This window comes from Nicotiana sylvestris, chromosome 9 (genome assembly GCF_000393655.2).
Source record: "Nicotiana sylvestris chromosome 9, ASM39365v2, whole genome shotgun sequence".
NCBI classification, from domain to species: domain Eukaryota; kingdom Viridiplantae; phylum Streptophyta; class Magnoliopsida; order Solanales; family Solanaceae; genus Nicotiana; species Nicotiana sylvestris.
This window is the reverse complement of record NC_091065.1, coordinates 144,008,188-144,080,276: the sequence shown is the minus strand read 5'-3', so window position 1 is coordinate 144,080,276 and position 72,089 is coordinate 144,008,188. Positions and strand designations below refer to the sequence as shown.

General features: G+C 39.4%; 1 protein-coding gene and 4 long non-coding RNA genes across 6 annotated transcripts; 4 read left to right on the top strand and 1 right to left on the bottom strand.

Moving 5' to 3' along the window:
- Positions 1-11,604: 11,604 nt before the first annotated feature.
- On the bottom strand, positions 11,605-13,874 carry LOC138876902 (uncharacterized). Its single transcript, XR_011402215.1, has 2 exons — positions 13,284-13,874; positions 11,605-12,106 (listed from the first exon to the last, which is right to left on the bottom strand). It is a non-coding gene; the product is annotated as an uncharacterized lncRNA (long non-coding RNA).
- Positions 13,875-18,463: 4,589 nt separating this feature from the next.
- LOC104231550 (uncharacterized) lies at positions 18,464-19,532 on the top strand. The gene is made up of 2 exons (XM_009784562.2): positions 18,464-18,872; positions 18,951-19,532. Exons 1-2 carry the CDS (start codon positions 18,492-18,494, stop codon positions 19,302-19,304), a joined length of 735 nt encoding a protein of 244 aa, XP_009782864.2. The 5' UTR covers positions 18,464-18,491; the 3' UTR covers positions 19,305-19,532.
- Positions 19,533-28,636: 9,104 nt separating this feature from the next.
- On the top strand, positions 28,637-30,593 carry LOC104231548 (uncharacterized). Of its 2 annotated transcripts, none has more exons than XR_712103.2 (2): positions 28,637-29,141; positions 30,371-30,593. It is a non-coding gene; the product is annotated as an uncharacterized lncRNA (long non-coding RNA). The 2 variants fall into 2 exon arrangements; XR_011402098.1 differs by having other exon boundaries at positions 28,637-29,151.
- Positions 30,594-38,981: 8,388 nt separating this feature from the next.
- Positions 38,982-44,098, top strand: LOC138876833 (uncharacterized). The gene is made up of 2 exons (XR_011402097.1): positions 38,982-43,814; positions 43,895-44,098. It is a non-coding gene; the product is annotated as an uncharacterized lncRNA (long non-coding RNA).
- Positions 44,099-44,559: 461 nt separating this feature from the next.
- On the top strand, positions 44,560-46,659 carry LOC104231549 (uncharacterized). Its single transcript, XR_712104.2, has 2 exons — positions 44,560-45,222; positions 46,443-46,659. It is a non-coding gene; the product is annotated as an uncharacterized lncRNA (long non-coding RNA).
- The last annotated feature ends 25,430 nt before the right edge of the window (positions 46,660-72,089 follow it).

Sequence of the window (72,089 nt, the reverse complement as noted above, 5' to 3'; positions counted from 1 at the left end):
AAACTAAGATAAAGAAAGAATGGCAAGACTGATTTATAGGGTTCTCATTTGGTGCGAGCTAATGTGCAGAAAGGCACCCAGCCTCGTACGGGCATCAAGTCGACCCCGACTAGCCATGACGGCCGATGCTTCGAAATCAAAACTCTTGGAAAGAGAAAATCAAATGGAGCGCCTATAAAGGCAAATGAAGTTGAAAAGGTTGAGTCCCATGTGGCTAACCATCTCGGAAAAGAGTTGAAAAAAGTCAAGGCATCCCAAATTCTCTGAATTTGAAGTTGGGAGAAAGAAGCCAGAAAAGAAAGGCCAACGAAGGCGAAATAAAATTGGAAAAGGTTAAGTCCCACGCGACTAGCCGTTGCAGCAAAGTTTGAGGAACCGAAAGTTCCCCAACGCTCCGAAGAAAAGAAAAGAAAAAAATGATGAAAAAAAAAGAATATAAAAAAAAGAAGAAAAAAAAAAGAGAAATCAGAAGGAAAAGGCCTACAAAGGCAAGAAAAAGTCGAAAAGGTTGAGTTCCACCAACCAATCATCATGGCAAAGTCTAGATAAGCTAGAGTTTCTCCAGAGTCAGAAAGGCAATCGGTATTCAGGAAGCAACCAGTTTCAGTTGAAAGGGCCGAGATCAAGTGATCAAAACAATCAAGGCCACAAAACCAACCACCACTTTGAAAACTCACAAATTATTCTTTGTTTGAAGCAGGAATAAAGCATGCATAATGGTGATTCTAAAAGAAGGAATGTCACCAAACGTAAGCTCCTTAAAATCTCCATTTTTCTTTTACTTTCAGCATACAACACTATTGTTCACACCTCATGTTTTTACATAGCTTAACCCAGGTAGAACCTTTTCGCCTAGGGGGATCCAGCTCCATATTTCCGGGTAGAAGTACTCTTCGCTCAGGTTGTTTTACATAGCTTAACCCAGGTAGAACCTTTTCGCCTAGGGGGATCCAGCTCCATATTTCCGGGTAGAAGTACTCTTCGCTCAGGTTGTTTTACATACCTTAACCCAGGTAGAACCTTTTCGCCTAGGGGGATCCAACTCATAATTCCGGGTAGAAGTACTCTTCGCTCAGGCTATTTTACGCAGCTTAACTCAGGTAGAACTGTTTCGCCTAGGGGGATCAAGCTCATTAGTTCCGGGTAGAAGTACTCTTCGCTCAGGTTGTTTTACGCAGCTTAACTCAGGTAGAACTATTTCGCCTAGGGGGATCCATCTCATAGTTCTGGGTAGAAGTACTCTTCGTTCAGGTTGTTTTTACGTAGCTTAACCCAGGTAGAACCATTTCGCCTAGGGGGATCCAGCTCATTAATCCGGGTAGAAGCGCTCTTCGCTCAGGTTGTTTTTACGCAGCTTAACTCAGGTAGAACATTTTCTCCTAGGGGGATCCAGCTCATAGTTCTGGGTAGAAGTACTCTTTGCTCAGGTTGTTTTTACGTTGCTTAACCCAGGTAGAACTTTTTCGCCTAGAGGGATTCAACTCATATTTCTAGGTGGAAGTACTCTTTGCTCAGGTTGTTTTACATTAGCTTAACCCAAGTAGAACCTTTTTCGCCTAGGGGGATCTAGCTCATAGTTCCGGATAGAAGTACTCTTCGCTCAGGTTGTTTTTACGTAGCTTAACCCAGGTAGAACCTTTTCGCCTAGGGGGATCCAGCTCATATTTCCGAGTAGAAGTACTCTTCGCTCAGGTTGTTTTTACGTAGCTTAACCCAGGTAGAAATTTTTCGCCTAGGGGGATCCAGCTCATATTTCCGGGTAGAAGTACATTTCGCTCAGGTTGTTTTACATAGCTTAACCTAGGTAGAACATTTTCGCCAAGGGGGATCAAACTCATATTTTCAGGTAGAAGTACTCTTCGCCCAGACTTATTTTTCGTAGCTTAACCCAGGTAGAACTCTTTCACCTAGAGGGATTCAACTCATATTTCTGGGTAGAAGTACTCTTTGCTCTGGTTGTTTTACATTAGCTTAACCCAGGTAGAACCCTTTTCGCCTAGGGGGATCCATCTCATAGTTCCGGATAGATGTACTCTTCGCTCAGGTTGTTTTTATGTAGCTTAACCCAGGTAGAACCTTTTCGCCTAGGGGGATCCAGCTCATATTTCCGGGTAGAAGTACTCTTCGCTCAGGTTGTTTTTACGTAGCTTAACCAAGGTAGAACCTTTTCGCCTAGGGGGATCCAGCTCATATATCCGGGTAGAAGTACTCTTCGCTCAGGTTGTTTTACATAGCTTAACCTAGGTAGAACATTTTCGCCTAGGGGGATCCAGCTCATATTTTCGGGTAGAAGTACTTTTCGCCCATGCTTAGTTTTCATAGCTTAACCCAGGTAGAACTTTTTCACCTATAGAGATTCAACTCATATTTCTGGGTAGAAGTACTCTTTGCTTAGGTTGTTTTACATTAGCTTAACCCAGGTAGAACCTTTTTGTCTAGGGGGATCCATCTCATAGTTCCAGGTAGAAGTACTCTTCGCTCAGGTTATTTTTATGTAGCTTAACCCAGGTAGAATCTTTTCAACTAAGGGGATCAAGCTTATATTTTTGGGTATAAGTACTCTTCGCTCAGGTTGTTTTTATGTAGCTTAACCCAGGTAGAACCTTTTCGCCTAGGGGAATCCAGCTCATATTTCTGGGTAGAATTACTCTTCGCTCAGGTTGTTTTACATAGCTTAACCCAGGTAGAACATTTTCGCCTGGGGGATTCAACATTTTTGTCAGTAATACAGGGTGCCAACCCTGGTTACATTTTCTTCTTCAGTAATACATGACACTAACCCCTGGTTACATTTCCTTACCAATATAGGGTACGCCAATCCCTAGCTTTATTTTCCAATATAAGGTACATCAATCCTTAGTTGAGACACCATTTAGACAATCAGGATACACCATTTCCAGATAATCGTGTTTTCCTAGGGTACACCAATCTCGACACTTTCATGATTTTAATAAAGTAATTTAGAAAATTAATACAATAACTCACGAAATTTTCCTAGTAAAAACTGGGGCAGAAAAATTCCGTTCGTTCGTTTGTTTTGGTGTCTGAGCAGGTTTTGCCTCGAGGCACAAAGTTAGAGATGACCAAGAGAAGTGTCAAGCCAGCATTAAAAAAAAGTGAATCCAAAATGCAACAACAGATGAAAAGATTTGGATTACTCAAGACATGACTGGAGTCACGATGCATTGTATTTTGTCGTTTTGATAAGAAGAATGTGTAAAAGAGTCAGTCAAGACACAAGATCAAGTTTCTGAAGACATAGATAGGATCTTGCAGTTTCCTTTTCTTTAATGTAACTTTTTCATATCTTTGATGTAATAAACAAGACTGCAGACCGGAGCCTCGACGGAACCTCGCTTGACTCCTCTACTCGGCATTCCAACCTTTTCCTTGAACTACACACGACTTGATTCCCTTATAACCCAGGATATGTAGGCCGTCCAAACCAGGACTCGGTTGCACTCTTTGTCTTTTATTTCTCTAATTTAAAATAATGATATGGCCAAAAATTAGTCATATCACTCATCTTTTCTTTGCCTGAAAACTCTTCATGTTTTCAAGCAAAGAGGGGCATGCTGTGAGCATCTAATTTTTGACCATGCTTGAATTTTTTTAACTCCTTCACATCATTTAGCACGAACCTTACCACTAACACAATTATTCCTTCACAACTCACATTTCCACTCTATCTTACTAATACAAACACACACAACAAAAAAGTCAAAAAAAGAAGGAGGAAAGTAGAGGACAATAAAAGGAAAATGAGCGTGTGAAAAGAGGATGAGGGCATTATCTTGCACCCTAAAAAACCCAGCTGTAAAGCTCATGAAGAACTGGTCACTTTCGGCCAAACAAAGTCAAAAAAGCAGCCATCACACTCCATTTTTTCCGCCATAAAAACAGCCATGTAAAGCTCCTCTTAAAAAAGAGGGACAACCAAAACTTCGACCCTAGAGGCCAAAAAAAAGAGCAGGGAAATTTGCTGCGAAATTGCTGAAAAAAGCAGCAAAAAGGCAGCCAAAAGTCGCCCAAAACCCACCCAAACCAGCTGGAAATTCAAGCTCCAAAAGACACCGAAACAATCCTCAAACCCAGCAAAAAAATCGTCCATGTCCAGCACCCTTTTTCAGTCCATTAACACAGCTCTAAAATCAGCCAAAAACCAGTCGCAACAGTACTAAAACAGCAGCAGATATCAGCTGCTAACAACCCCGAAAATCAGCTCTAATGCTACCCAAAGCCAAGTCTAAAATACCCCTGACACTTCTCCACTTTCAGTCAATTTCGTGCTTCCGACAATGTTGTGCCATTGGAGGTTCTCGGTGGTGGTCGTCGCTCTTGGTTTGGTTGTTTAGTTCCAGCAATTTTAAAGTTTGGATTCAATCAATACAAGGTATATTTCTACACCAATTTTTAATATGTTGTTTGTTTCTTTGTCTTTTAGCCATGTGTTTATTTTAGTTTTTTTTAAAATGTGATGATTGTTTGTTTTCTTGTCTTTTATCAACTTAATGCCCTGAATCAGTAGATCTAATGAATTAAACATATGTAAAAATGTTTGTCATTTTAAAAACATAAGCAATTTTGCTAAAATATATTTAGATTAGGTGAGACGGTGGGATTTATCGGCACTGGACTAATAAGGATTTGGACTTAATTGAAAAGAGGCTTAAGACATGTAATTCCTTTAAGTGACTTTGGCCAAAAAATCTTAGTAATAATCAAGTGTCATTAGTTGTGTATGCGTATGTGTGACATAGATTTTTGACGCACCAAAAGAGTATATGTAGCCAAATATAGTCAATAAAGCGACCGTGCTAGAATCACGGGACTCGGGGAATGCCTTATACCTTCTCCCCGGTCAATAGAATTTCTTACCCGAACTTTGTTTTCGCGGACCGATTAAAATAGATTCAAGCCTTCCTTTAACTAGGGATCCAAATAAATGGTGACTTGGAACACCGAAAAAATCAATTCTAAGTGGCGACTCTGAACAATAAAATAATCCCTATTCAAATTTTGTCACTTTAATTGGAAAAACTCTTTGGCTCATACACATATTATTATTATTTTGAGGGGTAGAAAAGGGGTATGACAAAAGGGATTACCTCGTCATTGAAAACACACACTCTATGTACCATATGAGGAGGAAAATCTTAGAAGAGGTCAAAGAGGATGCTATTGATATCGATGATGAGATTGCCAAGGCGTGAACACTGGAGTTAATTGCTCGAGAACATCTCCCGGCTCAACCTAGTGCAAATGACTCTTCTAGTGCCTATTTCAATTTCTCAAGAACAAAAGAGGAACTTTAATACAATAACGATGAAGGCCAAGATCATGTGTCGGCGGCAGATCCGCCTACTTCTATCAAGGGCTTAGATGACTCTCTTCCCTCGAGTTCCGTTGGCAACAGAGTTTTTTCTTTTTGCTTTCTTTTCTTTTGTTGTTTTCATTTGTTTTGTTGTGCTTATGTCGTTTGGCATGCTTGATAAATAAAAAAGACCTTTTGTTTAAGCATTGCAGAAAGTTCATTTTTTTTGCATCGAGTTAAGTAAGGCTTCGGGCATGTTTTCTTCCGATAGCCTATGGGTTCTTGGCATAAACTCTTCTGAAACAAACACTTTACTCTAAGAGTTTCATAAGAGAGGGCCCACTTATGTTTATGGTTCTCTTGCATAGGACGTCGCCTATTCATTCCCGCACTAGCATTTGAAGTTTTTAGTTCACTTTCAAATGAAAAAACCAATTCATCATTTGGACAAGAAACATGATTAAAAAAAGGACTTAATTTTATTCCTTCTATCTTCAAAAGTACATAAGCATTTGTTTTCTAAAAGAAATGAAATTGCCAATACATGTGGCTAATTTGTACAACTTATTTCTGCAAGGCTAGTTGTGTAGTCCCTCATTCCAATGAGACATTATTATTCTCGGATCTCACAGTCCCGATTTTCATGGCAATCAAGTTGTCATATTCTCATACTATTCCCCCGCCCAGTGTTCGAATGCAAAAAATGCAAATGGGAATAATACTAGAAGTGTTGCTCCTTTGATGGAAAACACTTGTGAATGGTCGGATAATATTTGGTTCAATGGCAAGCTTTGTTTCCCATTAGGAACTTTGCCATCGAGCCAAAGATTATCTAACCATCCCTAGTGGCTTGTTGTTTCAGTGCCTTGTCATTTATAGGTCATAAGTTTGCCTATGATGCTCCTTTTGTAGTATGCATTCTATTGCTTCCTCATTAAGAACGTTGCCAAAAAAAACCCAGTTCGGACAAAAACTGGGCGAAAGAAAAAGAGTGCAGCACATGCTTTCAGTATAAGTAGGATCCATTTGCAGTAATACCTTTTGAAATGAGTCATGTTCTAGTTTCTCGGCAATTTGACTCTGTATTGGTTCTCTAGTTCATATGGCCCTTTTCTGGTAATAGCTAAAACCCGATAACTGCCTTCTCATGTTGGACCTAGTTTTTCTGCATTGAGCTCCCAGGTGTTCTGAGTCACTTTCCTCAAAACCAAGTCTCTCACTTTAGAATAGCAGAGATTGGCCCTCCGATTATAGCATCTTTCCATCCTTTGTTTCTGAACCACCATTCTTATATCCGTCAAGTCCCTCATTCACCAAGCTCCAGTTTGACCAGCAATGCCTCATTATTTACTTCTTCATCCACCCGGATGTACCACAAGGTCGGTTCTCCTACTTCCAGTGAGATCAGAGATTTTGTACCGTATACGAGAGAGAAAGATGTCTCCCTCGTGCTCGACTTGGTTGTTGTCCGGTATGCCCATCTTCGGACAAGTTGCCCTTGGCTGATTCCAACCACTTTTAGAGGCTTTGAATAATAACCTTATTGGTTGATTCTGCCTTCCCATTTGTGCTCAGATGGTATGGTGAAGATGTGATTCTTTTAATTTTCAGATCTTCAAGAAATCTTGTGACCTTGGAGCTTATGAACTATTGTCCGTTGTTGCTGGCAATCTAGTTCAGTATTTCGAACAGCAAAATTATGTTTTCCCACAGGAAATCGACCATTTCACGCCTGCTAATCTTTTGGTAGGCACTTGCCTCAACCCATTTAGTGATGTAATCAGTTAAAACTAAAAGAAATCTTACCTTCCCGGGAACCGGTGGCAACGACCAACAATATCCATCCCTCATTTCATGAGGCCATGGGGACATTATTGAATGCAGTAGTTATACCGGTTGGTTCACCAACGGTGCATGGCGTTGATACTAGTCGCATTTATGAAATAATGCCTTTGCATCTTCTTCCATCTGAGGCCAATAGTATCCTACGCTAACTAATTTTAGCACCAACAAATCTGCACAGGAATGATTCTCACAAATCCCTTCATGAACCTCTCTCATTATGTAATATTCCTCCGAGGCTCCTAAGCATCAAGTCAACGGGCCTTAGAATGACCTTTTATATAGCTGCCCCCAGAAGCTGTAGCCAGTTGATTTGGTATGGAATGCCCGGGATGCATTCGGGTCTTTAAGCAGCTTGCCGTTTTGAAGGTAATTGATGAACTCATACCTATAGTCCCAAACTATATTTCTTGTATTCACTTCACAATAACCGTCCACGTCCAGTAAAGAATGCATGAGGTGTATAACAGTGCCGGAATATAATCCCTACAGTGCCGGAATATAATCCCTACAACTCTGCGGACGACCCCAAATTGGCCAATGCATCAGCTTCTACATTTTCTTCTCGGGATGTGAGTAATCGACCATTCCTTAAACTGTGTGTGGAATATTTGAACTTTAATCACATATTGTTGCATGCGTTCCTCCTTTGTGTCAAAGCTCTCATAAATTTGGTTTACCACCAACAACGAATCACATTTGATTTCTATGACCTCGGAGTCAATTCCTGTGCCAATTCGAGTCCTGCAATAAATGCCTCATACTTGACATCGTTTTTAGTTAAAGGAACAATTTTTATGGCATGCCTCAGGGTTTCTCCTGATGGCGTGATTAAGACCACCACGAACATGGATCCAAACTCCTGATGTCGTTTTTTACACCATCACCACCTTTTTCGCAGCTAGAGGTAGTAACCCGAGACTGAAATCGGCCACAAAGCCAGCCAAAACATGTGACTTGATTGTAGTCCTAGTGTACAACCCGACCGATCATTTTGAGCATTTGCGTTCCGTTCAGCTACTTGATGTCTTGAGTAGCTTAGTATAATTTATTATGACTTGTGTGAATTGTCGGTTTGGTTTTTCAGGTCATTCGAAAGTTATTTGAAAGAATGAATTTCATGTTTGAAGCTTTAAGTTGGAAGAGTTGACCAAGTTTGACTTTTGTGTACTACACCCCAGATCGGAGTTTTGATTGTTCTGTTAGGTCTGAATGGCAATTTTTGACTCGGGTGTATTCCCGGATGTGCCTTTATATATTTCTAGAAGGTTTCGACGCTAATTGGCGAAAGTTGGAAATTGAAGGTTTGGAATGTTCATAAGTTTGACCCAGAGTTGACGTTGATGATATCGAATTTGGATTGTGGTTCCAGGAATTGGAATAGCTTAGTAATGTCATTTGGGACTTGTGCGCAAAATTTATGTTCATTCTAAGTTGATTTAATATGGTTCGGTACAAGTTTTGGAAGTTGAAAGTTCAAAAGTTCATTAAGTACGATTTGAGGTGAGATTCATGGTTTTCTCATGTGTTATTTGAGGGATTGAGTATGTTCGTGTTATGTTATGGGACTAGTTGGTTTATCTGGAAGGGGTCTTGAGGGGGCTCGGGTGAGTTTTAGACGTAGTTCGGATCATTTTGAATGGTTTACATTGTAGTTTTCTGCTGTTACTTGTTGCTTCTGGTGTTCTTCACGATCGCGAAAGGTGTTTTGGTCTACTGAGAACTTGCTCTTAGTGTTCGTGTGAAGATGAACGCGTTCGTGTAGGTATGGGTCTGGTCTTCATCGCATTCGTGTTTGCATTAGACGCGTTCATGCAGTGGTATGGGCTGAGCTGGACAGGGGGGTGGTTTCATCTTCGCGTTCGCGATTTTGTTCCATCGATCGCGTAGTTTTGTGAGCCTTGTGTATCGCGTTCGCGAGGCTATTCCTACGATCACATAGAGTAATTCTGGGGTAGTGCATTATTCTTCTTCACGATCACAATGTTATTTCCGCAATCGGGATTCATTAATTCGTCCAGTGAATATAAAGTACTCTATTTCGGAGGTTTCAACCATTTTTGCATAGTTGGATCTATGGAGCTCGGATTGAGATGATTTTTGAAGCGATTTTCACCATATGAATTGGGGAAAGTGTTCTCTACTAAGTTTTGATTATATTTCATGAATCTATCCTCGTTTTTTGCATTGGGTTGATGATTTCAAAGAGAAAAATTGGGGTTTTTGTCTAAGATTTGATAAAGTGAATTTCTGAGATTTGTACACCAATTGAGAGTCCGATTTGAGTGAAACTAGTATGGTTGGAATCGTAATTGAATGGATTGTCAAATTTTGTGAGTTTCTCGTGTTTCGAGGTTTGAAGCTCGGGTTTTACTTTTTGGTTGACTCAAGGCTTTTGATTAAATATTCGACCTTTATCGATTGAGTTTATTTCCTTTGGCATTATTTGATGTTCTTTAGTTGATTTTGCTAGTATCGAGCCGTTCGAAGGTCGGTACGTGTGGGATGGTATTTCTATAGTATTGTTTGGCTTGTTCGGTATTGGATTCGACTTGTTATCAACATGTGATCATTTTTTGGGCTGATTGGCATGATATTTGTGAGCCCTAGACACTAGAGAGATTGATGACTGACTTCGGGCCTGAGAGCCGTATTATGAGTGAGATATGTTGATCGGGTTGCACATTGCAACAAACATTATGGCTATATGTGAATCGGGTTGCATACCACAATAGGTCTTATGGCTATATATGGATCGGGTTGCACGCTGCAACAGGCCTTATGACTATATGTGGATCGGGATGCACGCCGTAGTAGGCCTTATAGGCTTTATTATTATTGTTGGGATCGGATTGCACACTACAGCAGGCACCATAAAGTGCTAAGAGACTGAGTGTGTTGAGTGACTGAGCCTGATGAGTGGGAATGTGAGACAATGACATTGAGTACTCTAAGAGCATGAGTACATGAGTTCATCGTTGTGATGCATTACATTTGATATGTATACTTGACATACATGCAAAGAGATACATTTCCTTATGTTACACGATTTTTGTGGTATTTATGAATTCACATGCACATTGGAATGTAGGCATAGAGACGTACTTCCTCTGTTCCCCATGCTATCTGAGATTGAAATATCTTATCTATTGTGCAGCATAGAGGAAGCATAAGTTAGGGGATCAAGGCTAAAATACTCAAAACGACCAGCTGGGTCGTTACACTTATCTTTGCTCCTCTTCGGGCCTCCACCGAAGAGAAAACCAGAGTTTTTGAAAAATTTAGTAGGGGAAGCCATAATAATAATGTGATGATAGAGATTTTCGAAAGAGATCGGAGAGAGATGAAAACAGAAGGAGGCTAAATTCAAAGAGGTTAAGAAAGTTTATGAAGTTGTTAGAAGTGAAAGAAGAAGAATGAGGCATATAAGTAAAGGTATAGTTGGCTAAAATCGTGGTCATGATTACCTCGAGAATTGGAAAAAATATTGCTAAATTGTGGGGTAACACGTGTTCGGGGTGTTAAATGCAAGGAGGTGTGAGTCTTGTCAAGCGTTAGAAACTATCCAGAAGGGTTCAGGAAATTTCCCGCCATGAAAGGAATCTTCACCAACTTCCCGATGACACAAAGATATATCACCAGAAAGCAGGGGGGCTATGTGTATAGGGTAAAATTAGTTTATATTAAATGCTCGAATAATGGCGTGACATGTGGAACCAGAGGCAAACAAAAGATAAATCGATTGGAAACCAATACCGAGGATAACACCTTCGGTTGGTACCGGATAGATCCTAAGGGAAAGTGGTCAACAAATGCAAACGAAAGTTTATCACTGGATGGTATTTAATGAAGAATATTCCTAAGTATTAAATATGCATCCATTGTAGAGAATTTTGGTATTCATGGCCTACGTTACATATTCATCAATAGCCCCCTTTATTGTCATTTAAAACGGGCTTGATCCTAGGATCTTGTTCCCTATGTATAGCTATAAATAGTGGCTTCAACAACCACTGTAGGACACGAAATCGCTGGCAAACCTTATGCTCTGTGTTATTCTCAAGCTAAATAATATAACTTTATTTTCAGTCTAACATTGTTCTTATCATTGTCTTCGGAAGTCTTTCTCCCGGAACCAGTCTGCTTGCTATTTCTCCCGATTTCAACTCCAAGTCTTATATTTTATTTTATTTTATTTATCATTTTGGGATCAAATCAGCTTCCTTGTCTATAAATCACACAACAATTCAAATATGTCGTTTTACGGGTAAACAAATAGTTGGTTCACAATTTTATACACCTTATTTTGGGGTTTGCCTTGAGGTTATTAAGGCTTAGTTTTTTTTTGAAAGAAACTAAGAGTACTAAACTTTTAGTGCTGAATTGCATGTTTAGCTTTTATACACGATTAAAAAAATAGATCTTGGACCTAGCTCAATCCCAAAAACTAGCTCATAAGAACTGTCCAATATTATATAAGATATCTTCATGTCCCCAAATAACCAACGAGTGAACTCAACATTATATATTGACGCCACTCTAAATAAAAGTGGGCTCTACTGAGGTAATTAACACACTACACAAACATAATCTTCATTACTCATCCGTTATTTATGAATGCAGGTATCTACTTCAACAACTGGGTAGTCCACATATCTCGCATACATACAGGGAGCTAAACTCAGTGGCGGATAAACTAGCAAAACATGGATCCACCCTACCAATGGAAACCACACCTACGATGTTTTTGACTCCTCTCTTTTTGCGGGATGATCTAACGCATGACTGTATGGGCACTACACAGTTGCGGCTCTATACAACTCAGATGGCCAGCAGCCAAATCGTTTTTGATTTAAAATCAGCATCAACTAATACTACTACTCTGGGACAACCTTATCCGCCTGTTGTAACATCTTTTTGTCATGGAGAACCGTCGAGTTCATCCGTTCCCTGTAATGTAATATAGTAAAATTAATACAAGCATCTTTTCCTACCAAAAAAACATTATATATTGACAATGTAAAGAACTTTATACTTTAGGTCAACTCAGAGATAATTGCATAAAATCACCTATGGTAAGTGTAGGTCAGCTAGCTAAAAGATAAAATAAGCGATCTTACAACATATTACCATGCACTGAGTGTAGCATTTTTCCTTTTCTTTGTCAATGTATATAAATTAGATAGTTCCATGATTACTTTTGTTAATGTGGGAAATATTGGGCAGCATCTTTGAATAGTGTTTTCTTTTCGAATTCTTTTGACAAAGACCAAAGTTTGAATAATTGTTGTTTTGCAAATGGAAATATATAGAATTTAAAATGGACCAAATATCTTGGTTTACTTAATCTTAGAAAAACATATCATGGTCTTGTGTAGCACAGTTAGTCTTACACATACACACTAGTTTGTACCTGCCATTACCATAAAGACTCTATGCTGGTGGAAAATATAACAATAAAAGAAGAATGAAAGTTTCCCTAAGCTAATGAAGACCGCAAATTCCACCTCTTTCTCAATCGGGATTGCAACTACATTTATGCACATATGGTAGTGGAATGAATATTATAAGCTGCGGCCAAATGTGACTCCTGAAAATGAGATAAATCGTCACCATCTTATTTTATTATGGCAACTCTGAGCATTACTCGCGTGCAAGTAAATCCTAATAACCAAATGAGTTTAAAATCTGAGTGGGAATTTTTTTTACATTATCAATTCATTTAAATGGTAATTACAGATTCATGCAAAGTGAAGCTAATTAATAACCCTAAAATATGTCAATATTGTGAATAAAAAAAAAGGTTGGATTACCAATTTTATATTTGAGCAGGCTGCCTATCACTTCTAAAAGCCACATTCATTTAGTCTACATAAAAGCAAGCTTATCATGTCGCTCTATAAGAAATCAGTCATTATTAGAGCTAAGTTTAATTTTCAAAAATTATAGAGCGGTCAATCCTTTTTAAGCAAAGCAAATTTGATACGTAATTGGAAGTTGAGCAATCAATTCAGACCGATTATTCTAGAATTTACCTTAGGAGAGAGACCCCAACTGACACGAATAAATATATACTAATATCATTGAAGAGACAAAAGAAATGAGTAATGAATGCGTCAACGCTTACTTGCTACAGTAAGCCACGACCCAAAGCGAAAAAGAAGCTTGTACTAATACTAAGCTTGCTATATAAATATGCCTTCTAGGGTTAGGGTTTTCCAATGGAATAATATTATGACGTGCTGTAGCTAGCTGAGAATTTTCTGCCATACATGTGCCATCTCTCTTTCCAAACTAAAGAGATGACAAAACGTCAAGTGATTTTGAAAAAGGATGACTTTTCAGATGACGACTCAACAAATTCATCATTTACTATTAGGACAGTGAGATATAGAGAGTGCCAAAAGAATCATGCAGCAAGTGTTGGCGGATACGCGGTTGATGGGTGTCGGGAGTTCATGCCATGTGACGAGGAAGGAACTCCCGGCGCCCTTACTTGTGCAGCCTGTGGCTGCCACCGTAATTTTCATCGACGGGAAGTGGAAACTGAAGTTGCTTGTGACTGTTCCTTCCCGACTTAAAAAAGTAAGTTTAACTTCTCTGCACTGACAATGTGCTATTATATGTTTGGAATATGTAAGATGCCCTTGCGGTTGGGCTTATAGGAGTGAAGGTTGTTTAGGAACCAAGGGAAGGCTTGTTTCTTTTTTTTTCTTTTTTTGATGTTCCATTTAAGTAGTGTTTATATAAGTGAAGGTGAGAATGTTTGTAATGATTTGCGTGGTTGATTGTTAAGACTGAATGATATTGTATGATAATTACATGTTTGGGGAGAAAAGATGTGGTGCTCTTTGACAAGACATTATATGGTCTAATTTTTCAAGTTTTGTGCAAGAAATTTTTAGGATTATATGTTGTTGCTTGCTTTCATTAGTTTGAAATTTTTTACCTATTAGTGTAAAAACTAATGTATTATCCATAAGGAGTTCGTGAAGTATTACACAACAAGCACATTTTTCTAGCTAGCAGTTTGCTCCTAAAAATGTTTCTATACAGAAGAAGCGATGTTGCGGAAAAGGCCTGGGCTTTTTGGTCAAGACAAGAAAGAACCGACATATACTTCTTACAATTAAACAAAGTTAAGTAATGTATACTCGCCTGAATCCATAATTTAACCATGACAAGTTACAGCAGATTGGTGTAAATACTGAGTGTGAGCAAGTTTTTTGAGAAAAGGATACATGTTTGTTTTACAGAAATAATTTTATCTGCACTTTTGTTTTAAATTTATCTGAGAAATAATCATCCTTATGTTCAAGACGGCTATGATACATTTTAAGTATAATTAACCTTAATGGTCTACAAAAAGAAAACCCTTTTTGAAGTTCTATTTATGACGTTCCATTTCATTTCATGATAAAAGACTTAGAGCCCGTTTGGACATAAGAAATTGTTTACTTTTTTCGAAATCAGCGTTGGTCATAAAATTTTCAATTTTCACTTGAAGATGCATTTTGGAATTTTTGAAATTTTGAAAAATTCCAAAAAACTATTTTTCAAAATTTTCACTCAGATCACTCACAAAACTTCAAAAAGAATCCAAAATTATATTCATATGCAAACACAACTCTCATTTTCAAATACCATTTTCGCTTGAAAATTTTTTTTACTTTTTTTTGGAATTTTACAATTCTTATGTCCAAACGCCCACTTAATTAAAGAGCGTAGGTTCAGTACATGTCAAGGTTTTGATGCCCGATATGTGACTAATAAAATGTTGCTCTGGTGGTGTTCTGTCTTGTCTTTCAGTTCTTTTGGTCAGTTAATATGTTGATTGCTAACTGACGTGCTAGGGATGGAATACTGGAAAAGTAACTTTACTTTAGCTCTGTTCTCCTTTCAAAATTTCGGTCCTTAATGTTGCAAGGCATTCTTCCATAAGTGAAATTTATTAAACAAGGAACATTCATTAACCTTTTATCATCATTTGTATACTAACTATAGTATTTATCATGTTATTTCATGGAACTAAGTGATTGCCAATCTAAAAGGAATAAAATTGAAGATTGCAAAAACATGCCTAGTAAATTTCATAGGCGCGACATTCTCATCAGCACAAAATATGGCTGATAAAAGCTCTTGGAGGTTGAGGCAATCAAGTGCCAACAAAACAGAAAAAGGAGATTGACAAAAAGATTAACTTTTCTAGCTCTACTACAACCATGCACAACTATGCCATGCTAGGTATATGACATTTAACCACCACTAATGAGTGCGATGGGATGTATGGAATCCGTTCATCTTTAACGAAATATCTCAAGTTCGAGATCTAGCAATAGAAAACCTCTTGATTATATATGGGTCGCGTTTTATCCCTATAGGCCTATCCAACAAGAATCTGAATTAGTTGAGTCAATATAGTCCTACTCTATACAAATCTGAATTAATCGGGTCTATGGGTTTCTAATACCTAATAAAAGGACATGTGAGCTGGATAAGCACAAAAGGTGTGTTCTCTCAATGTTAGGCATTATGTGAAGGGAGCAAGCTTTAGGTAAGTGTTAATTCTAATCTGGTATGTGTCAAATCTGGGTGCATGTTTTTTGGATTTCCAACACTTTCTTCTGTACCCAATTGACCACTATGTGGTGACTATTAAAAAACTATGTTCTCCATTATCTGTATAATAAATTATAGATATATATTTCAGAAAAGAAGCTTTTTACTTATTTATCTTTTACATGGTCTCTATACCCAACTATAACACCGATGGCTTCTGCTACATTATTGGCTGAGCTATCATGAGAAATGGTTGTGATTTTTGTTTACCTTGAAAATGGTTTTAGCAATTATATTTGATTTTGTGGTTCTAAAAATATGTGATTTATTTCGATACTAATTGTTGGCAATAGATGCTAAGTGTAAGTAAAGAGAATATGATATGCTAATCAATATTGATGAAGGACCGGGGTCTCGAACTCAATGGAATCAAGGACCTCAGGCCCGATAATAGCAATAAATGAAGAACAATAAATGAAGAATAATGAATGAAAAATAATAAAGCTGAAAGACAGTATTGAGCGTGAGAAAACAGAAAATGTTCTATTGTGGTAAAAATATTGTGTCCCCCTACAAGAATATTTGGGTCCCCTTTATATAGGAGGGGTGAATCCCAACACAGTACAAGTCTAATCATGACAGAGAAATGCTATTGGTACAGCTGTGTAATAGACTTGTATGGGCTTGTACTATCTTTGCAGACCTTATCAGCTCTAACCACGTGTCGTTGGGAGTTTTTCCGTCTTTCCATGACGGTCATCGATTTTATACTGCCTCGAGGTAGGCCGCGATGAGCCTTCGACATGCTTTCTCGAGGTATGCATTTCGGGGTCGAACTTCAGTTTTTACTCCGAGCCCCTCGAGATTGGGCTTGACATGCCATAGAGGCCTTGATATCGGGGCCCCCGATATCGACCGCACACAGATAGTTCCCGCATTTCTTAAAATGAAATGATAAGAAACGATTTGAATTCTTTGACTCTTCGATGTCCCCATCATGATGCTAGTCACGTGAGGTCAGTGATTGATATGACAAAAAAGACGTGCAAAAGTCACACCTATACGATTCTCGAAAAGCTTTAAATCGAAAATGGTGGTTGGCCGTCCTTTTACCTTCTTCAACACGCATGACTTATCCCTATAAATGCCTCAATCCTTCATTCTTTAAACCTTTACCTTTCACAACATCTTCAAATCTTTAGCAACTGTGTTTATACGCTCACTTCTTCCTTGTATTCATCTCTCAACCGATTTCTTCCTCTCCTTCTGAGATTTTATAGCAAGAATGGAAAAACCCTCTAAAACTGTTCCCCAAAAAGAGAAAGCCTCTTCGTCACCACGCTCGTCTAAGAGCAAAACGGTAGTACCACCTCGTATTGTGGAGTGTATTCTCGGGTCTTGTGAAACATCTTCTGATTTCCAGGTCGAAAAACCTTCCTCTATTCCGGGACAATGCAAACCTATGTCTTAATACATCAGCCTAATAACTGAAACTGAGAAAGTGAAGGTTGACTGCCGTTAGGGGGCGGTGCAAGTAGAGATTCCTTCACGTGAAGAAGACATAACCAAACACAAAGCCGATTTTCATAGTGTATACACATATCCTTTCACCTTAGGCTCGGTAGAAGCATCTTCGCCACCAATAGACCCAGTGACCCTCGATTTCTGCAGACAATATCGGGTGATGCTTGGACAAATCTATCCATTATTCTGGCGCATTGTATTTCTCGAACATGGTCGAGGGGATGCCTTTTACCCTTGATCATCTGATTAGATTGTATAGCCCCCGACTTTATCGAGGTGGCCCGATTAAGTAAAATGTCTATCCCCAAAGGCCTTTTTTGCTAGCATTGACGAGGACAAGGATCGAGGGTAGATGAGCCGCTTTGTCCGAGTCAGGGCCTCGAACCTGATCTCCGCTGAGAAAATGCCATTCCTTGAGCAATGGAATATGAAACGTAGGTAAATATGTTTTGCTAATCGGATATCTTTCTTGCCTTTGAATTAACTCCATTCGATGATGCAGCTGTCGAGTGGTACCCTGGTGCTATCAAGGATCTCCCAGGCTGGGTCCGACAACTCGATTCGACCTGCCTATATGTGAAGCATGTGTGGCGTGATCTGGTTAAAACCTGTTAGGAGGCCAAAAACCATGGTGTGTTTTTATTCCTGTCATACTCGAGCTCCTTGGAGAAGATATCTCTTGATAGTACTCTCATCCTTTGTGCTTATACTAGCCTTAGAAAGGCTGTTTTGATCAGGGAACCCCCGCCTTAGGAATTAGATACCTCGAAGCCTTCTAAGGAGAAAAAGAGAAAGAAGAAATCACCAGCTGAGTCCCTGAAGCCGAAGAAGGCTAAAGTTCAAAATCCCAAGGTCAATTCAGCGGCCTTAACTTCGGAAGTACCAAAGAGCCCCCGAGCTGGGGGCGAAGAGAAAGATGACTCCCCGCTAGCACACGGGGGAAAAGGAAGCGTGACTACTTCGGACCTTACTGAGCCGATGGTTGTTGAGCCAAAGGCTCCTAAACCAGAAGTTTCTAATGTTGTCCCACCTCAGGCCGAAGAGGCTCTCGAGGGTGGCGTCGACGGCCAAAAAATTTCCTGAGCCGAGGGGCATTCGGTAGATGAGTTAGGGGATCCCAGTTCTGAGGCTCCTTGGAGGCTAGAGAAGGCCTCGATCGATCCAGCCATAGTTATTGATGTGGGTGATTCCCCGTTAGGTTCGGCATTCTCTCCGAGAGAGATACGGTATACCCATAATAGAGAGATTTCCGATGCAGGTGCGTCCCTCGGGGAGAATGGCGTGTTTGAAGGATTCTTCACAAGGGTCGAAGAAAACCCCAATCTTAACGCCTCGCACATTTTATAGGAAGCCAAGAGGCTCTGCAAACAGTAAATCATTCGTCGATTATGTTATGAGCTCCGATCCTCATCTTCCTGATTTTGTTCTTTTAGGCTTTCAGGCTACAGTTCTTTACAATCAGGCCTTTGCTAAGTCCCAAGATAAGTTGACCCACTATGAGGAAGAGTGTATGAGGCTCTCATCAGAGGCTGACAAGCTCAGAGCTCTTTTTACCAAAAAGAAGGAAGAACTTCGTGACCTTAAGGCTCATTTGGAGACGATGTCTCGAGAGCGGACCGATCTTGCCGAGCAGGTAATACAGTCTTCGTATGTTTTTATTTTAGTGCTTCTCCAACTTTATCATTTAAGACCTTTGGGTTGATTTTCGCAGCTTGAGAAGAAAGATATCCTGATGAGAGAGGGTCTCAGAGCCAGGGATATTGAGGTTCTCGGACTCAAGCAGCATGTGGATGAGATAGCCTCCGCGAGAGATACCCTCCAGGGGAAGCTGACCTTGGCTGAGCATCATCTTCATGATGCAAGAGCGGATAGTAGTAAGTATAAGGATCTCCATGCTGAATCGGTCGCCGCGCTATTTGCAGTCAAGTCCGAAGACGATGCGCTCATATCCTCGTACCGAGAGGATGCTGCTACTGCAAATGCTGGAGCCAAGAAGGTATCTGAAGTGGCCGAGCTTGAATTAACTCGAGCCCTAGAGCATGACCGATTAAGATCTCGGAGATAGGTTCTCGAGGATGTACTTGCAGGGGGTATCGATTTGTCTATTGAGATTGAGAAGGTGAAGGCCCTAGAGGAAAAATCGACAGCTCTACTTTCTTCCGATAATGGTTCAGTCACTGGTTCGGCTAGCGGTTCAGAGGATAATGAAGATGAAGGTTAAGTCCCCGAGGGGGAGGAGGCCGTTGATATTCCAGGGTTCGAGGGCCAAGCCGTTGAAGGCACAACCTTCGAGGGAGCTTCGTCCGGACAAGTGACCCCAGCGGTAGATTAGGTTTTTATTTGTTCTTTTTTATGTAAGGGCTCCAGGCGTGAGCCTTGAAAATATGTCTTTGTGAACCTTTATTATATATATATAAGGATATTTGCTTTTCGTCATTTCTTGTCTTCCATTTGCCTTTTTGGAATAAACTTTGATGCTTGTCAATAACCAGTCCGATGTCTGACTTATAATATAAACCCATTAGGTTTTCATGCTCGATGAATTATCGATAATAGTTGACTGTTTGGGGTTCGATCCTTGAGTCAAATTTTAACTCGGGGCTATCCACCCTCAAGTTTTTAACACATTGGCCCTTAGGCTCTTACGCATTGATCCTTAGGCTCTTTAGGTTGGCCCTTAGGCTCTTACGCATTGGCCCTTAGGCTCTTTTTAGATTGGGTCGATGTGACCTCTAATATGGATATAGTTTTTCTTCATTTTGGCTAAAGACTTTTGAAGTTTTGATTATTCCTTGGCATGTTTAATGTTCGTCCGACCCTTCGACGGCTCAAACGAGAACCTCAATTATGAGTCGATATGTGACGATAGCTGAGTACCTCAGGAGGTTCGCTCGAAGGCCGAGTTTTCGAGACCTTTTCATCAAAGGTTGATTGTTTTTGAAGCCTTTTTATTGTTCGGAGCTGATATTATCGAAGTTCCTTTGCTTATGTCGAGGGTAGCCTGATTAACCGGTTCTTTTCGAAGTATTTGAAGGCCTTTAGTTTTATGGTGGCGGTCAGATGTCTCCGCGCCGCGTTAATTTGGCCGTAGCCTTTTAGTTCGATCGTAGTCTTTATGTATGGCCGTAGCCTTTAGCCCCCGTGTGCGGTGACCTTGGCGTCTATATCGAGGGTATGCCTTTTTAGGGGTCTTACAAGTTCGAATATATAGCCTTGGCCTTCATATCAGGGTTATGCCTTTTTAAGGTCTTATAAATTTGAGTACGCCTCGTTGAGGTATTGTAAGCTCGGTATAGCCTCATTGAGGTCTTATAAGTTTGGGCATGCCTTGTTGAGGTCTTATAGATTCGATGTTGCCTCACTGAGGGCTTACGAGCTCGAAGTTGCTTGATCGAGGTCTTACGAATTTGAGTTTTCGTTGGCTCGATGAGCTGACTGTCAATGACAGTCCCCGAGTGTTCGAAACTTTTTGGTCCTTGAGCCGTCTTATGAGAAAGTAGTGAACTTCTTCGAGGCACAAAGTGTTTTGATAAGAAAAGAGGCTTCCTCAATTACTTGATATATGCCTACATGTTTTTTGCCTTTTGAGGCTCGATTATTCTACATGGACACGGTTCATTTGACCGTTTGGCCCAATACAACATTCTCCTATCGAGGTCCTCCTAGGCATAGTTTGATTTCTTTGAAGAGGTGACCTTCCGGGGTGATGCCCCCCAGTATTTAAGGTTGATCAAAGATAAGCCTTGAATACTTGATGAGTTCTCCTTAGGTAGCATATGGATGTTGCCTCGTTATAAACCTCGCCGGTAAAACCCATTTTGGATAAAACCCAATCGAAGGGAAAAAGAGTGCAACACATGCTTTAAAACCCAAGGTCTTCGAGTCGAAGGGTGCTTCGGCATCTCCCATAGAACACCTGTAAGAAATTAGTATGAGACATATTATACCTTAGCAATAATAGCGTTTGAGCATCGATATGTTCCAATTGCTTGGAAGTTGCTCGCCTTCCATGGTGCCAAGTTTATAGGACCTTTTGCCTACTACTCCGAGGATGTGGTACGGTCCTTCCCAGCTTGGGCCTAGCTTCCATTTGTTTGGGTTTCGAGTGTTGAGGGTGACTTTCCTTAGGACTAAGTCCCCGACTCCGAAGTATTGGAGGTTTGTTCTCCTGTTATAATACCTCTCGATCCTCTGTTTTTGGGCGACTATTCAGACTAGTGCAGCCCCTCGCTTTTCATCTAGTAGCTCGAGGGCTGTAGTCATAGCCACGCTATTCGAGTCCTCAGTGGCATGTCGAAATCTGGCACTTGGCTCTCCGACCTCGACCGGTATCAAAGCCTCAGACCCGCATACCAAAGAGAACGGTGTCTCTCCTATGCTTGACTTCTAGTACTTCGGGCAATACCTCTCTCCATTTTCCCTTTGCATTTTCTAACCTCATTTTCAAGTTTTGGATGATGGTCTTGTTCGTGGACTCGGCCTGTCCATTTGCACATAGGTGATAGGGCGTTGATAGGATCCTCTTAATTTTATGGTCTTCGAGGGATTTCGTCACCTTGCTGCCTATGAACTGCTTCCCATTATTACATGTAATCTCGGAGGGGATCTCGAATCAGCATATGATGTGGTCCCAGATGAAGTCAATGACTTATTTTTCTCTTATCTTCTTCGAGAAATAGTCAGTCATAACAAAATAAATCTAGCTTTACCTGGCACCGTTGGTAGGGAGCCACCGATGTCTATCCCCTATTTCATGAACGGCCATGGTGATAAGACGGAATGTAGCTGTTTACCAGGTTGGTGAATCATTGGCGCAAACCTTTGGCATTTGTCACAACTTCGAACAAATTCCTTGGTGTCCTTCTCCATGCTGTCCCAATAGTAGCCTACTCTGATGACCTTTCGGACTAAAGAATCGACGCCTGAATGATTTCCACAAGTGCCCTCGTAGATTTCTTGAAGTACATAATCGGTGTCCCCCGGTCCCAAGCATACTGCTAAAGGTCCGTCAAAGGTCCTTTTAAATAGCGTTCCATTCTCGTCGAGTGAAAATTGAGCTGCTTTGGCTCGAAGAGCCCTCGATTCTTTTGGTTCTGTGGGCAGCTTCCCGTTTCTCAAATAGTCGATGTATTTATTCCTCCAGTTCCATGTTAGACTTGTTGATTTGATCTCGGTGTGGCCTTCTTCAATCACCGACTTGGATTACTATACGACAGCCCCCAGGAGTATGTCATCTTCTACGATAGATGACCCCAGGTTCGCGAGTGCATCGACCTCACTACTCTGATTTTGAGAAATGTGGACCAGAGTCCATTCTTTGAAGCGATGCAATATGACCTGAAGTTTGTCTAAGTATCTTTGCATCCTGTCCTCTCGAACCTCGAAGCTCCCATTTACTTGGTTGACTACCAGAAGCGAGTCGCATTTTGCTTCGACGACTTCTGCTCCTAGGCTCTTGGCCAGCTCGAGACCTACAATCATAGCCTCATACTCGGCCTCATTGTTAGTAAATTTTGAAGTTTTTATAGATTTCCTAATCATGCCACCCGTAGGTAGTTTCAAAATGATGCCGAGCACGGACCCTTTCACATTCGAGGCACCATCGGTGAACAGGGTCCATACCCCCGATGATATGCCCGTTTTTAGCAAGAGTTCTTTCTCTACCTCGCATACGAGGGCAGGTGTAAAGTCAGCCATGAAGTTCGCCATAATTTGGGACTTGATAGCCTTCCGGGGTTGGTACTCGATATCATACCCTCTGAGCTCGATGGCCTATTTGGCCAATCTGCCCGATAATTCAAGTTTGTGCAAGATATTTTGAAGAGGGTACGTTGTTAAAACACATATACGATGGCATTGAAAATAAGATTTTAATTTCCGAGATGCACTTACTAATGCAAGAGCTAATCTTTCTAAGTGTGGATACCTGGTTTCAGCATCTCCTAGAGTCTGACTTACGTAATAGATAGGGAATTGCATACCTTGTTCTTCCCAAACCAACACACCACTTACCGCTACTTCGGATATGACCAGATACAAGTACAACGTTTAATCTTCCTTCAGGGTGTGGAGCAAAGGCTGGCTCGAAAGATACCGCTTTAATTCCTCTAAAGCATGTTGGCATTCCGGAGTCCACTCAAAGCTATTTTTCTTCTTGAGCAAGGAGAAGAAATGATGACTCCGATCTGAAGATCTCAAGATAAATCGACCTAAGGCCGCTATCCGGCCGGTCAGCCGTTGTACGACCTTTACATTGTTCACCACTATGATTTCTGCAATGACCTTGATTTTGTGGGGTTGATCTTGATCCCTCTATTCGATACCATGAAGCCTAAAAATTTGCCCGATCTTACGCCGAAAGCATATTTCTCGGGGTTGAGTTTCATGTTGTAACTTCTAAGGATATCGAATGTTTCCTATAAATGAGTCAAATGGTCCTTTGTGCATCGGGACTTAACTAGCATGTCATCAATGTAAACTTCCATAGATTGGCCTATTTGATGTTCGAACATCTTATTAACTAGGCACTGGTACGTAGCTCCTACGTTTTTTAGCCCGAAGGGAATTACATTATAATAGTATGTACCATATTTTGTGATGAACGAAGTTTTTTCCCTATCATCTGGGTTCATTTGAATTTGATTATACCCGGAGTAGGCATCGGAGAAAGTAAGGATCTCGTGGTCGGCCGTGGCATCGATCAAGCGATCCATGTTGGGCAATGGGAATGAATCTTTGGGGCATGCTTTATTCAAGTCTTTATACCATTCGAGGTATTTTACCTCTCTAATTGATCCTATTTTGAGGAGTTTTGTTACCTCGTCTTTGATGAACGCATGTTTTACGTCGAACTGAGGCCTCCTTTTTTGCTTCACTAGTTTGAACCTGGGATCGACACTTAGTCGATTGGTGGTTATTTCCGGCGAGATCCCTGTCATGTCTAAATGGGACCAATCAAAGCAATCAATGTTGTTAATAAGAAATTGGATGAGTTTTTTCTTGTGTTCGGGGGTTAATCCCGTTCCCAAGTATACCTTTCGATCTGGAAGATGCTCGATCAAGATGGCCTGTTCGAGTTCTTCGACCGTTGATTTTGTTGCATCTAACTCCTCGGGGGCATTGAAGGTCCGAGGAGTAAGGAAGTCTTCTTCGTTATCTTCGTTCGAATGCTCACAGACCACCTGTTCCTCGGGGTCAGCTTGTTTCCTAACTTATCCTGGACGGGGAGAGTCGATGTTGGTTCTATGTCGTTTATTGCGAACATCTCCTTTGATGCATGTTGTTCTCCGTACACCGTTTTTATACCATTTTTTGTTGGGAACTTCATCATCTGATGAAGAGTTGACAATACCGCCCTCACGTTGTGTATCCACGGCCTTCCAAGCAAGGCATTGTACCTCATGTCACCTTTGATGACATGAAACTTGGTGTCCTGAACTGTACCGGACACACTGACTGGGAGGATAATTTCTCCCTTCGTTGTCTCGCTTGCAATGTTCAATCCATTGATGACTCGTGAGGTGGGCATGATCTGATCGAGCAGTCCAAGCTGCTCCACCACCTTCGACCTGATTATGTTGGCCGAGCTAACTGGATCCACGAGCACATGTTTAATTTGAACGTTATTCAAAAGAAAAGAAATTACTGGTACATCATTATGTGGTTGGGACAAGGCATCGTTGTCTTCTTCTCTAAATGTAAGGACGTCCTCGGGTATATAGCTCCGAGTTTGCCTTTCCGTTGCGATGGACACTTTGGCCCGTTTGAACATGGGTCCCTGTGGGACGTCGGTTCCTCCAGCGATCATGTGAATGATGTGCTGAGGTTTTTCTAGTCCATTCTTTCCATTCGCCTCTCTTTCTTGAAAGTGGTTCTTGGCTCGACTGAGGAATTCTCGAAGGTACCCTTCGTTGATCAGCCGGGCCACCTCCTCTCGAAGCTGCCTACAATCCTCGATCCTATGACCGTGAATGCCATGGTATTCACATATCAAATTAGGGTATCTTTGGGAAGGATCTGACTGTGCGGGCTTTGGCCATCTGGTATCCTTAATTCTACCCATGGCCAATACGTTGTCTGAGATATCGATGTTGAAGTTGTATTCTGACAAACGGGGTGCCTCCATTGGCCTCGAATGCCCGTCAAACCCGGTCTTGCTCATAATTCCCCGAGAATTTTGGCCTCGATCTACTCTTCGATCATTTCGAGGTATATTCCCCTTGAAGTGTCTCTTTGATCTTTGAAGTATGGCTGATAGCTTTCTTTACCTGATCTTGACTCCCTTTTTGTAGACCTTGGTTCCTTTGCTAGGAGTCTGCTTGGATATACTGAGCTAGAGGGGGCTCCCAATTGGTCGTCTTCGACCCTGATCTTCGATTGATATCTGTTGTGCACATCCGCCCAAGTCACGGCGGGATATTTGATCAAATTTTGCTTTAGCTGCTTCGAAGCTACCGAGCTTCGTTCGTTCAAGCCCTAAGTGAAGGCCTGCACTGCCCAGTCATCGGAGACTGGTGGTAATTCCATTCGCTCCATCTGGAAGCGAGATACAAATTCCACCAGCATCTCGTTCTCCCTTTGTTTGATCTTGAAGACGTCGGACTTCCTTGTAGCAACATTGATGGCACCGGCATGTGCCTTCACAAAAGAATCTGCCAACATGGCAAACAAATCCATCGATTTCGGGGGTAGGTTGTGATACCACATCATGGCCCCCTTCGACAGTGTTTCTCCAAATTTCTTCAGCAAGATGGATTCAATCTCGTCATCCTTTAAGTCATTCCCTTTTATAGCACAAGTATAAGCGGTAATGTGTTCATTGGGGTTCGTGGTCCCGTTATACTTCGGGATATCGGGCATTCTGAATTTCTTCGGGATGGGCTTCGGAGCCATACTTGATGGGAATGATTTCTGCACTAATTCTTTGAATCTACACCCTTTAGAATCGGGGGTGCGCCCGGGATCTGATCGACTCTCGAGTTATAAGTCTCTACCTTTTAATCGTTAGCCTCTATCTTCTTTTCTCCTGACTCAATTCTTTTAGTCAATTCCTCGAGCGTTTTCATGATTGTGGGGTCAGTCCCCGAGTCGCTTTCATCGAGTCTTTCTAGCACTGGCTGGTGCTGCATGTTTACTGGTTCGGAGGTGTTAGGGGTTCTGTTCTGACTTTGAAGTTGAGCGATGGAGACTTGCTGAGCTTGCAGCATCTCGAATATCACTTGGAGGCTGACCCCTCATTCTTCCATTCCTCGTGCTTTTTGGCCTCCAGCCTGGGCTTCCCTACGGTCATTCCTTACGGGGTCTGCGCCTGCTTCCGTGTTTAGAGCATTGTGGGAGCTGATATCAACTGGCTCCACGTTTGGCACTCCCTCAGGGTTTACAGGTGGTACACCGAGCCCTATGCCGTTGTTTTCTCCAAGTCCTTCACTGTCATGAGCAGGTGCATTTTGTGTGCTAGACATATTTTGGCCTGAAATCAAATATTCTTTGACAAGAAAAAGTGTGAAGAATAACGTATGTTATCAGAAAACTAGCCCCAAAACAATCACTATTATTTTTAGCCTCACGGTGGGCGCCAAACTTTTTACCTTGAAAATGATTTTAACAATTGTATTTGATTTTGTGGTTCTAAAAATATGTGATTTATTTCGATACTAGTTGTTAGGGAATAGATGCTAAGTGTAAGTAAAGAGAATATGATATGCAAACCAACGTTGAAGAAGGACTGGGGTCTCGAACTCAATGGAATCAAGGACCTTGGGTCCGATAATAGCAATAAATGAAAAACAATAAATGAAGAATAATGAATGAAAAATAATAAAGCTGAAAGAGAGTATTGTGCTTGAGAAAAGCAGAAAATGGTCTATTGTGGTAAAAATGTTGTTCCCCTACAAGAATGTTTGGGTCCCCTTTACATAGGAGGAGTGAATGCCAACACATTACAAGTCTAATCATGACAGAGAAATGCTATTGGTACAGCTGTGTAACAGACTTGTACGGGCTTGTACTATCTTTGCAGACCTTATCAGCTCTAACCACATGTCCTTGAGAGTTTTCCCGCCTTTTTATGACGGTTATCGATTTTATATTGCCTCGAGGTAGGCCGTGATGAACCTTCGACATGCTTTCTCGAGGTATGCATTTCGGGGTCGAACTTTAGTTTTTACTTCGAGCCCCTCGAGATTGGGCTTGACATGCCATAGAGGCCTTGATATCGGGGCCCCCGTTATCGAGATTGGGCTTGATATGCCATAGAGGCCACTCTATAGCTTTTTCTTTTATTATATACAGCTATAGTTATTGAATAAATATGAAAAACTACAAGATTGCCCGCGTAATGGGCAAAATATCAAATACAGGTACATTGAACTATCTCTACGAGACTTGACCAAGTGCTTTGCCAAAATTTAAAAACTAAAGATAGAAAAAAATTCAAAGTGCTGGTTGATATGCCTGTATTTAGGAGGATGAAATTCAGAGAAAAAACAAAATTCAATACTTAAGTGTGGAAATTCTTTTCTTTTTGACCTGGTCCCATAGTTAACATGTGAGTAGAGAAAGCTCAAGTAGTCATTGTTTGTCAAAGGTTATTTGTGATCACCCGGATCTAACTTGTTGGTCGATAAGTCGAACCGAAATAGAGATCGAAGCTGAGAACAGCTCAATGAATTGTTATACAGTGATTAATAATAAAATAAATTATTGTTATTGATTGCGAAAGGGTCTTCAAAAGCACCGTTTATAAGGGTATTTCTCTAACGGATGCGCGACAACTATATTTTCAGACACCTATAACTTGTTTTTCCTAATATTTTCATATGGGACCGTGAGCACCTAATTTTTGCCCTACATAAAAATAACTCCTAAAAATAAACCCAAAATAATTTTTAATGGATTTTAGAAATTTTTCTTTATTTAGTTGCATTTCATGCATTTTTAATATTTTAAAATCATAGAAAAATGATAAAAACCGTCACGTTTTAATTTCATGTCATTTTAGGTCCAATTTGCATTTAGGAATTTAATTTCATAACTTAATCGCATTCATTAAACAAAAATCACAAAAAAATTGCTACAATAGTCATGTCCACATTTTAGTTTTTAGTTTTAAATTAATTGGTGTTAAATTAGTAAAAATAAGTAAGATTAACTTTACAAATTAATTTACGCTAGAGCCTAATTTAGGATTTTATTTAGCTTATTCAATTAATTCAATTGGATTTTTGAAATCAAAAGAAAAACAAAGAAAAGAAGTAGATTTGGCCTTTCAATTTCGTCTGGGCCAGCTTAACTTGAAGCCAACAAATCCCAAATTACCCAAGCCCAAAATATTGAGCTCATACTCATTCCCCGTTTGACTTAACCTAATTCCTACACCTATAAAATAATCCTTTTAACTTCTAAATTAAAATAGAAATAGACCTTAGAGACCTAGACTTTTGGACTCCGCCATTAACACCAAAGGACACCCCCCAAATTCCCCAAAATCGATCACTCCCTAGGAGGACCCCTGCAAAATCCCCACGACTTTGCCTCTCATTTCCATAACCCATCTTATCAAACAAGCTAATAAACCCATTTTCCCAATCAAATCGATACCATTTTTCTCGTTAGTCCATGACTCTAATACGCTAAATCGATGTCCCTAGCGACTTCAACAGTGGAAATTGTTGTCCCAAAAGATTTTCTATACAATTCCGCCACCTCCAATCATACAGACCCCCTTGTTCCTTATTTATGTTCCGTGGATGAAGTCTAATTGAAGCCGCGTTTGGAGTTCGAGTTCTGCGGCGCCGATCGAGGTCTGTTCGTGATTGATAGTTCCTGTTGCTTGGCTGGTGTTTGTCGTGGATTTTCGCTGCCGGATTTAGTCGTATTTGATTCCGAGCATAATTAATTAAAGGTGCATTCAGGTTCACTTCTTCCTTCTACTCTTATATATATTATGAATCAAAGCCATAAAGAGGAGCCATTTTAAGATAGGCTAATCAGATGTAGTTTGGGGTTTAATCGATTTCTCTTTCTGATTTTGGCTGATGGTTATTGTTACCCAATGAGTTTCCTTTCGGCTAGTGTCTTAGTTAGAGTTTGAATGAATTAAAATATGTTTGATTCCCTGCTTTAGATTTGTCGTCATGCTGATTCCCTTATGAATAATGTTGAATGAGTTTTCTGTTTGGAAATATTGTAAATGCTGACAGTGCTCGAAAGGTTAATTCAAGTTAGTCGTGGTAGGCTCCTTATCTAACGTGGTTCTTCTGTTTGTGGTAAATTCCTTATCTAACTTGGTTCTGTTGTTTGAGTTCTCTCCATGTCTTCACTCTTTAATGTTAAGATTACGCTTCGTGTGGGTTGAAAAGTTATTATGAAGTTACATAGATGAAAATCGTCATTTGAGGTAAATATGATTCCGAGTCGATCTTAAGGACGGAACAAAGTTTGGTACTTCATGTTTTTTTCAGAAATGAGATTTCCGGCATGTTGGTTTGCAGCCCGTCAACTGATTTGAATGGGTAACAAGTAGTGAAGATCTTTCGATTTGCTTAGATCGTCAAGTGAAAGATAACTTTTCTGATTGTTTAAGGACCTTGCTTGTCTCAATGGTTATTAGATCAAATTTTAAAAGCATAATATAGCATTGTTAGTCATGTTGTCTAGCATGTCGTTCATATTCTAAACTTGTCACATTGGTTGTTTAAAGAGTTGTTTTCGTTGTGCCTTACCAAAGAATTCCTACTGATCCTTTGAACCCCATGCGCCAAAGTAATAATTTGGTGGTCGAATTTGATTAAACATGTGCTCTTTCTTGTTAAAATATTCAAAAGCTAATGAAATGGTCATGTAGGGAATCTGTACTTTTGCCTTCAATTTTGAATGCTAATGCCCAAGTGTTGCTTTGCTTTATTTGACCGTATTTAAATGCTAATTGGGTAATGTATTATTGTATGGCCTCGGTTGGTTAATTTGTAAGTATAAAAGTGAAGAAAGGTTTGTATGACGTTGGTTCTAAGGTTAAATTTATGGGCTTTAGGATCTCACATATCAAAAAGATAAGGAAAATTGGGTTGGTTAGAAATATTTTAATGGCTCCTCTCAATAGCTTTGACTCACTTTTTCTTTATTATATTTCAGGCCTTCCTTAGTTCTTATCTACTGAATGTTCTTCTATTTGTATGCTCCATTGCTTGACTCTGTCGGAAGAAATTATTTGAAAGATGAATGCGGGTCGTGCGAGTGGGAAAAGGCCGAGCTTATTAGTGATTAAATTGTTTACATGTCCTAGGAATCGAGCTTGGTCAAATACATAAAAATGAAAATTCAAGTGAATATGAGCATGATTTAGAATTTCCCCTTTTATTTAGTTTCCTTTTATTTTGTTATATTATCCGCTAGGAGCATATTAGGCCGACCACACCTGGGTAGGCGAACCTTTAGGCGCGTTTTGAATTTATTATCGTGATTATGTACACGTTCGCGTGAAATGATTACGGTTTCTAATAATGAACACTCGTAGCTTGCTTTAGGCGTGACTTAGACTATTACTGTGATTATGTATACGTTCGCGTAACATAATTATGAATTCAATTCTAAAAAGTAACTCGAGGAATGCATTCGCGCAACTTCGACTAAATTTTCTTAAATAATTGACAAAGCGTCATTAATTGTGGACACGTTCGCGTGACATGATTTTTGACGCGTCAAAGGAAATGAGTATACGTATGCCTAACTCAATTCTTTAGTTACGAATAAATCAAGTGATTTAAAGCGGGAAAAGGTAAGTGCACATATGTCCCAAAAATGAGTAGATTAAACATTTAAGCCAAGTAATAATCACTAAGCAACCGTGCTAGAACCACGGAACTCGGAAATGCCTACCACTTTTTCCCAGGTTATCAGAATTGTTTATCTAGAATTTCTGGTTCGCAAACTTTTTAATAAAGTCAAAAAAATTTCAGTTTGGCATTTTAAAATAAACTGGTGACTTGGGACACCAAATAAATTATTCCAAGTGGCGACTTTGATAAATTAAATAATCTCATTTCTAATAATGTCACTTTAATTGAAAAATCTCCCCCTATACCCCCTCGGGTGGTAAAAAAGGAGGTGTGATAGCTCTGGCGACTCCGCTGGGGACAAGAACCCAGAATCTCTGGTTCAGGGTTCATGAATTCGAGCTTGTTAATGTGTTTTTTATTTGGCTTAATTGTTGATATTACTGTATTTTGTGGACTTAATGTGCTAATTGCCATTTATCGCTTTGATATTACTTGAACTGCATTTAAATGTCTTCTTACGCCTCCCTTCTGAGTCTTTTAAAAAAATGGTGCTCCCGTTCGCGTGACCCACCTTTCTGTTAGAGTTATACCAAATAGAACGGGGCTGGGCAAGCAATAAGGCCAGACATACTTTCGTGCTCCCGGTACGTTGCCCCCTCCTCGACTCGAGTTTGTCCGCTCGGGTAAGCCAGGTCTAGAACACAACCCCAAGTTTAAACTTAGAATAACATAACCTCATGCCGGATCACTAGTAGCTTTTATTTACATCGCGTGCATTTGACATTGGGGACTCAACACAGGGGTTGGGTCCGTCTAGGACAGATGCACCCGAAATAAAAAGACCATCCTGATGCATCTTACGTGCTACATGCGCATATGTTTGGTTCGTCTTGCAAGTTGACCGGCTTCAAGAATAGGGAAAGAAAATCAAAAAAGAAAAGAAAAGAAAGTGAGAGGTAGATATTTAGAAAATTCTGAAACTCTGCCGAAATTCTGAAGAAAGAAAAAGAAAAAGTAAAGTCATTTCAAAATGAGCCAGAATTTTCAAGTGACATGTTTCCCGTATTCCGTCAAAATTGACCGAACTACGCGGGTCTGATTCTCACCGGATGTGAGATACGTAGGCAAACCTCATCGGCTCCAACCCCAATTTTCAAAAATCCAGAAATATTTTCCTTTAGTTCCTTCTTTAGAAATCTTTCCTTAGAAAATTCAAAAAAAAAAAAATTTATTTTAATCTAAAAAAAATAGTTTCCTTCTTTCTGAAGTCTTTCATATGAAAGCATAAATAAAATAAAAAATCAATATCCCAAATACGGGTTTCTTTTATTTTGAACTATTTTTCTCAAAAAAAAATAAATATTTTCCTTCAAAAAAAAATTTGAAAAAGTTGAAGTCCAAAAATATTTTTGCTTTTCTTTAGAAGTGCTTTTGTAAATAAATAAAAACTCAAAAGTCCAAAATATTTTCTTAAAAGTCCCTCTTTCGAAAATTAAGAGCAACATCCAAAATCCAAAAATATTTTCTTTCTTCTTTAGAAAAAGAGAAAACAAATAAAAATTCAAACAAAAATATTTCTTTTTACTTTTAAAATTTCCAAAGTTCAAATCAAAAACAAATGAATTTTTTAGAAGTCTTTCTTTCAAAAACAAAACAAAAATCAAAAAAAAATATTTTCTTTCTTCTTTTAAAGCATTTCTTTCAAAAATTCCAACCAAAAGAAAAGTTAGTTTGTTTACTCCATTTTCGATCTTCCCGAACTACGCAAGATCTTATTCATGCAGCATCATGATACGTAGGCAATCCTCATCAGATTCGATCATAGCCATAAAATTAATTGAGTGAAAAATAAACTGAAAAAAAAGAGAAAGAAAAATTGAGTGAAAAAAAAAGAGTGAAAAAAAGAGTGTGACAAAAATAAAAGAGTGACTAAAACACAAAAAAATAAAAATAATAGAGCGACAAAAACAAAATGAAAAAAAATCAAGAGTGATTAAAGAGAGACAAAAATAAAAGAAAAGAGGTACAAAGTTAAAAGAGTTAGTTAAAGCCTGATTGAAACATGCGACCGTTCAAATACATGGTAGAAACGTTTAACTATTTAGGTGCATTGCATCCAAACATGCGATTTCCTATCTGTTAAGAGTCTCAAAAGTAACAAGGATGTTGGGTGTGCAAACTAGCCAGGTTTTGGTGGTTGGTTTTGTTGGTAGTCTAGCCTCCCCTCCTTCACAAGATCCAAAGGCACAAATGGTCTCTACAAGCAATCTACCAATCATCGGTCCTGAGGATAGCCCGACATCGGCTATTCTGCAGCTAGAATCAGACGCTGCTGAAGAGAATAAGATGTTGCGTTTCCGCATATTAGAAATGTGGGACGCCTAGTCTAATAATAGGGAACCGCCAAGTGCAATCCCTGGGTTCCCTGAATTGATCCCCAGGTCAGGTGAGGTTACCAATGCCCCTGTGCCCAACCTGCTCATCCCATGCGGGCACCCTCCAATGCCATTCAATGATCCTAGCATGCCTTCTGTGGTTCGCCCCCAGGCGCCAGTTTCCTGGGCACCTCCAATATTGTTCTCTACAGCACCAATCCGCACCAGAGCACAACCAACTTTACCACGACTGTATGTTGAGCCTCCAATGTTCACCTTTCAGGGTCCACAACTTCAATCAGAAATAACATATGTGATCCCGTACTCTTTCACTCAACCTCCGCAATATGATCTCTCGAGGGAGAAAGAAAAGGTTGTTAAAAATCCCAAGCAAGAGGAAATGGCTCGGAAGATGAAGAGCCTAGAACAAAACCTAAAAAACATGCAAGGTCTGAGTGGCCAAAAGAGTGTCTCATACTATGACCTCTGTATGTTTCCCCATGTCCACTTGCCAGTTGGCTTCAAGATGCCAAAATTTAAAAAGTACAACGGGCACGGAGACCCGGTCGCTCATCTGAAATGATACTTTAACCAGTTAAGGGTGCTGGTGGAAAAGAGGAGTTGCTCATTGGCATGTGTGGGACGATATGGCTCAAGATTTTGTCCGCCAGTTCCAATATAATGTGGACATCGCTCCCGACAGAAATTCTTTGTCCAATTTGAAAAATAAAATCACGGAAAGCTTCCGCGAATATGCTGTCAAATGGCGTGAGCAAGCTGCCAGGGTAAAGCCTCCAATGGATGAAATTGAAATGGTCACGGTCTTTCTACAGGCCCAAGAGGCGGACTACTTCCAAAACATGATGTCCGCTATGGGAAAGTTGTTTGCTGAGGCTATCAAAATTGGGGAGATGGTAGAAAATGGGCTAAAAATGGGTCGAATCTTGAGTCATGCTACTTTTAAAGCCACATCACCAGATGTTCAAAATGGTTCAAAGGATTTGATAAATGGAAAGGGGAGAGAAAGAGGAGCAATGATGGTTTCGAGCTCGAGGGGGACCCGCAGGTTATTCAGCCAATCATATATGCTTCCCGAGGTCCCTCAACACTATTATCCCCTTCAAGATGATGATTATGCCGTGGCACCACCTCCTTATGCGGTGATGAACGCGCAACCTTACACGCGGCCACAACATTATCCACAAAATCGAGCTCCACCTCCCAGAAATGCCCATCCTTACCAAGCTCTATATAATCCTCAACCAAATGATCCCGATACAATCCTCGCCCAAGAGAGCCTTTCAGAAAAAATTAGTTTACCCCTATTGGTGAATCATATTCAAGCTTGTTCCAAAAGCTAATCAGGCTAGATCTATTGCAGCCAGTGGCCCCGAACCGGCCGAACCCCGAGTCTCCCTCGCACTGAGCTGATACTAGATGTGAATACCACTCTGGAACAGTGGGACACAGTACAGAGGACTGTTGGACCCACAAAAGGGCAGTTGAAGATTTGATTGAAGCTGAAAGAATCGTTTTTCAGGATGAAGAAGCTCCTGATGTGATTATCAATCTTTTGCCTGCCCACAACATCGGGCCAATGTCAGAATGATTTTTGAAGCTGAGGAATTTGATCCGGCAATGAAGGCCATTGCAGCCATTGCCGAAACAGAAGAAAAGCCGAAAAACGGTCACCAAGCCTGAAAGTTCCCCATAAACGGGAGTCTCGGTAGCCAGTTTTGTTATTCTTTCTGCGTCCGGATTATCTTAGGGTGTGATCCGGATGTTTTACTTTATTGTCTTACTTTCTGATGTAAACCCTTCTATCTTCAAAAATTGAAAAAAAAGAAAAAATCAAAAATAAAAAAAAAATCAAATGAAATTAATATTTCATTGTCCAGGAATATCTCTTTTCTTAGTCTTGTCACTTTTCTTATTTTTCTTTTCAGTTCTGTTAAATGCAGATTTCAATAACATGACATGCTTGCGGACTTTATGCCCAGATCCTGAAAAGCTGTCAGACCTCGAAGTAATGAATCAAGAATTAGATCGCAATGAGGATAAGTTTAAGGAAATAAAACAAAGATTTGGAACAGCTGAAGGACAATTGGTTCCAGATTGGAAAGGTCCATACATTGCAACAAGAGTATTGCCAAAAAAGTGTGTTATTCTTGGGACACATCGAAGGAAATGTCCTTGAAACAACTGTCAATGCGAATGCAGTCAAAAGGTACTATGTTGGATCCTCTATATAGCATTAACGTTCTCCGGTTGGTATGAAGAAGGCTTTCTTTCTCACTATCCAAACACATAACCCTTTATAAACCCATTTGAGTCGGTTACTCTTCTTTGATTACCCTATTTGGAACCTGAAAGTGTTATTGAAAAAAAATAATGAAATTAAAAAAAAAGAAAAAAAAGAAGAAAAAGAAATGAAAAATGAAAAAAAAAAAAAAAAGAGGGAAAAGGAAAGGAAAAAGCAAGAGAAAACAAAACAAAACAAAACAAAAAAACAAAAGAAAAATCAAAAAACAAATTTCTTGAACTACGTTCGACTTGATTACGAAAGGATACGTAGGCAGCCTCTCTTTAGGGTTCAGTCACTCCAAAATAAAAATCCAAATTCCCCCAAAAGTAAAACTGGGGTAGATGTTATAATGGTTCGGCGATGGTTCGCCTGAAAGGTTCCAAAGTTGTAATTCAGTCCAAACTCTTTTTACCCCAAATCCTGTTCAAGTCCTTCCGATCAATCAGTAAAGATGTCCAAAATTGGAGGATACAGCTACTTGGATCCGATGCAATCAAATGAGAGAAATAAAATAAGAGAGTCTTATTGGTGAAAACCCACATGGGCACCGTGAGGCGACAGTAAGCAGAGAAATTGAAATGAGAGAGTCTTGTTAGTGAAAACTCGCAAAGAGCACTATAAGACGATGGTGAGAAAAGAAATGAGAGAGGCCAGCTCGTGAAAACCCGCAAAGGGCGTCCTTGATTGAAAAGAGGATCCTCACAGCCATCGGCATCGACAGAGTCCTGACAAGGTTCTCGGTTTCAAGGCAAAGTTGTGATGAATTTCTAAGAGTCAGACGGTTTACACAGATCAGGCATCCAGTCCAAAAGGCATGTCATGTTCATTGAAGTCCGCATGCACTTCGGATAAGTCCTTCTTTCTTCTCCCCAAAAAGGATACTTCTCGTTTAAATTCATTATCCTAACTATTGTTTATTTTTCTTTGAATCCCTTTCGGTCTAGCTCTATTCCGGAATTGAGACAAAGAAGGGATGACAAGATTGATTTACATGGCTTTCGTTTGACACGAGCTAATGTGCAAAAAAAAAAGTACCTAGCCTCAACAGGTGCATCAAGTCGATCTCGACTGGACATGATGGCCGATGCTTCAGAGTCAAAATTATTGAAACGGAAAGAAATCCAAAGTCAAGTGCCCATAAAGGCAAAATAAGATGAAAAGGCCAAAGCCCCACACGGGTGAACCATCATGTGAAATTTTGGAAAGTCAAGATCCCTGGGTTTAGAAGAGAGATCGATCTCCAGAAAGCCAGCGGGCAATAGAGGTTTTCATCGAAAGAGTTGGGCCGAGATCAAAACAATTAAGGCCACAAAATCAACCACTGTTTCAAACTAACAATTGTTCTTTGTTTGAAAACATGAAACATGTGCAACCAAAAGAACCTGCGCAAGGGCTAGAAACAGTTTTGCAGCAATAATCAATCCAAAATGGAAGTCTCTTCCAAATTATTTCCTGCATTCTTACTCATTTTTTCTTAAATAAAATAAAAATAAAGAGAAGAAAATTCAAAAACATGGTAGCCTAGGGTCCCCAATCTCTAGTTACATTTTTTCCAACATATGGTCTCCACTCCCTAGTTGATTTTATTTTATATATAGGGTCTCCACTCGCTAGTCTGCTTTTCCAACATAGGGTCTTCACTCCTTAGTTGATTTTATTTTAGACATAGAGTCTCCACTCCCTACTCACTTTTCCAACATAGGGTCTCCACTCCCTAGTTGAACTTATTTTAGACATAGAGTCTCCACTCCCTAGTCATTTTTACAACATAGGGTCTCCACTCCCTAGTTGATTTTATTTTAGACATAGGGTCTCCACTTTCTAGTCTGCTTTTCCAATATAGGGTCTCCACTCCCTACTTGATTTTATTTTAGACATAGGGTCTCCATTCCCTAGTCGCTTTTCTAACATAGGGTCTCCACTCCCTTGTTGATTTTATTTTAGGCATAGGGTCTCCACTCCCTAGTCTGTTTTTCCAACATAGGGTCTTCACTCCCTAGTTGAAGTTATTTTAGACATATGGTCTCCACTCCCTAGTCTGCTTTTCCAACATAGGGTCCCCACTCCCTAGTTGATTTTATTTTAGGCATAGGGTCTCCACTCCCTAGTTGATTTTATTTTAGGTATAAGGTCTCTACTCCCTAGTCGCTTTTCCAACATAAGGTCTCCACTCCCTAGTTTAAGTTATTTTAGACATAGGGTCTCCACTCCCTAGTCGCTTTTTCAACATAGGGTCTACACTCCCTAGTTGATTTTATTTTAGACAGAGGGTCTCCACTCCCTAGTCTGCTTTTCCAACATAGGTCTCCCCTCCCTAATTGATTTTATTTTAGACATAGGGTCTCCACTCCCTAGTTGCTTTTCCAACATAGGGTCTTCACTCCCTAATTGAAGTTATTTTAGGCATAGGGTCTCCACTCCCTAATCTGTTTTTCTAACATAAGGTCTCCACTCCCTAGTTGAAGTTATTTTAGACATAGAATCTCCACTCCCTAGTCGTTTTTCCAACATAGGGTCTTCACTCCCTAGTTGAAGTTGTTTTAGACATAGGGTCTCCACTCCCTAATCACTTTTCCAACATAGGGTCTCCACACCCTAGTTGAAGTTACTTTAGATATAGGGTCTCCACTTCCTAGTTGATTTTATTTTAGACATACGGTCTCCACTCCCTAGTCGCTTTTCCAACATAGGGTCTCCACTCCCTAGTTGATTTTATTTTAGACATAAGGTCTCTACTCCCTAGTCGTTTTTCCAACATAGGGTATTCACTCCCTAGTTGAAGTTATTTTAGACATAGGATCTCCATTCCCTAGTTACTTTTCCAACATAGGGTCTCCACTCCCTAGTTGAGTTTATTTTAGACATAGGGTCTCCACTCCCTAGTCACTTTTTCAACATATGGTCTCCATTTCCTAGTTGATGTTTGTTGATACCCAGTTTTTCCCTATATATTTTCATATGTAAAATACCTTTTAAAACAACACATATATGCATATATAAGCATATCCCAAGGTCCTATTATTTTTCTCAATTTTTTTTAAGATTTTTAAATCAATTTTATTGCCCTATTTTATCAGGAAAAAACAATAAATGTTCCAAAATTGGCATTTTGGTAAATCATTTATTGGATTCTCTTTTTTATACCAAAATATAGCTAAGTTAATTTTCGCACATTTTTTTTAGAAATTTATTTAGTATTTTAAAGCTAAATTGCATATAATTGCAATATTAGCCTATTTTTGATTTAATTGCGTTATAATTAAAAAAATTAATTACAGTATTTTTAATTTAATATTTACATATTATTAATTGATTTAGTACTTTTAATTTGTTTCCAGAAATTATTTTACTATTTTTAAAATAAATAAGGAAAAAGTGCCTATTTAAATACTAGCCCTAACTATTTCGATTATAGCCTTAAATCAGCCCCAATTGAACTCAATTCCCAATCTCATTTCCCCAACCCAATTTTAATTTAAACCCGCCCCTGACCCCAATTAAATCCTACTGAACCTAGACTCCTCTCATCTTGGCCGTTGATCTCTGAGATCAACGGCCCCTATTCACTCTTACCTTTTTTAACCCAAACGACCACCCTAACCTTCTCATTTCTCACCTACCAGCCTCCTCTGAACCCTCCACTCTCTCAAACACTCTCGAACCTTCTCAAACCCTAGCCGCCTCATACCATCTCCGCCTGAAAGCCACCAGAATCTATGGCTTCCAAGGCTATGAGAGTCCTACACCGGCCTCCTATGACTCCCACGTGCCTGATTTCTGAAGATTCAAGGCCTGACCTTGAAGGATTGTTCCCAGACCTCTGTCAATTCAAGGTTCCACGGCCGTCTCCGGCCTTATTCCGGCGTACCATGGTTGTTCGAGCCTGATTTTGACCTCTCTGACTTAGATCGGTGACTCTTCAAAGCCTTTCTCACTACTGGGGTTCCTCTGAAACCCTAACCCTTCGAGGTTATCTCCGATTCTATTAGATCTGTTGTGTATCTATGCTTTCCCTAAGTTTTTAAACGATTTCTCTAGCTTTTCTTTCAAAATTACTTTCAGAACCATTTCTTTTTCGATCTAGGGTTTACTGGAAAAATGTTTAAGTGTTTCTCTGACTTTCTTTCTTTTTTCTTTTGTGTGCATCAGCCTCTACTATGTTCTTATATTTTTTTTGTTCTACCACGTTCTTGTATGCTTCTTCTACTATGTTTTCTGTTCTTGTATGCATCTCCTACTGTGTTTTCCTATACTATGTTCTCGTATGCTTTTCTACTATGTTCTAGTACTTTCTTCTACCACGTTCTGATATGTTTCTCCTACTATATTTTTCTACTGTGTTCTTAAGTGTTTTACTATTTTCTTTCTACTAAGTTCTGTTTAAGTTTCTTCTAAAAACTTCTCAGCATGTTTCTGCTACCGATCTTATCAGTCTTTTCCATTACGTTTCGTGTTGGCTTCTTCTACTCTATTTTCTTTGAATTCTTCCGCTATGCTATGCATGTTACTTTTCTATCATGTTTCTCACGAGTTTTAGTTGTTGAGAGAAACATGGTAGAGATTTCAATTCTTTCTAAGACCTCTGAACCTATTTTGAATCTCTGAAATAAAACATTTGTTCTTCATATGATTCCAGCTCTTGCTAAGCTCTTCTACACTGGATCTTCTTCTGATTTTACAATGAAACCACAGTCTTTTCCATGCTTAACATGTTCGTATGCTCCTTATATATGATGAATTTCCCTCTAAAATGGTTTTCAAATTTGCAATTAGTTCAAACTTCCTTCTGAATATGGCTTGATTGATTTCTTTCCATTGTTTGCTGATTTTCTCTGTGACTCGGCCTAAGTTAAAATCCTTCTTCATCTTTTTTGACTCGGTTCATTTATGCAAAATCTCAGACCATTTTGATTTACTGCTTGTTAATTGATTTGCTTACCTTATTTGCACAAACCGTGTATTTCAAAACCTTGTCCTTAAATAACCTTTATGTACTTGCCCCTAATTGCATGCTTTGCACAAAATGTTTATTTAATTTCTTTCCTTAAATGGTTTTTACCTGTTTTGAATCTGAATCCTTTAATTAAAGGGAGTCTTGTGTAATTGATTGACAATCAGTTCCTCAACTATTTTCTTACCTTATTTCTGCCTGACTTTACACTATAAAAGGCACGACCCTCTGCACAAACAACAACATTTTCACAATCCTTCTGAAATCTTACTTACACATAATAGTATTCTCTCTTCTTGTCTACACTGTGGCTTTTACAAGACTACTGCCATTTTCTCTGTTTGTTTCTTTGAAACTGGTATGTCCTAATTTAAGCTTCAGCATCATCACAATGTGTTCATTTACAGCTTTTATATCCATGTCTACTTTACTATTTCTGTAAAGTTCAATATTTAAGTTAGTATGCTCATATCTTTCTGCCTGTTTCTGCTGCGAATCCTTGCTCCCTATCCCCATCACCCCTATGTGTTTGAGAGCTGTGACTTAAGGCATGACAATGTGAGTTGTTGCCCATGAATTAAGTTTAAACCAATGGGGGTCTTATCCTCTAAGCAAACAAGTTGGAGGGTGTGCCAGCATCTCCCATTGCTGGGTGTGCCCATCAGCCTACTTTTCTTTTGCTCTTGCAAATTCCCCCATTTCCCTACACCCTTATGTGTACTGATTTTAAGTTATTCCCCTTTTCCCTTTTCCCTTTCAGAATTCTACTTTCGCACTTGCACTTCCTCTTAGTTCCTATGTTCTGCCCCCTCTTGTGAGCCTTGTCTTGGGACCTTGAGTTCTTTCTAAACTTGGACACCTGAGGGCTGGCCCTTCTACACTGCACTATGGCTTTATCTGGTGATACATTTGGGTGTAAGCACTGCCCGGAGTTCTTATGAAACTCTTAGGGAACTTTGACACACCCCAAATGGGAGAAAGGCTTTGAAATATGATCTCTTAGAGTCGATTTACTTCATACTTCAGACAGGAAGTCTGAATCAGGCTCTCCTTGGTTGTATTTTTTATTTCTGATGTATTTTTCTTTACTTTATTTTTCTGGGCTGTAATAACTTTGTAATAAAACTCTCGGGGATGGCTAGTGAAAAGGGAGGGGTAACTATGTATGCAAAAAGGGGTAGATAACCTACCTATCGGAGTTTATGAATTTCTGTACTTCCATATAGATACCATGTCTATAGAAGTTTTTGAATTTCTGCACTTCCATATAGATACCATATCTATATGAGTCTCTGATTTCTACACTTCCATATAGATACCATGTCTATAGGATTTCTGCATTCTCATATTAACCTGCCTATAGGAATTTCTGCACTCTCATGTAGATACCATATCTATAATTATTCGAAATCTGAATTCTGCATATGCATGTAGAAAATATGCCTATAGGATTTTCTGAATCTTGCATATCCACTTCTTATAAGGCAAACATGTTTATAGGTCTTAACAACCAACTGCAATTGGATATCATGTTCATATAATACACAGTACCTAGACATCATGTTTATAGGATTTATGCATTTCATTATGTCTATAAAGGTGTCCTAAAGTGGACAAACACATAGAAAGCATATCTATAGGAGCTTTAATCTGAATCACCTCACTCGTTTATAAGCCTAAAATCAGCAATAATAATGCATTACCAGTTGCAGAACTGTCCATCTTTTGCTAAAACTCGCCTTTCTTTCTTCAGTATGTAATCAATTCATTCATTGTTTCTGAAATCAGTAGACATCATGCTTTTGAAACCACAAGTAAGCCCATACATGCTTTTCATTTGTTTATATGCTTCCCCATACTTGCCATATATGTTTTGTTTTTCGCCTTAGTATTTTTACCTTTTGAAACCACAAGTAAGCCAAATATCCCTCCCCTTTAGGATTAGTAGTCCCAAATGCCTCTGGGACTGATAGGACTGAGGCGGGTAATAGCATGCAATAAGTAAACGAGACCATTCCATGCTTTAATACCTCAACGGGGTAGGAGGGTAGATATGGATATGATGACTACGCGGTAACATCACGTGTAGCCCCTCACTGAGGAGTGATTACTGGATGTTGCGTGGGGTGATCCATATTATTTACAAACTTAGGACCCTTTTTCCTTTATTTTTTGTTTCCTTATTTATTCTCAAATTTCAAACTATTTTCTTAAAAAAATCAGCTTTTCTTTTAGTTCTTTTAACTTCACCTATTTTGTAACCATTACGTGAAAATCCCCTCTTGTTTGAAGTTCTTATTTGCCTACGTAATATTTGTACCTAAAGTCACAACAATGGTTTGGTCCGGAACCACACTAGTGGATCCTGAGGGGTGCCTAATACCTTCCCTTTGAAATAATTTCATGCCCTTACCCAATCTCTGGTTGCTCAAATCAAACCCTTCTTAGTGTCCTAATGCACTTAAATCATTAGGTGGCGACTCTTCAATTCAAACCCAATTCCCGAAAGGGAACGAGTTGTCCTCCCGAATGTCATAAGCCCGATTTCGCGAGAAAAAGGGGGCGCGACAATGTTATTTTAGACATAGGGTCTCCACTCCCTAGTCACTTTTTCAACATAGAGTCTCCACTCTCTAGTTAATTTTAGTTTAGATATAGGGTCTCCACTCTCTAGTTTCTTTTCTAACATAGGGTCTCCATTCCCTAGTTGATTTCATTATAAATATAGGGTTCCATTCCCTAATCTATTTTTCCCAGGGATGCACAATCTTGATTTTATTGCTTTCAATAAAGAAATAGTTTAGATTTTGTTACTATAACTCACAAAATTTTCCTAGTGAAAACTGGGCCAGAAAATTTTGTTCGCTTGTTTGCTTTAGTGCCTAAACAGGTTTTCACCGTGAGGCACAAGATTTGAGATGACCAAAAGAAGAAGTCTCAACCCAAATAAAAGAAAAGAAGAACTAGAAAAGGAGTTGAACTCTGAGTGTAGAAGCGGAGAAAAGATGCGGAATACTCAAAATTTGATTGAAGTCACAAGCTTCGCGTGTCCCGCCTTGATCCGAAAAGCTGAAGAAGAATGAACCAGCAGTTGCAGCTAACGAGCATCAAGATTCAGATCCGAGTCTATAGGAATAACCATCCAAGACTCAAGATCAAGCTTCAGAAGGTTTATAGATAGGAATCTTGTAACTCGTAGCTGATAGACTTAGTTAGTCTTTTTAATTTTTGATTTTGATGTAATAACAGGACAACGGACCGGAGCCTCGACGGAACCTCACTCAACTCTTGAACACATCACTCCATCAGCCTTCCAAAACTACACCGACATGATTCCTTTATAGCCAAGGATGTGTAGTCAACCTCCGAAGCAAGGTTCGGTCAAACTTTTCCAAAATGCTTCCAAATGGAGTTTCAAACGGGCAAATATTGCTCGTAATTGCTCATTTTATATTTTCCCGAAAACTCTTCATGTTTCTGAGCAAAGTGGTGCAGATGTGAGTACCTAATTTTTGTCCTACATGAAAATAACTCCTAAAAATAAACCAAAAATAATTTTTAATGGATTTTAGAAGTTTTTCTTTATTTAGTTGCATTTCATGCATTTTTAATATTTTAAAAATTATAGAAAAATGATAAAAAAATGTCATGTTTTAATTTCATGTCATTTTAGGTCCAATTTGTATTTAGGAATTTAATTTCATAATTTAATTGCATTCATTAAACAAAAATCACAAAAACAATTGCTACAATAGTCATGTCCACATTTTAGCGTTTAGTTTTAAATTAATTGGTGTTAAATTAGTAAAAATAAGTAAGATTAACTTTACAAATTAATTAAGCTAGAGTCTAATTTAGGATTTTATTTAGCTTGTTTAATTAATTCAATTGGATTTTTGAAATCGAAAGAAAAACAAAGAAAAGAAGTAGATTTGATCTTTCAATTTCGTCTGGGCCAGCTTAACTTGAAGCCCAAAAATTCCAAATTACCCAAGCCAAAAACATTGAGCTCATACCCATTCCGCATTTGACCTAACATAATTCCTACCCCTATAAAATAATCCTTAACTCCTAAATTAAAATAGACCTTAGAGACCTAGACTTTTGGAATCCGCCGTTTACACCAAAGGACACCCCCCAATTCCCCAAAATCGATCACTCCCTAGGAGGACCCCTGCAAAATCCCCACGCCTCTGCCTCCCATTTCCATAACCCATCTTATCAAACAAGCTAATAAACCCATTTTCCCATTCAAATCGATACCATTTTTCTCGTTAGTCCATGACTCTAATACGCTAAATCGATGTCCCTAGCGACTTCAACAGTGGAAATTGTTGTCCCAAAAGATTTTCTATATAATTCCGCCACCTCCAATCATACAGACCTCCTTGTTCCTTATTTATGTTCCATGGATAGAATCTAATTGAAGCTGCGTTTGGAGTTCGAGTTCTGCGGCGCCGATCGAGGTCCGTTCGTGATTGATAGTTCCTGTTGCTTGGCTGGTGTTTGTCGTGGATTTTCGCTGCCGGATTTACTCATATTTGATTGCGAGCAGAATTAATTAAAGATGCATTCAGGTTCACTTCTTCCTTCTATTTTTATATTTATTATGAATCAAAGCCATAAAGGGGAGCCATTTTAAGATAGGCTAATCAGATGTAGTTTGGGGTTTAATCGATTTCTCTTTCTAATTTTGGCTGATGGTTATTGTCACCCCATGAGTTTCCTTTCGGTGAGTGTCTTAGTTAGAGTTTGAATAAATTAAAATATGCTTGATTCCCTGGTTTAGATTACCTTCCTACTGATTTCCTTATGAATAATGTAGAATGAGTTTTCTGTTTGGAAATATTGTAAATGTTGATAGTGCTCGAAAGGTTAATTCAAGTTCGTCGTGGTAGGCTCCTTATCTGACTTGATTCTTCTGTTTGTGGTAGATTCCTTATCTAACTTGGTTTTGTTGTTTGAGTTCTCTCCATGTCTTGACTCTTTAATGTTAAGATTATGCTTCGCGTGAGTTGAAAAGTTATTATGAAGTTACATATATGAAAATCGTCATTTGAGATAAATATGATTCCGAGTCGATCTTAAGGACGGAACAAAGTTTGGTACTTCATGTTTTTTTTTCAGAAATGAGATTTTCTGCATGTTGGTTTGCTTCCCGTCAACTGATTTGAATGGGTAACAAGTAGTGAAGATCTTTCGATTTGCTTAGATCGTAAAGTGAAAGATAACTTTTCCGATTGTTTAAGGACCTTGCTTGTCTCAATGGTTATTAGATCAAATTTTGAAAGCATAATATAGCACTGCTAGTCATGTTGTCCAGCATGTCATTCATATTATAAACTTGTCACATTGGTTGTTCTAAGAGTTATTTTCGTTGTGCCTGACCAAAGAATTCCTACTGATCCTTTGAACCCCATGCGCCAAAGTAATATTCTGGTGGTCGAATTTGATTAAACATGTGCTCTTTCTTGTTAAAATATTCAAAAGCTGATGAAATGGTCGTGTAGGGAATCTGTACTTTTGCCTTCAATTTTGAATGCTAATGCCCAATTGTTGATTTGCTTTATTTGACCGTATTTAGATGCTAATTGGGTAATGTATTATCGTATGGCCTCTGTTGGTTAATTTGTAAGTATAAAAGTGAAGAAAGGTTTGTATGACGTTGGTTCTAAGGGTTAAATTTATGGGCTTTAGGATCTCACATATCAAAAAATTAGGAAAATTGGGTTGGTTAGAAATATTTTAATGGCTCCTCTTAATGGCTTTGCCTCACTTTTTCTTTATTATATTTCAGGCCTTCCTTAGTTCTTATCTACTGAATGTTCTTCTGTTTGTATGCTCCATTGCTTGACTCTATCGGCTTTGAAAGATGAATGCGGGCCGTGCGAGTGGGGAAAGGCCGAGCTTATTAGTAATTAAATTGTTTACATGTCCTAGGAATCGAGCTTGGCCAAATACATAAAAATGAAAATTCAAGTGAATATGAGCATGATTTAGAATTTCCCCTTTTATCTAGTTTCATTTTATTTATTTATTTATTTATTTTGTTATATTATCCGCTAGGAGCATGTTAGGTCAACCATACCTGGGTAGGCGAACCTTTAGGCGCATTTTGAATTTATTATCATGATTATTTACACGTTTGCGTGAAATGATTACGGTTTCTAATAATGAACATTCGTAGCTTGCTTTAGGCGTGACTTAGACTATTACTGTGATTATGTATACGTTCGCGTAACATAATTATGAATTCAATTCTAAAAAGTAACTCGAGGTATGCGTTCGCGCAACTTCGATAAAATTTTCTTAAATAATTGACAAAGCATCATTAATTGTGGACACGTTCGCGTGACATAATTTTTGACGCGCCAAAGAAAATGAGTGTACATACGCATAACTCAATTCTTCAATTACGAATAAATCAAGTGATTAAAAGCGGGAAAAGGTATAGGTCCTAAAAATGAGTAGTTTAAACATTTAAGCCAAGTAATAATCACTAAGCGACCGCTCTAGAATCACGGAACCCTTGAATGTCTAACACTTTCTCCCGGGTTAACAAAATTTCTTAACTAGAATTTCTGGTTCACAGACTTTTTAATAAAGTTGAAAATTTCCTCGATTTGGGATTTTAAAATAAACCGGTGACTTGGGACACCAAATAAATTATTCCAAGTGACGACTCTGATAAATTAAATAATCTCATTTCGAATAATGTCACTTTAATTGGAAAACTTCCCTTATACCCCCTTGGGTGGTAAAAAAGGAGGTGTGACAGGGGTAAGTCCGTGCATAGTGTTCAGGAGAAGATAAAAAAGAGAAAGCCTTTGGTTAGGAGTGGCAAACGGGCAGGTCGAGTCAGATATGGTTCGTGTCGAAAATGGGTAATAAAAAAATGGATAAATTATCCGACCCCGCCCATATTTAATACGGATAAAAAATGGTTAATTGGCGGATAATATGGGTAACATTATTATCCATGAATTCTTGCATATGATCACTTTTGGGAGAATTCTTAGTCTCCCCTATCTTGAGGAACCCCAATTTGAGGCTTTACAAATGTAAAAGTTAGACTCATTGGTTATCCATTGCTTACCCATTGGTTATTCATTTTCTAAATGGATAATATGGTTCTTATCTATATTTGACCCGTTTTTAAAAAGTTCATTATCCAATCCATTTTTTAGTGGATAATATGGGTGGTTAACTGTTTTCTTTTAACCATTTTGCCACCCCTACCTTTGTGAATTGGGACCATATATCTAAGTAACGACTATCAGAATATCTATCTCTAAGTCTCAACAACAATAACAACATACCTAGTATATTCACATAAGTGGGGTTTGGAGAGGGTAGAGTGTACACAGATCTTAACCCTACCTTTAAGTAGACAGAAATGTTGTTTCCAGAAGACCCTCAACTCAGGACGGGAAGAGGGAAAGGGCATTAATAACAAGCAAACCGATGTGACAACTAAAGCAAAATACAAAACTAGCAATAGATAATGCAATCGGGAAATCGAAATAAAAGACAACAACAAGTAGTAACAGAGGTCTAGGTATACAAAAAAAAACACAAAAAACACCAAGTGGTGTATCAGAGTTGCTTCAGTGAGATAAAGCAACGCCATATCTCGAGTGTCAACGATATTCAAAATTAGAAAACAGTTGCCAACAAAAAAAATTCACATATTACAATTTCATTGCTGCATTTTCTTGAACGAAATATCCATATAGAATTCTAAACGCTGTTTTACTTTAGTTGGTCAATTTACCCTATTTGAATGTCTTGATCCAAGTTTGACTGAGGTGTCAGGAGAAATTCAAAAATAGTCAGATTTACAAGTGGTCCTTTAAAAATAGCCACAGTTTTAAAAATAATCGAAATTTAACCACTTTTCATGTAAAGATAAATCTGAACGAAAATACTGTTCAAAATCCGAGAAAATACTCCAGTATAATGTACTGGAGTTCCAGCATAAGTATACTGGGACTCCAGTATAATGTACTGGAAGTTCATACACAGGTGCACAGATCTTTAGTATATTATGCTGGAACTTTCCATGTTGCAGCAAAATAGTGACTATTTTTCAATAACTTTACAAACGCTAGCTATTTTTGAATAACCATTCCGAAAACTGGCTAGCCTGTGCTTATAGCCAAGATTTCATAACCCATTTGAAATGTCAGGTCGAACATCTGAAAAACGGGGGCCTTCTAACAATTGGATTTCAAAAGAAGAATTAACCCAAATAGCCGCTCATCAAATCACTTAAACTAAAAATAGGCGAAAATATAATATATATATATATAAATCAACGTATAAGCTATATATGGGTAAAAAGTAAATAATAAATATAGCCGGCTATTTGTGTAAAGATCCTGATTTTAAATGCTGTAATTGGGTCCAAAGTTATCAGGGCCCAAACGAACTACCGCCGAACAGATTTTCATGTGCATACCAATCCTAAAAACAATTATTAGCAAGATTTCAGTTAAAGATTAGGCTTAGAAACTAAAGCCGAAAAATATTAGCAATTGACTGTCAAATCCCACCAAACAAATATAAAAATAGAAGAATTTGAATATTCAACTCCTAAATTTTATACTTGTTCCCTTTCAAAATCAAGATTCGTCCAAAAAAATTCCAAACATTCACCAAAAATCAATCTCACAAGTTCCGATGATTTCATGGCTGTAACATGTATAATTCTATATATACTATATACATTGTTACGCTTATAATAGGTATATTATATTATACTAGTATTAGTACTCTCGCGATGCGCGAACATTATTAGGTTGTTTAGCCAAGCTTCTTTTGAGGCAACAATGTTTTTTTTTCTCTAAAACTAAGGTGTTTGGTTAAGCTTTTGGAAAGAAAATGATTTTGAGGAGAAGCACAAGCAGTTTAAAATAATGTACTTTACGATCAATTGCAACGACTTGTAGTTACACTATTCGGGCATCAAAGAAAATGATACTCCTGTAAAAAAATTTGTCAAAAAATGATATTACGTTATTGTTGGAGAAATCAATTAAATTTTAGTTAATTGCTTTATAAGATATTTTTAATTTTTTTTTATTATAAGTGTATTAGAAGAACATTACGTTTATTAATTGAAATTTTTGTTTAAATGTCCTTTACCATTATTATTCATGCTTTTCATAAAATTGTTTATCTTTCAATTTAAAATAATTCTTTTTATATTCCCGTACAAATTCGAAATCTTTATATATAGAAAGTGTTAAGTTTACTAATTGAAAACTTTTGTTTAAATAATATCTTCACTATTGTCTCATTGTTTTTTAAGAAGATGTTTATCTTTTAATTCGACATAATTATTTTTATGTTTCAAGAGCCAGTTTGGATGGGCTTAAACAATATCTTTTGTTTTTATATTTTATATTTCAAGAGCCATAAGTTAGGAATTCTAGCTTTTGACTTTTGGCTTATTTTTATCATTTTAGCTTAAAAATAAGTGCTTAAAAATATTTTTTTTTTACTTTGTCCAAACGCTACAAAATGATTTAAAAGCTATTTTGGCTTAAACAAACTTAAAATAAGCCAATCCAAACGGGTTCCAATTCAATTCAAAATCTTCATCTATAGATTCAAATACTTATCTTTTAATTCAAATTTAATTTTATTACATAGTCTAATAGATATTATCTCAAAATTATCAAGTGGCTTTTTATTAGCCTGCCACTTGGCATTATATATATATATATATATATATATATATATATAATATATATATATATTTAATATTTTTAGTAGATTTTTGCTAATTCTATTATATTTTATTCTAAATATTATTGGACATTACCCTAAATCTTATTAGATTTTGTCCTAAAAGTGCCATGTGGCTTAATATTGTTGTCCACTGCACTATTTTATATATCATAAATATATATATTTTCTTACAATTATACTCCAGATATACCAAAGAAATAACAGTTTTTGTTATTTGCAAAAGCAGAAAAGTGCATAAGAAGTTTTGAAGATAAGCAATGAGAATTAATCCATAATAAATATGCAGTGCAACTCAATTCGACATCCCTTTTAAATATGCTTACCATTTCAAGTCATGTTCTTTTGAGACATGCACTAATGAGAAAATGACTCAGAAATTAGCACCTCCTTCCTTAACTTTCTTAGTCAAAGATATGGTTACATTTAAATAGCAAAACATTTGAAAACAAAAAGAATATCAATAAAGCTCTAAGTACAACAAAGAAAAAATTGAATGAAAATTTAGAATAATAACATATAAAGATTATTTTTTTTTTCAAAGTATCATAAATAAGAAAGAAAAAGAGAATACACAAATGGGAAAGGCACTACAGAAGAGTTTGCACAATTTTTAGATGGATCTGACCTGCTTTATCATTTCCAGAAAGAAGAGTATATATACATGAGTTTAAGCTCATACTCCCTAAAATTTCTCCTAAGAATATTCTCAAAATATCATATTCCTATAATATCTTTAAAATACCACATCTCTAACAAATATAGATACACAATATACAGTTACTATATTTACACATTTACAAATTTTACTTAATAAAAAGAGATCCAACTCTCTAGATTTAACAATGAAGCGCAAATAAAAATTTATAAGGCCAGCTAAATTTCTTTTTATAGAATTATAATGCTTCTTTCTTCCTCTTTGGTTTAGCTCATCAAATATGGATGCATAGGGGAAACACGTGAACTTAATTGTCTAATAAGAAATCCACCGTGATTAAACTAAAGTATATCATTGTGATGACCCAAAATGTCATCTTTAAATTAAATAGTCATCTCGGTGTTTTAAAACATTGAAAAGCGCTATTAATTATCTCGACTTGCATGCGCAGTCCGTATAATTTTCCGAAAAGTTTTTATGTGAAAAATAGATTAAAATGTGAATTAGAGCTTTCAAACTCAACTGAGTTGACTTCGGTCAATATTTTGTGCAAACAAACCCGGATCCGAGTTTTGACCATTCAGGTAGTTCCGTATCGTGATTTGGACTTGGTCATATGCCCGAAATCGAATTCGGAGGTCCCTAGCTCAAATTATCGCCATTTAATGGAATCTAGAAATCTAAGGCTAAAGATTTCTTAAGTTTGACCGGATATTTGACTTTTGAGCAAACGACCCCGGAATGGAATTTTGATGATTCCAATATTTTCGTATGGTGTTTTGGACTTAGGAGCATGTTCGAATTTGGATTTGGAAGTCCGTAGGACAATTTGACGCATTTTGGCGAAAGTTGAAAAATAGAAGATTTTTGGAAAGTTTGACCGAGAGATGACTTTTTGATATTAAGGTCAGAATTCGATTATGAAAATTAGAACAGATCCATTATGACATTTATGACTTGTATGCAAAATTTAAAGTCATTCCGGGTTGATTTGATATGTTTCGGCGCAAAAAGTAGAAGTTGGAAGATTTGAAAACTCATAATTCAATTCAATGCGCGATTCGCAATTTCGGTGTTGTTTAACGTGGTTTGAAGCCTCGATTAAGTTCGTATTGTATTTTGGGTCATGTTGGTATAATTGGTTAAAGTCCCGAGAGCCTCGGGTGGATTTCGGACAAAAAAACAAGTTGCTAAAATTTTCTGCTGCAGAAGCTTTGGACAGCACTGTGCAATCGTGGAGCCTACTTCGGAAGCTTGTATCTCAAAATCTGTATGGAATATAAAAATTTACAAAACATAAAAGTTGTAGCCTTTGCATCCTAGTTTCCATAAAGTTAGATTATTAATCATTTGGACATTTATACAGAAAGTTATGGTCAATTGAATAAGGGCTGGTCAAGCTATTTTGATAATTTTCCAGAAATTACTGATGCGAGTAGGATACTTTGGGAGCTTATATCTCGCTATCTATAAGGAACTAGGTGCCGAAAAACACATCAAAGTTGTAGCTCTTGGTGTCTAGTTTCCAAAATGTTAAACCGTTCATCATTTGAATATTTGTACAAAAAGTTATGATCGATTTACTGAAGGTTGGTAATGCTGTTTTTTCTGGGGCAGGGGCTAAATCGCATGTCTCAAATGCGATTTATAAGTCTCAATTGACAAATACAACTTGCCTGGACAGATTCTTAAACACGAGAGTTAGCCATTTTTACTCATTTTTGAGTTTTGAGTCTCGGATTTAGACGATTCCAAAGGGGATTTTCACGACTTCGATTTGGGTAAGTGTTCTATATCCGAAAGTGATTATATTTCATAAATCCAGATCCATATTCATCAATTATTTCGGATTTAGGTGTAAGAAATTGGGATTTTTGTAAAATCTTCGAAAATGAAAATTTAAGATTTGAAAGCCAATCCGATGTCGTGATTCGATAATTTTTGTATGGTTGAATTCGTATCGGAACGGATGTTCGGATTTCGTGAAAATTTTATCGGGTTCGGAGAGGCGGGTCCCGTGTTGACTTTTGGTTGACTTTTTCGAATAAAATTTTAAGTCGACGTTATATTATCCGGAATTGTTTCCGATGAATCTTAATGAAGTTATACACTTAATTTGGATAGATTTGAGCCATCCGGAGGTCAATTCAAGCAAGAAGGCTATTTTGGAATATCGGCCTAACTTCAAAAAAGTAAGTATCTTGCCTAACCTTGTGTGGGGGAATTTCCCCTTAGGCATCGAGTCTTATGTGGAAATTGTGTGATTGAAAACCATGTACGCAAGGTGACAAGTATGTACTTGGTTTATATGTGCAAATTATAGCGGTTAAAATTCGTAGATGCCCATATGTATTTAATAGGGAATAGTTGACACTTAGAAAATCCTTGATTGTCATGCCTCATTCTTTGTTTGTCAAGTTTGAATTTATATGATAATTTGGTGTGATTGGTACTTGGATTTTATGTGAATTCCATATGTTTGATGATTTGATATTTCCTAGAAATAATTTTATTATGGATTTTTCATCCATAAATAATTAATTAAATAAGGTAAGAAGAGGCATTAATATAATTATCGAAAATTTGGATTAAAGAAGGTGTTGTCCTATGATGAATAATTTTTCCATCCTTGTTGTTGTTTTGAGGTTTTATATACCTTGTGTGGAGCCTTGGGCTTTTTGTTGTGAAATTAATTGATTTTATTGTATCTTTGGAATTGATTGTGGCCTATGGACAATTTGTGATATGAATTGTGGTATGGTGTTGTTGTGATAATATTCTGTGTAAATCATTGTGTAATTTGAGTTATTATCATGAGGACATAAGGGTGACATTCCATTATTGATATTACGTGGGTATAAGAGTGACATTTAACTGTGGTTATGTGTGTTGGGATATTGTCTGGGCGGAGTGATAAGGGTGGCTATTATACGGAGCGATAAGGGAGGCTATTGTATGGAACAATAAGGGAGGCTATTATACGGAGCGATCAGGGGGGCTATTATAGGAGTGATAAGGGTGGCTATTATCGGGGATGATATGTGATGATGTGGGGTATTGTGTTGGTAATTGTTATGTGATAATGTGGGGATATTGTGCTAGTAATATTTATGTCGTGTTGTGAATTCCTTGTGAGTTCTTTTACATATTGTGCAATTTATTTTATAAATTCAATAAATTTGATAATAGTCAGATATATGTTGAAATTATGAGCATGTGAATATTGTCGGGCAGATTATGATATGGGCACGAGGTGCCGGAAAAAATATGATGAATTTATTATTGGCATGTGAATTGTCCATGCAGTTATGATATGAAATATGGGCACGAGGTGCCGTGGTTATATAGTTAAAATTATATTGGCACGTGAATTTTCCGTACAGTTGTGATATGAAATATGAGCACGAGGTGCCGTGAGTAAATAATGACGATATTGGCACATGAGTTGTCCGTGCAGTTGTGATAGAAATATTGGCATGAGGTGCCATGGAAATATGAAAATGGGGTGAGACCCGTATTCTATGATTTGAAATGAGGTATCCCATGATGACTTTTATTTGAAAGAATTATATTCGAAAAATATTATTTGAAAGAACTTTTATTCGAAAGATATTTATTTGGAAGAATTATATTGGGAAGATATTTGTTTGGAAGAATTATGAGAAAGATATTTATTTGACAGAAGTATATTCGAAATATATTTATCGAAAAATATTATATCCTAAAGATCACTATTGGGAAGATATATAGGCGAAAGATTAATTTTGAAGAATTTGATTAATTGGTTGTACTTGTATTCATTATTTACTGAGCAATATATATGGTGTTCTTGTTGCCCTGTTGTTTATATCACTGGTTGATTATTGTTTCCATCATTGTTATTTGTTTCCTATTATTTTTATACGCTATATTGAACAGGTTATTTGACTAGTGAGTGTCTTGACTGTACCTCGTCACTACTCCACCGAAGTTAGTCTTGATACTTACTGGGTACCATTGTGGTGTACTCATACTATACTTCTGTACATTTTTTTATGTACAGAGTCAGGTATTGGAGATATAGGACTCGGACAGAGTTAGAGTGTGATCGCAAGGATTCAAGGTAGAACTGCTTGGTCATCGCAGTCCCTTGGAGTCTTTTCCTTTTATCGTACTGTCAATTATTATTTGAGCAGTAATGTATATTTAATTTCCTTCAAATTATTTTATGTATTCAGTTAGAGTTCGTGACTCAGTAGTACCAGTCTTGGGAGGTTGTATCTTTATTTCCGCTGTTGGTTTCAATTATAAAAAAAATGACTTGAATTGTTATTATAAACGTCTTACTTAGTCTTAGAGACTAAGTTCCATCACGACATTTATGGTGGGATTTTGGGTCGTGACAAGTTGGTATCAGAGCTCTAGGTTCATAGGTTGTAGGAGTCACGAACGAGTTTAGTAGAGTCTTGCGGATCGGTACGGAGATGTCTGTACTTATCTTCGAGAGGCTACAGAGCTAGTAGGAAAATTTCCACTTCTTTCATTCCTTATCGTGCGACATTCATTCAGCTTGAAGCATATATCTCATGTTCTTTTGCATCTACTCTTGTATAAAATTGTGCACCCGGTATCAACTATGCGCCAACGGTTCGTGATACTATAGAGGGTTTATAAGGGATCCAGGATTGCTCAATCATTGTTACCACATGTTGCCAAGATTGAAGATGCGAAATATTGAAAGATCATTCAGTTGTGTACATGGGGTGCAACAAGTTTTGACATCTGGTTGATATATACAATCTTAAGAAGTCTTAATTAGTCGCCAATCATCACAATCATGGCATGGTCATGAGGTGGATGTAGGTCCGAAGATAGTTGGTAGTATTATAGACTTCGTGGTTCGTATGGGATTTCTATTTAGCGAATGGTACAATTAGCAGCCAAGACACAGGGGAAAATAAGTTTAACTGTCACGAGGATTACATGCGCCAAATAAATGGCTTGAAGTGCCTTAGGTATGGTGTTGTACGAGCGAAGAAAGTTAGTATTGTGGATCATCGAAATATATTATATGGCTTCGCGCCAAATGAGGGGAGTCCACTATTAACGATCAGATTGTGTGGTCATGTGTTGTGAGCACGTGATTTTTGTTTTACACGACAATCGCTCCAAAAGAATTAAAAAAATAATAACAAATGGTCCTGCTGTACAAATTGGATTTTTACACGGCACTTTGTTAATTATTTATGATTTTTTGCCCATTTTTCATTAAAACAAAATACAAAAAATGTGTGTGTCATGTGCTGTTTGAACCGAAATCCGGTTACTAAATAAAAAAAAATCATAAATATGCATCTTTGTTCCGTGATTGTTGTTTTGTTCGATCTTGCCTGCTTTAAATATTTTGATATATGTGTGCAAATAATTGTATTAAGTGTTTATGAAATTTTATTTTTTTTAGGTTTTGTTTTAAAAAAAATATAAAAAAAAAATATATAAAAATAATAAAAAAGAGATGCAGAATTGGGTTTAAAAATCGGTTGGGCTTACTTTTATTTTTAAAAGCCCAAACGTACTCAGCCCAAACCCCATGTAAACCCGGTCCAGACCAGCTGGCCTCAGGGGGGTTCCAAACGACACCGTTTTAATCCAGTCCGATCTGGGCCGTTGATCTCAAATTGATCAACGGCCAAGATCAATTCCCCATAACCCACTGAGGAACCCGACCCGTTTCCACCCGGACCGACCCAAACCCCTTTAGGACGAAACGACACCGTTTCCCCATCAGATGAAAGATCTGGGCCTTCCATCTTGCCTCATCCAACGGCCGAGATCAACCCACCCATCCCATATATAACCTTCCAACCGTACCCTACCCCCTATCCAATACCCCAGCTTCCGTCTTCATCTCCTTCCCCACGAAACCCTAGCCGCCCCTATCCCTCGCCGTTAATCCCGGCGGCATGAACGCCGATGACCTTCACCTTAACACCCTAAAACCACCTTTACACCCTGAACATGGATCTGTAGTCCGTTTAGTTCGAATCATCCTCTAGGTCCTCGAATCTTCATTTGAAGATTCGAGCAAAACTTGACTTACACCGTTTAACCCCAGTTTCACACCAGACACTCCCCAGACCCCCTCGTGACCAAACCATGCTTGGTTTGGTCCGAATCTGACCAGGGAAGCATGAATCCCAGATCTGATTTTTGGAACCATAGGGTTCCTCGTCGATGGTCCGTGTCTTGTTCAAGCCGAAGAGATTAAGGTCTAATGGACCTTAATCGAAGTGTTTCTCATCTGAGAAACACTTCGATTAAAGTCCGTTCAGCCTTAAGAAAGGTCTGTTCGAGTCCAAGCTAGGGTCTTTTGATTTTTCGGATTTTAAGGTGAGTTTTGCTTTCTTTTCTTTATTTGTTTTAGTCCATGTGATTGTTCTAAAGGCTGTTCATGTTTCGTGAAATCTGTGTTTTGAGTTTGATCAACTGTGTCCTATCCACCTTGCCTGAACCTTTGTTGTTTGATTGAGTTTCTTCTTCTACTTGTTCTGATAATGTGTATGTATGTATTTGTTGTGCAATTAGTTGAATTTCAAATTTGAACTGATTAACTGATTCCTCGGATACAATTCTGTTTGGTCAATACAATTCGAATCATGTGTCCTATACTGTTAAATGTCTGATTTTGGTTTCGATTGTATGTGTTATAACTAATATAGTCGAGTCGACATGTGTCGTCAATTAGTTTCAACTGTCTGAACAAAATAAATCGATTTGCTTCTGTTAAACATTGCCTGAATCAATTAAGAACTAAGTTTAGTTACTTATAGTTGTTAATGTGATTTCAGAAACCTAAGGTTTGGTCTGTAATTGCAATCTGAATTGATGGCATGTGCACTTGTGCACAACATGTGCATAAAGGCCCTTTTTGAATTAAAATAGTTTGACAGCATGTTTGTCAGATTATATTCCTGCTGCCCATGTTTGCTTTTAGTAAATAAAATGGGAAAGAGGACTGTCGGGGAATGTCATGGGAGGGTTTTATTTTTAAGTAATTAAGTGGAAAAAGAAAACAGATCACATGGGAGGTTTGTATACTAAAAGGTTTGAGTGGAAACTGAAAAAGAGAGAGCACATGGGAGGGTGTTTGGGTGATTGATGAACAGGCTGTTGAAGGGCAGACTTTAGGCTTATAAAAGAAAAGGACTTCCATCAGTTTTAGAGGATATAGATTTGAGAGGAGAGAGCTGAAATACATACATATTAATACACACAGAACATACAGGAGACAGACACAGGGAGATTTTCGATAATAACACAAGACAGAGAAGTAAAACAAGGAAGGTATAAACATTGAGGGACTGGTTCTGGATTTTAAAAATACACAGACAGAGAGAGATAGATAGGGATAGAAAGAGAGCAAGAAATAAAAAACAGACAGGAAATTAGAAACTTTGGTTTTGTTTGAAGTTCATCTGCTGTCAATCTGTTAGGTAGTATTGTTTCTTCTAAGTTTCAGTCACTAGTAGTGTTTGTTGCATTGGTTTATCTCGGAATTGGATTGTCTGGAGTTCTATTTCTACTACACTGTGTGCTGCCATCATTTGGCCTTTTCCCTCGTCTATAATTGCATCTTGCACTGGAATTTGTCCTGCTGCTATTTATCTGCTACTGCTGCTGTTTCGTTTGCACTGCTGCTCAACTGACTCTCCTGCTTTCTTCATTGTAAGCATCTCCCAGGTACACATTTCAAGTCCCATATTGGTGTAACCGAAACAGTTTGAAAGCATGAAATGAAAAAGGTTGAAGAAGTTCAAAGTTATTTGTTGTAATATTCATGGTATATTAATGGGCCTGTGTAGTTGTTAGTTTACAATTCAATAGTACGAAAGTGTATGTTAACTAACACTCATCTGAGCTTAGTCCTTCATGTTTTAGTTTGTAGTTGTTTGTTAATACGGGGTATGGATACTCCAAACTTATACTATGCTGCCTTGTTTTATTTTAGTCCTTTTGCTGGGTCTCGTTAGGCAGTACATAAGATCACATTCAAATCCCATTAGTAACAACGCCTAGTAGTTAATTCCTTTAATCTTGCCTAAATAAGTTTAGCTAAATTCAACTCAAGAAATGTTTGGAGTAGTTGTAGCGTTTCACCAGCTTGTATGTTATTTTCATTAAAATTGAAGGTAGGTTCCACGAGATGCTGCATTCTTCATCTTGCAAACAATTCACCAAATGAATCAAATGATTGACAGGAAATCCGGATTTGGTTAAGTAATTTAGCACGTACCTTTTCCCTTTTTATTTTAGAGACAAACATAATAGAAAATGTAGCCACTTTAGGATGTCTCTTTTAAATAATGAGATGAGCCCCGTTAGAAGAAAGATACACATTGCGGGGCCCTCAATAAATAAACATTTAGAATTTGGAGATGGGCGGTATAGTGAATTTCCTTGCCTTCTCCAAAGATAACAACACGTTAGACTCTTTAGGCGCGGCTTAATTAAATTACCTTCTTAAACACGGGTGCACATTGATGTGACCCAAATCCAAGTCTCAACAGAGTCAAAATGTGTTGACGACCACGGGTGCATTGATTGTGACGTGGCTCGAGATGCATTTTTCACGACGTTGCAATTCTATAAATGAGTGATAATAATAAAAGCGGTTTAAACTTAATAAAAGCACGTAAGTCATAACATGTATTTAAATCAGATATTTAGCCATTATAACAATTTAAGCGACCGTGCTAGAACCACGGGATTCGAGGGTGCCTAACACCTTCCCTCGGGTCAACAGAATTCCTTACTTAGAATTTCTGGTTCGCAGACTTCATTTGGAAAGTCGAATATTTTTCCTCGATTTGGGATTCAAGATAAACCGGTGACTTGGGACACCAAAATCCAAACCTTTCCCAAGTGGCGACTCTGAATTAAATAAATAATCCCATTTCGAATATTGTCACTTAAATTGGAAAAACTCCACCCGCGCATTTAACCCTTCGGGGGCGGGCGCGCAAAAAGGAGGTGTGACAGCTCTGGCGACTCCGCTGGGGATGAAACCCAGAACCACTGGTTCAGGGTTCAAGAATTCGAGCTTAGAATAATTGTTATATTTGGCTTTATTATCTGATCTTTATTACATGTTTTTGCATAACGTGCTAAATGTTGTCTTTTACCGCTTTGATATTATCTGAACTGTATATAAACTGTGCCGAAACCCTTCTCTTCTTACCTCCGGGGAGAAGCTCGCTGGTCGAGACTCCCTATTCTGTTAGTGTCAATACCTGAAATAAGAAAGAGGTCGGACAAGTTACAAAGCCGGACGATCTCGCGGGTCCCCGGTACGTAGCCCCCTCCTCGACTCGAGTTGTCCGCTCGGGTACACAGTCTAGAACAAATACCCAGGTTACGAACCTAGAATAACTTGACTTCATGCCGGATCCCTAGTAGGAACGCTTATTTGCATCATGTTGCATTTGACTTAGGGGACTCAACACAGGGGTTGGGTCCGTCTAGGACAGGCAACCGGAAATGAAAAGACCATCCTGCTGCATCCTATTTGTTTTGCGCATTTATTTGCTTCAGTTCCGCATGCTGACCGGTTTTTTTTAAAAAAAAATTAAAAAAAAAAATAGCAGCGTAGGGAGATAATTACTTCTTTTGGAAAAACCAATGTCCGAGTAGTGTCGAAACCTCGCCGGAATTTCTTCTAAAATATATATATATAAAAAAGATTGTCTTCTAGTTTGATTTTAAAAAAAAAATATAAAAATTTTCTTTTTTCCAAAATCAAAAAAAGAGAAGGTATTTATTTAAAAGTAAAAAAAAAACGGAAAATTCATAATTCAAAAAAAATGTTGTTTCTTTTGTAGTACCCCTTTTATAAATTCAGATTAATAGTCCAAATATTTCCTAAAAAAAATAATAATAAATATTTTCTTTAGTCTTTATCTCTTTTCAAAAATACTATAAAAATATATATTCTTGTTTTCTAGGTTTATTTGATTTTCTCTATTCACGATAGCCCGAACTACGCCAGTTTGATTCTCACCGGATGTGAGATACGTAGGCAACCCTCGTCGGGTTCAACCCCCATTTTGCTAAAATAGCCGAAATCAATAAATAAAAAAAAAGAAGAAAAAAAATATGTCAAATTTTAAGAAAAGAGTCATAAATAAGTCAGGTGTTGTTGTTTTATCATAAATAGCCGAATGTTCCCGAAAAGGGACGCCGGAAGGCTGACTTTGCATGAACAGCCACCTTTGGGTCTTGTTTAGCATTTTTGTCCAGTTGACCCACACAGCCTTAAAATCTTCGTCCCCAAAGTGTTTAAAGGCCGTGTTCAAAACTTGATCCCCTTTGTAAAATATTTTGGAGTCAAGTCATTTTTGTTAAAATCACCTTAATAAATGTGCAGGATGAGCACGATGCAAAATGAACATTTTTCAATAATGACCAAAATCCCTGTCAAGTTACGGCTATGGTGGAATGATCTAGGTGTTGAAGGACAAAATGAGGTCAAGAAATATCTGAAAGGTCTTGTGGGTTTGTTGGAAATCCAGCCTCGGGGAGATATCATAAGAGGTTTGGTTACCTACTGGGACCCGGCGCACAATGTTTTCCATTTTCTCTGATTTTGAACTCACCCCGACTTTGGAAGAAATGGCTGGGTACATCGGGAATGCTGAACTTCCGTTGAGGCAAAAATACTTGGTCGCCCCAAGAGTCGTCACGGTACATCGGTTCCTAGATTCATTGAAGATACCCAGAACAGTCCACAACCCGAATCTGGAAGCCGGATTTTGTACTCCATGCTTCATATATGATAGGTACGGTCATGATGGGGGATTCAATAATCCAATCAACAAACTGTGCAGCAAAGGTGTTCGTCAGAAGTGGGACAAGCACAGACGGGTAGCATTCATAATGATGTTCCTGGGCCTTCTGGTATTTCCAAGAAAAGACGGAAACATTGATTTGAAGATATCCGGGGTCGTAAGCACTTTACTCACACAAAATGACAGTACTCTCGCGCCTATGGTGGTATCTGACATCTTTCGAGCTCTTACAGTTTGTAAAGCTGGGGGAAATTTCTTCGAAGGTTGTAACTTGCTCCTACAGATATGGATGACCGAGCACCTCTGCCATCATTCCGAGATTTTGAGCCATGGTTCCCCGGAAAAGACTTGCATAGAAGAATCTTACACGAGAACCAAAGAGATCAGTTTGCCCAAAGGAGTCCTGGCATGGACCTCGTTCTTTCAAGCTCTTACTGCCAGCCAAATACAATGGACGCTAGGATGGTTGCCTGTTGATGAGATCCTATATATGTCGGCAGCTAAAACTTATTTCTTACTGATGGGGCTTAAGAGCATTCAACCTTACGCACCCTGCCGAGTTTTGAGACAGTTCGGAAGATGCCAGACAGTACCTCATGAGGAAGATCTTAGCACTCAAGCAGTTGAGATAAGTCCTAACGGACAATTCCCAGAAGCAAAGATTCGCCAAATCTGGAGTGAGTGTCAATATTTGAAATCAGATACTTGCGTGCGGGATCGAGCCAAAGGAGAGACGGCGCCAGGTTACCTTGCATGGTATAGAAGGGAACTTGAGCATGAAAGGCCAGCTAAGAGACCCCACATCCGGAATTTCACCGAATCATCGCAAAGGCAGTGGGATTGGTTAGCAAAGGAAAGAGGCTATTGCGCCGAAATCAGCAGGTTAAAGCAACAAGTGGAAAGCTTGAAATATGAGCACAACGTGAAAGTTGCTACCAATCTGGGAGAGCGGAACAGGTTAATTCAGGAAAACAAAATGCTCAGAGCCCAGATCAAGCAGATAAGGGTGGATGCGGATAAATAGCCAAGGCGTCGATCAGACGAGCAGCTGATTAAAAGGCTAAAAAGTGAAATCAGGGAATGGCAAGATGGTTTGGAGAAATCTGAAAACGTCATAGCCGAGTTCAGGGCACAGTGGGATACAAGAGCAGATAAGCATCGTCGATACCTGAATCAATTGGAAGGCGACCACGAGAAAACTGTTGCTAAAATAAAGAGAGAGATGGTTGCACTTGAGATCAAAACAGTTAATCAGGCCAAGGATTTCCAAATTGAGAGCAGATACTGGTACGACTCAATAGCCCAGATGAAGTTGGAAGTACGGTGACTGAAGCATTAGCATATACAGGATGCTCAAGTCTTCAAGATATGCAGCGATCAGATAAAACGCTTACTCGTAGAGAAGAAGCAAACCAGAGATAGGATCAAGGCCATTGCCCATGCCATCACCAGACGATGTTTACGATGTGAGAACATGTCCAGCGTTACCATCCTCTCGGCAGTAATGTGTCATGTCAAGCAGACTATGCACAAGCTGGAGCAACTTGAGAGGGATCTCACGCCTAGGACCGCGGCGAGGCCGAACGATGCCCCGCGGACACCAATTTTCAAAACCATAATGCACTCATAAGTCAAGCTTGCATCTTAGCATCTTCTGCCTGTTTTTCCCATCAGGGTGATTTTTAGTCTATTTTGAGTCTAGGTTTATTTTCGAAGTTTGCTTTTTCTTTTGCAAAATGTAGTTTGTAATAGACCATTTCAACAATAAAGAGGTTGTTTCTTTGACGCTCATTTGTGTTTTTCGAACTACGTAATGATCTGATTCACGTAGGCATCGTGATACGTTAGGCAATCGTCATCAGATTCGGTCGCATTTCTTTTACTGCAAAATAAAAAAAAACATAAAAGGAAAACAAAAGAGAAAAAGAAAAGAAAAGAAAAAAGGGGAAAAACTAATAAGAGGAAAAAATGCCGGAATGACGCATGCTCTCGTAGCAAACATATAGTAATCCACTTAACTGTATAGGTGCATCATGCCCAACGTGAGATTAACTATCTGTTATTTGCTGCAAATTAACCGTGCGTTTGTCGATGAGTATTCCAGGGTTTTTGGAAAAGACGGTTAGTTTGGTGAAAGTATGGCCTCGCACTCATACTTCACGAGGTCAAGGAGAAGTGTTCAACTACCTGTTGTTAGGACCAGAAGTAGTACTCACACTTACTTCACCAGGTCAAAAGGAAGTGTGGAAATGTCTTCAGAAACTCCATTGCAAACAATCCTTGTTTCCGAGGAGAGCTCGATCTCAGCCGTCCTCACACCTGAGTTCGCAACTGCGGAGGAAAATAGAATCCTACGGCTCCACATGTTGGAAATGCTGGACGATTGGAATAACGGGAAAGAGCTGCCAAGTGTCATCCCCGGATTCCCTGAATTATTCTCCAGGTCAAGTGGGACTTCTAATGTCCCCATAAATTATCCTGCTACCCCATTCGCGTACCCAGCCACCTCAGCCTTCTTTGCTGGATCACCTTCTGAGCCTCATCCCCGAATGTCAGCCACCGATGCAAGCATGAACATCTTTACTGCATCGCCTTGCCCAATCACGGCACAGCCTGCCACGTACAAACCAAGCTTTGACTCATCCTCTTTTACATTCCAAGCACCATAGTTCTCAATGGAACCAACTAGGTTCGCTACCAGCACTAACCCTCTACCGCCTCAGTGCGAGCTTGCACCCGGGCAAGATCAGAACCCCAGAATTGCAGAACAAAATGAGATTGCCAAGAGAATGAGAAGCCTTGAACAAAGTTTGAAGAATATGCAAGGATTGAGCGGACAGAAGAGCGTCTCTTACGCCGACCTATGCATGTTCCCTCACGTGCACCTGCCAGCGGGTTTCAAGACCCCAAAGTTCGAGAAATACGATGGGCACGGTGACCCCATTGCACATCTTAAGAAATACTGCAACCAATTGCGGGGAGCCGGCGGAAAAGAAGAACTGCTAATGGCATATTTTGGGGAAAGTCTAGTAGGGATAGCCTCGGAATGGTATATGGACCAGGAAATGTCTCGATGGCATATATGGGATGATCTCGCCAGAGATTTTGTGAAACAATTCCAGTATAACATCGACATTGCGCCAGACCGAAATTCGCTGTCGAATTTGAAGAAGAAACCTTCAGAAAGCTTCAGGGAATATGCTATCAAGTGGCGTGAACAGGCGTCAAGAGTGAAGCCTCCCATGGATGAAGTGGAAATGGTCACTACTTTTCTCCAGGCTCAAGAGTCTGACTATTTCCAAAACATGATGTCAGCCATGGGTAAGCCATTCGCGGAAGCGATCAAGATTGGAGAGATGGTGGAAAATGGTCTGAAAACAGGTAGGATTCTGAGTCAAGCAGCCATAAGGGCAACCTCCCAGGCCGTCCAAAGCGGGTCCGGAGGAATGACCAGAGGGAAGAAGAAAGAAGAAACGACTATGGCAGCCTCGGAAGCAAGGGAGTATCGTCATCCCAGGCCCCGTTTCCCGGAAAGAACCCCACAACACTACTACCCCCACTCCAATTTGGCATATGCTCATCAACCTTATATGGTCATGAATGCCCAGCCTTATGCCCATCCACCACAACAAGCCAACCAAGGCCCAACTCCACCTCCCAGAAATCAGCCTCCTTACCGCAACCACTACAACCCACAACCCCCGCAGAATAACTTTCGCCCTCAGGAGCCACCCAGAAGGCGGACTTTTACGCCCATCGGTGAACCATACTCAACTTTGTTCCCAAAGCTGGTCCAGTTGGGTTTCTTGCAACCAATCCCTCAAACAAGGCAAAACCCGACGTCACCTTCTTACAAAGCTGGAGTCAGATGCGCCTATCATTCAGGGGCCGAGGGACATGATACAAATGACTGCTGGTCGTTGAAAAGAGTGGTCGAAAATTTGATAGAGCAAGGGAAAATAGTGCTAAGGGACGAGGAGATCCCGAATGTAACTAACAATCCATTACCTGCTCACAATAATGGGCCGTTGATCAGAATGATTTGTGAAGACAAAGAGTTCGACCCTGCTTTGAAAGCCATAATTGCCATTGTCGACACGGGGAAGAGGCCTGAGACAGACCAGAAACCAGAAAAGGGGGAGGAGGCCAAAGCTATAAAGAAAGAACCTGAAAAGAAGGTGGAGAAGAAAGTGGTGCCGTTAAAGGATGGAGTTCTTTACGTACCACGAGGTCGAGCTAAGAAGACGCAGAACTTCGCAATCAAAAAGACAAAACCTATGTACGTGCCGAAAGGGGCCTATGTGGTCCGGGGGACGATTCAACCACCTCGGCTGAATGAGCCAGTGGTTATCGGACGCGTGCCACAAAAGCCAATGACCAACCCGTCCACAGTGCCGTGGAATTATCAAAAGACTTTGGTAATGTACAAAGGCAAAGAGGTCATGGGAGAACTTCCAGAAAATACTTTCATTGGAAGGTATTCAAATACCCAAGAACTGAACGACGCCACACAAAGGCGATTCCCGTCAAAGAAGCCCGTAAGTGTTGAAGAAGCGGAAGTGTTCTTCCAACAAATGAAAATGCCAGATTACGAAGTGATAGATCAACTGCGCAAGTACCCCGAGCAAGTGTCCATGCTGTCATTGTTAATGAGGTCGACCGAGCATCAAAAGATCTTACTGAAGACCCTGAATGAAGCATATGTGCCAGTTGAAACCTCAGTAGAACAATTAGAGCGGATGACGGAAAGATTCTTCGCCGTCAACCAAATCTCTTTCAGCAAGAACGATCTACCCCCGGAAGGAGCGGCACACAACAAGGCTTTGCATCTAACAGTTAAATGCGAAGACTATTATGTCAAGCGGGTAATGTTGGATGGAGGCTCAGGCGTTGACATTTGCCCGCTCTCCACGCTACAAAGAATGGAAATTGGGACCGGAAGAATCCGACCCAACAATGTCTGCGTAAGAGCTTTCGACGGCATCAAGAGAGATACCATGGGAGAAATAGACCTGTTGTTGGTCATAGGACCAGTCGAATTTCGAGTAACCTTCCAGGTGATCGACATGGACACATCCTACAATTTTCTCCTTGGCAGACCTTGGATCCATGCGGCAGGAGCTGTGCCTTCCACTCTTCACCAGATGGTGAAGTTCGAGTACGAAGACTGAGAGATCATGGTCCATGGAGAAGATGAGCATGCTATCTATCGGGACCCATCCATCCCATATCTTGAACCGAGAGAAGGGAGCGAACATACGGTCTATCAAGCTTTCGAGATTGTACTGGCAGAGCAGCACGAAGAGGGAATACCCTGCCCCCAGCCTTTCTTGTCTAACGCCTCGGTTATGGTGGCCAAAGAGATGATCCGGCACGGATTTAGGCCAGGGAAGGGGCTTGGACGAACCCTTCAGGGAATAACAGAACCCATTACCTTGCCAGTCACCAAGAAACCTTTTGGACTAGGTTTCAAACCTACTCCAGCAGACGAAGAGTGGGCAAAGAAAAGGAAAAATGAGGGTTGGAAGTTACCTCGACCACTGCCGGATTTATATGCAACTTTCATCAGGCCAAGGTACATTGAAGAAGAAGATGATGAGGTCTTCACAGCTGAGGAAATCGAGGAGATATGTGGGGCGATGAGAAAGATGCTCTACGAGGTCCACATGGTTCAACCAGGTGAAGGCACAAGCATTGCTGAGATGATGTACATGGGGCCGAACGCCAAACTTCAAAACTGGGAGGCTACGCCATTCCCGACTAGACGGAAGTCCGGGTAGACCTGTCCTGCCACCTTTCCTGTGTCACAAGTTATCTCCAGGACATAACTTGAACGTTTTCTTCTTTTCAATTGTTGTTTTGAATTCCTAAGTTGTAAACATTGTTGTCTTCCAACTTTCCAAAGAAAAATAAAAAAAATCATCATTGCTTTCCCATTCTTTCTTTTGTTCTGATTTTTGTTATTTTTCCTTTTATCTTTCTTTTCAGTCATAATAATGCGGCTTTAAATATGACATGCTTGCGGACTTCACGCCCAGATCACAATGAGCTATTTAACTGCGAATTAATGAACCCAGAACCAGAATATGATGCGGAAGAAGCTTTTAGGGAGATAAACCGAGAGTTGGAATACTTCGAGAATAAACCTAAGCCAAATCTGAATGACACTGAACCGGTAAATTTAGGAACCCCGGAAGAAATCCGGGAGACCAAGATAAGCATTCACACGGACAAGAAAACGCGAGAGGCGATAATTCAACTTCTTTTTGAATTTAAAGACGTGTTTGCTTGGTCATATGATGACATGCCGGGGCTAGGTGTTGATCTAGTGGTTCATAAATTGCCGATTCATCCTGATTGTCCTCCAGTTCAACAAAAGCAACGAAAGTTCAAAACTGAGGTCAGTGACAAGATTAAAGAGGAGATCACCAAACAACTGAAAACGGGAGTGATTCGGGTAGTCCAATATACAACATGGTTGGCGAATGTGGTTCCAGTACCAAAAAAGGACGGGAAAACTCGGGTATGTGTAGATTACCGAGATCTGAACAGAGCAAGTCCTAAAGATAATTTCCCGCTGCCCAACATCCACATCCTCGTTGATAATTGCGCCAAACACGAGATACAGTCTTTCGTAGATTGTTACGCTGGGTATCATCAGGTATTGATGGATGAAGAGGACGCCGAGAAAACTGCCTTCACCACGCCTTGGGGCACCTACTGTTACCGGGTCATGCCATTTGGTTTGAAGAATGCTGGGGCTACTTACATGAGGGCCATGACTGCCATTTTCCATGACATGATGCATCAGGAAATAGAGGTGTACGTGGACGACGTGATAGTCAAGTCCAGGACGCAGGATAATCACATCCAAGACTTGAGGAAATTCTTCGAGAGATTAAGGAAGTATGACTTGAAGCTGAACCCAGCCAAATGCGCTTTCGGAGTTCCGTCGGGCAAACTTTTGGGCTTCATCGTAAGCAGGAGAGGTATCGAGCTAGATCCAACTAAGATAAAATCCATCAGAGATCTACCTCCCCCGAGAACAAAGAAAGACGTGATGAGTCTGTTGGGCAGGTTGAACTACATCAGTCGGTTTATTGCCCAACTGACAAGCACGTGTGAGCCCATATTCAAGCTCTTAAGGAAAAATGCGGCGATTAAATGGACCACTGAGTGTCAAGAAGCCTTTGATAAAGTCAAAGAATACCTTTCGAATCCCTTAGTCTTGGTCCCTCCAGAACCAGGCAGGCCACTTTTCTTGTATCTGACAGTCTTGGAGAACTCTTTCGGTTGCGTCCTCGGGCAACACGACGTAACCGGAAAGAAGGAGCAAGCAAGCTACTACTTGAGCAAGAAATTCACCGGCTACGAAGCCAAGTACACTCTGTTGGAAAGGACATGCTGCGCTCTCACATGGGTTGCTCAAAAGCTGAGACATTATCTCCAAGCCCACACTACGTTCCTCATAAGCAGGTTGGATCCCTTGAAGTATATATTTCAGAAACCAATGCCTACTGGGAGACTGGCTAAATGGCAAATCTTGCTTACGGAATTCGACATAGTCTATGTCACTCGCACGGCAATGAAAGCCCAGGCGCTAGCAGATCATTTGGCCGAAAATCCGGTCGATGAGGAATACCAGCCATTGGATACCTACTTTCCAGATGAAGAAGTAAACACCGTAGAAGTGGTCTCGGAGGAAGCTCATGTTTGGAAGATGTTCTTTGATGGAGCCGTGAACGCCAAGGGTGTAGGGATTGGGGCAATTTTGATCTCGCCTTCTGGTCAGCATTATCCCGCCACAGCTAGACTTCGTTTCTTTTGCACAAATAATACAGCTGAATATGAAGCCTGCATCATGGGCATGCATATGGCAATCGATCAGGTTGTCAAAGACTTACTGATTATGGGAGATTCTGACCTGATTATCCGGCAAGCCCAAGGCGAATGGGAAACTCGGGATGTCAAACTTATCCCTTACCGACAGCATGTGGAGGACCTCAGCAAGCGCTTTACCTCAATAGAGTTCAGGTATATCCCGAGGTGTCACAATGAACTGGCAGATGCACTTGCTACTTTGGCTTCAATGCTACCCTACCCGGGCAACGCCCACGTCGATCCTTTGGAAATCCAAATCAAGGAAAGACACGGTTACTGCAATGTAATCGAGGCAGGATCAAATACGCAGCCGTGGTACCATGACATCAAGAGGTTCCTAAAGACACAAGAATACCCCGAGCACGCTACTGGAGATCAAAAGAGGACCATTAGGCGACATGCAAGTGGTTTCTTTCTAAGCGGTGAATTGTTGTATAAGAGGACCCCGGACCTCAATCTTCTAAGATGTGTCGATATCGAGGAGGCAAGAAAGATCATGCACGAAGTACACGCAGGTGTGTGCGGACCTCACATGAACGGTTATGTCTTAGCAAAGAAAATCCTTCGAGCAGGTTATTACTGGATGACCATGGAAAAGGATTGCTTTAGCTTCGTTCGGAAGTGTCATCAGTGTCAGGTGCACGGTGATTTGATTCATGCACCTCCCACGGAGCTGCATCCCATGTCTGCACCTTGGCCATTTGTCGCCTGGGGCATGGACGTCATTGGACCAATCGAACCGAAGGCTTCGAATGGACACAGGTTTATACTGGTTGCCATCGATTACTTCACAAAATGGGTAGAAGCTGTCACTCTCAAGTCGGTCACTAAAAAAGCTGTAGTGGATTTTGTACACTCAAATCTTATCTGTCGTTTCGGTATTCCTGCGACTATCATTACAGATAACGCAGCAAACTTGAACAGTCACTTGATGGGAGATGTATGCGAGCAATTCAAGATAACGCATAGGAATTCTACTCCTTATCGGCCGAAAGCCAATGGTGCTGTGGAAGCGGCGAACAAAAACATCAAGAAGATTTTGAGGAAAACGATCCAAAGTTCCCGACAGTGGCATGAGCAGTTACCATTTGCATTGTTGGGGTATCGCACTACGGTACGCACATCAGTAGGAGCGACTCCTTATCTTTTGGTTTATGGGACCGAGGCTGTAATACCGGCAGAGGTAGAAATTCCTTCGCTTCGAATCATTGTCGAAGCAGAAATCGAAGACAGCGAGTGGGTCAAGACTCGGTTAGAGCAATTGACTTTGATTGATGAAAAGCGAATGGCCGCAGTTTGTCACGGACAGTTATACCAACGAAGGATGGCCCGTGCTTACAACAAGAAAGTCCGACCCAGGAATTTCGAAGTAGGTCAGCTGGTACTGAGGCGTATTCTGCCGCATCATGAGGAAGCAAAAGGTAAGTTTGCCCCAAATTGGAAAGGCCCATACATCATAAGGAAGATATTGCCGAGAGGAGCATTGTATTTAGGTGATATCGAAGGAAATGACCCCGACACAGCAGTAAATGCGGATGCAGTCAAGAGATACTACGTCTGAATTATACTCCAGTAGTCTTGACACATTTGAAATGATGAAGGTTTTATTCCCCACTACTCCCCAAACACTACCCAATTCTCTCTACAAACCTTTGAGCCGCTTAATCAAAAAAAAAAACATTGATTGAGGCCTGAACTACGTTTGACTTGATTCCGAAAGGATACGTAGGCAGCCTCTCCCTGAGGTTCAGTCACACCAACAATAAAATCCCATTCACCCTGAAATTGAAACCGGGGCACGTCGAGCAGTTTAGAAGTTAGTATCATCTACCTCTCTTTACCAAGCACAAGCCTTCAATTACCAAAGATATTGGGAAACCAATAAGCGTCACAAGTGGAGACCGGCACACTCTGAATTGAGAGAGATAAAATGAGAGAGTCTCGTCGGTGAAAACCTTCGGGCACCACGAGGCGACGGGAGTAGAGAAACCAAAATGAGAGAGCTTGTTTAGTAAAAACTCACAAAGAGTGCTATCAAGCGATTACAGGAAGAGAAATGAGAGAGGTCAGCCGGCGAAAACCCGCAAAGGGCGCTGTTGGCCGAAAAGAATGACTCCACCCCAAGGAGGTCTCGGCAAAGCTCCACCGGTTTGGAATCACAGATCCGTTCTGGTTCAGGGAAACACAAGTCTATGGAAGGTCAGGCGTCCAGTCCAAAGAGCATGTCATGTCATTAAAGCTAGCATTATCTTCCTCAGATAAGTCTTTCTCGTCCCGAAGGGAGCACTCCTTTTTCTGAAATTCGTTTTATCTTTTCTTTGTTTTTCTT

Excerpts from the sequence above, each read along its gene's own strand:
- LOC104231550 (XM_009784562.2), top strand. The coding sequence starts at position 18,492 with ATGCAGGTGCGTCCCTCGGGGAGAATGGCGTGTTTGAAGGATTCTTCA. Across the intron at positions 18,873-18,950 it reads GGACCGATCTTGCCGAGCAG|CTTGAGAAGAAAGATATCCT; the intron begins GTAATACAGTCT and ends TGATTTTCGCAG.